Source organism: Rhea americana, unplaced genomic scaffold (genome assembly GCF_003343005.1).
Source record: "Rhea americana isolate MKP2758 unplaced genomic scaffold, rheAme1 scaffold_70, whole genome shotgun sequence".
NCBI classification, from domain to species: Eukaryota; Metazoa; Chordata; class Aves; order Rheiformes; family Rheidae; genus Rhea; species Rhea americana.
Window position 1 is genome coordinate 1,665,020 of NW_028186868.1, and position 72,089 is coordinate 1,737,108.

At 40.6% G+C, this 72,089-nt stretch overlaps 1 protein-coding gene across 1 annotated transcript; it reads right to left on the reverse strand.

The window, feature by feature from the left end:
• Window positions 1-13,527: 13,527 nt before the first annotated feature.
• DSP (desmoplakin) lies at window positions 13,528-54,791 on the reverse strand. Its single transcript, XM_085321629.1, has 24 exons — window positions 54,215-54,791; window positions 44,833-44,935; window positions 42,949-43,097; window positions 42,429-42,603; window positions 39,618-39,746; window positions 38,373-38,423; window positions 37,278-37,439; window positions 36,254-36,358; window positions 34,896-34,991; window positions 34,189-34,314; window positions 33,143-33,295; window positions 31,429-31,583; window positions 30,273-30,399; window positions 29,560-29,764; window positions 28,691-28,908; window positions 27,675-27,841; window positions 27,230-27,368; window positions 25,782-25,975; window positions 24,777-24,939; window positions 24,085-24,168; window positions 22,910-23,017; window positions 22,169-22,267; window positions 19,015-21,306; window positions 13,528-17,496 (listed from the first exon to the last, which is right to left on the reverse strand). The coding sequence occupies exons 1-24, from the start codon at window positions 54,409-54,411 to the stop codon at window positions 14,302-14,304; spliced, it is 8,592 nt and encodes a 2,863-aa protein (XP_085177755.1). The 5' UTR covers window positions 54,412-54,791; the 3' UTR covers window positions 13,528-14,301.
• Window positions 54,792-72,089: the final 17,298 nt, after the last annotated feature.

Sequence of the window (72,089 nt, forward strand, 5' to 3'; positions counted from 1 at the left end):
CTGGCAGCACCTCCTCAGGTGCCAGGCCCTTACGCCTCTGTAGGATGTGTTTATAGTGAGCATGCTGCCGTAGTTCTTGTAATGGTAGTTTGGAGGATGTAGACCAACAAGGGTTGCAGGCAGAAGTGGCATCTTATTAGGCCAAATTGACATAACTGGTAAGAAGAGACAAGGTTTTGAACCTTGTGCAACGTTTGAGGAAGGATTTGTATGCCAAAAGAAAACTTGTGTCATTTTCACCCCTCCTCTTAATGTCAAAAACTAGGTCATAGCACGAGGTCAGTGGCTGAGATAAAGAGGTATTTCTTTTGACTTAAACAGGAGATGCAGTGCCAAGGCCTCACAGGATATGCCAGTATGATAGCTTTTAAGGGAGCTCAATTCAAACATTTCTAACATTTTGCCAAACCCATGAAAAATATGTGCAATGTGTCATTTGAATAGGATGACCTGTAACAGTTAAGCTCCCAAACTAATTTCTTTTCTCCTTATATCTTTCCATTTGAATATACRGCAGGATATAATCAGGTAGCAAAAGACAATATTGAAGAAATATACTCACTACGGATACAAGCAGCATTAACCACAGATGACAAGACAATAATTAATGGATGTACAACATAGCTTGTCCTTCAGTTTAAATCCTGAAGCTCAACAATAATTCTGTCCATTTATGAAAAGTCTCTCCCTTTTCAAGTAAAGTTGATACAATATTCCACTTAGTTGCATTTTTCTGTGTGAAAAAAATCTCATAGCAGTGTTTTTCAAATGGTTTGTATGTATGAAAAGTAAGAGTTCTACAAGTCTTTCATTAATAGGCCATTGGAAACACATGCTTCTTCTCTAAATATTGCCTTAACACATCAGTCACTGCTCTGGTTGCCACAGCGTTGTTCTGGGACTGCAGGTGGGCAAGGTGTGATCCGTGRAACAAAACTGCTGCATCAAAATGCTCTCTGCTCTAAGAAATGATCCAAGCGTCACCAGCTCAGGATTCTGCTTCTCTGTTTAATTCTTCACTCTCTTGGCAAGTACGAAATAAACTAAAATTTATTTCAAACGCACTTTCCACCAAAGCCACTGCACTGGAGGTCCTTCTGCTCACCTGAGACTGGCTCCTTTAACTTTCATTTCAGGAGTTCCCACATCAATGTGAAGTTTTACAGCCTGATTTGAATAATCATCTACTAAATATCCCATTTAAAATTAGTTGGAAATTAGGTGGAAATATTTTCATGTCTCAAGGGAGAATGCCCAGACAGACTGATAATTTGCAAGGCAAAAACTGTACCTTAAAAGTTACTGCAGTAGAACACATCCAACAACTGCAGAGAGGAACTTGGGTATCCTGTTCAGTTAAGCAGTTACTCCTGATGTATTACAATAGCTAGATTATTTTATTAGCTAGATAGGTAGGTATTATTATAATACAGATTACAATGACATAGTATAATACCTTATAATTACCAATCTTAACAAGAGATTATACAAATCAAGTAAATTCTACCTAGAGCTGTAAACTCTTGTTTCCGTTTAAAGCTAGGAGTTTCAGGACTCCTGGCTTTGAGAGAGTAACCTGTTACTGAATAGCTCAAAACCATTTTCTTCCTGAAGCAAAAACTGGGAGATAAGGAGCTGCTGCTTCAAATTGCAGCAGAACCCCTGATTTCTAACACATCAAGGAAACGGGAAGGTTTGACAAGTAGTTGGCATTTCAAAATTTCAAGCAGCTGTCGATGGAGTAATTAATTCWTTACTCTAAGTTACGTTTTGCTATTGTTTAAAGAAAAAAAAACAGAAAATCAAATCATTAATGATGTTTTCATCACTCTTTCAATCTGTATTCATTCATGCTCAAAGTCAGCAAACACTTCACCAAGTACATAATTTTAAGCATGTCTTCAAGCTCCACAGAGTTTTAATTCAAAATTAAACCTGGAAGCATAACGCTGAATTGTGCCTTCAACAAGAGGCAAACCCTTTCTCCCACTCTAATATTTTGATCTTTTAAAATTAAAGCAAAGCCACCCTTCTCATATACCAGAAGGTATTTAAGTGACCATGCAGTAAGAGTAAACTATAGCTAAGAAATATGCAAAGCAAAGTGAAAGACACTTTTTGACTTCATAGAGCATACTAGAAAAGACTCCCAAAGACCTGTCTAGCAGGACTGATGTAGCAGAAAGTGGAGATTAACAGTGTAGAGGCAAAATGTCCAGATAGAACAACATTTATATCAATGAGAATTAGAGCACTGTAGAATTTGCATTACTAAAGACCAGGGAGAACCAGGGCTGCTAAAATTCAATGATATTGATTAAATRTCAGGAAATACTCATCAGGAAAAATAACCTACGTGCACTGCTATGTACCTATAACTAGCTACAGAAAGAGCTGATCRTTCATGAGAGCCTAGTTCCTACTGAAATCACATTAAGAAATGAGAAAAAAATGTTCTAGGAAATATTTTTTGTATTGAGTGTTCTCTCATTGCAATGTTTTATCTCTACCAATAAATGAATGATAACAATTTAGTTTAATTTACGCTCTTTTGTAAATAAGASCAGGACAGTGAGGTGGATTGAGAACCGGCTGAAAGGCAGAGCTCGGAGGGTCGTCATCAGTGACGTGGAGTCTAGTTGGAGGCCTGTGGCTAGTGGCGTCCCCCAGGGCTCAGTACTGGGTCCCATCCTGTCCAACTTCTTCATCAATGACCTGGATGAGGGGACAGAGTGCCTCCTCAGCAAGTTTGCTGATGATACCAAGCTGGGAGGAGTGGCCGATCCACCTGAGGGCTGTGCTGCCATTCAGAGAGACCTGGACAGGCTGGAGAGCTGGGCAAAGAGGAACCTCATGAGGTGCAACAAGAGCAGGTGCAGAGTCCTGCACCTAGGCAGAAATAACCCCAGGCACCAGTACAAGCTGGGAGCTGACCTTGTGGAGAGCAGCCCTGCAGAGAAGGACCTGGGAGTGCTGGTGGATGACAAGTTGACCATGAGCCAGCAATGTGCCCTTGTGGCCAGGAAGGCCAATGGTCTCTTGGGGTGCATTGGGAAGAGTGTTGCCAGCAGGTGGAGGGAGGTGATCCTGCCCCTCTCGTCAGCCCTGGGGAGGCCTCATCTCGAGTACTGCGCCCGTTTCTGGGCTTCCCAGGACAGGAGAGACCTGGAGCTACTGGAGAGAGTCCAGCGTAGGGCTGTGAAGATGATCAGAGGGCTGGAGCATCTGCCCTGTGAGGAACGGCTGTGAGAGCTGGGCCTCTTCAGCCTGGGGAAGAGAAGACTGAGGAGGGACCTTATCAATGTGTATAAGTACCTGAAGGGAGGGTGTCAAGGGGACGGGGCCAAACTCTTTTCAGTTGTCCCATGTGACAGGACAAGAGGCAATGGGCAGAAACTGAACCACAGGAAGTTCTGCCTGACCGTGAGGGGGAATTTCTTCACCGTGAGAGTGACGGAGCACTGGGGCAGGTTTCCCGGAGAGGTTGTGGAGTCTCCTTCTCTGGAGATCTTCAAGGCCTGCCTGGATGCAACCCTGTCTAACATGCTCTAGGTGACCCTGCTTGAGCCGGGGGTGGTTGGACTAGATGTTCTCCAGAGGGCCCTTCCAACTTTACTGATTCTATGATTCTATGATAATACCCTTAAGGGATGTTCATTAGGATTTCTAGGTGTACTAACCAAGTAACAGGCCACTAGACAGAAAAAGCTGGCACTGGTAATTATGACACGTCCCAAACTGAAACACCTCAAACTGTATTTTAACTGAAGCCCTTTTCTCTTATATTTTATATTTTTTAATTGTTTAAAATTAATTTTAATTTGTGAAATGCAATTTTTATCTGTATCTCCATTCATAGATAAAAGCACTCTCTTCAGTGAAGGTGTTGAGGCTAAGGCAAAACTAACAGTAACATTTTGCACTTGCCTGTTGATTTCTCAGACTGGAGCAGAGAAAAAAACAGGTCTGTGCAGTGTTTCAGAGTGAGGCACTGTTCATCTCTGCTCATGGAAACTCCTCTGTAATCTTCTCTTCTGGTTGGGAATGCCTAGTCTTGTTGACCTTTTATCATTTTTACTCACATTCCTGATCAGATTCAGGGATTAACAGTTCCGAAACACTGGGAAAAAATTGTAATTCCTTTCCTTCTTTCTACTCAAAATGTAAGAAGTATTTTCAACTTTGGTGTTTTGAATAAGTGACCAAAAATTAGATGGTCAAGCATAAACTTAAGTCATGGAGAAAATTATGTTATGGTTTTTTTCTTAATATCTTTGAAAGTATGCCTTAAAAAAAACAGCAAAAAACCTTCATTATTAGACAGTGTTAAAAAAAGGGAGGGAGGAAGCATGTAAATTAATGCTTCCCCCTCCCCCCAAGTTTATTCTCTTGTAGAAACCTTCTAGTCTGAGGTATACACCTTTCTCCTCTTCACAGTACTTTACTGAACAATTACACACATTTGTTTCTCTTTTGTAAGAGGCCTTCAGGGTTCACCATTGATTTTAAAAAGAATTCCAATTCAGGTGTTTTAGYGTTACCATGAAGCATATGCCCAAACTCCACAGATTCCAGGTATTAATACCAAGACAGGAAAAAGGTTTCTTCCTCTGAAGGAGAYATTCTCATATTGTGGGTGAGTGTTTTAAGCTTTCCCTAAGAGTCAGGACTCAAGGCATTTGATATTTTTGCAAAAGATATTTTTTCAAAAGAGCAAAAGAGTAAGTCCTCTTTCGAAAAAAAGCTATCTGAAAACATTGCTTTTCCAGCCCCATACTTCTAATTTTGAGAATGAGATGTCTACAAGAAACATGGGGCTCCTAAATGAATCCTAGCAAAGATTTGATGTTAGTTTCAGCTAAATAAACCTCTGAACCATAACTACCACAGTAGAGGTATGTCACATTTGCTTTACAAATTCATTTTGGAGCTGTTACAGGCAATCCAGCCTCTCTTCTCTAAAAATACGTTATATACCACCAAAAGCTGACATAGGATAAGTCACTGAAGATACAGGCAAGTTCTACTTAAATAACTTATTAGGGGTGCTGTTGTTCAACTCTAAATTACAATTGCTCAATATTTTCCTTTATAAAGGATTCTTGTTGCTGTTTCTCTGAGAAATAATGCACTTTTTATATTTACAGTAAGCAATAGACATTCACCAAGAAAAGAATACCTGGCTTATAAATTTCATTATCCCTTTTCTTTATCCCATAATGCAGCACTGAATTATAGCTTCATACCAAAAATATTGTGTTCCTTTACTGGTTTTTCTAGTTTTAAAAATCTCCTCTAGTTCATAATGCTTGTTAGATGCCACATTTTCAGAATGTACTAAGGTTTTGTCTTTGAATCCTATTTGTAAGTTTACACAAAAAAAAACCAACCATGCCATATTTTAAYGCATGCAATTGCTTATCTAACAAGAACATACATTAATGAAGATGGTACATTCGCCTGAAGAATAACTGCTCTTATCTTCTTTCTTTCACTCTGCAGATTCTGATGTTGTTGTCTTGCCTTAATGTATAGTCATAGGWTCATGGGAAAAATTGAGGTTGGAAGGGAGCTCAGGAGGTCCTCTACTCCAACCTCCTGTTCAGATGTGCACTACAGAGCTACCATACAAAGCATGAGTATCCACAAAGCCACTGTTGAGGTGGCCATCATTGAAATGCCAGTAGATTAGGAGGAGAGTGGATGGTAACTAACTACTGCAGGAAGCATATAGCAGAAATGAAGCCAGCGCAGAATCAGCACACTCATAGTTTGTAAGACTGGGATCTGACTAACTCTCCAAAGAGTAGATGCCTAGTCTAAGCAGATCTCCAGTGGGTWAAAAGACAGGCACTGCTGATAGGCACTGTATGATTCAGCACACTTATTTAAGATACTGCCTCTTTTTCTGTCCCCTGAATACAAGGGGATGATTAGCTGACTAGCTTAATCTAACTGCTTAACACTGAGATGATTAAAGCTCTGTGAGGTGGCCCCTGCTTTTGATGTGTCATAAATTCAGCCATATAGGCCTTAAAGTTCAACAGAATTTCTGAATATGTATATAGAGCTGGACGAAAGCCTCAGACCACTGTGCTGATAAAGAGCTTTACTTGTAGGCAGGAGACACTCATCTTCACTGATGCTGGTATTTCAGCATCAGCATTAGGTGATAAGGGGCTCTACAGGCAAACAGCATCAGACCCATTCCCAGCTGTACCTGAACCTGGAAATACACCTTTTAGTAGCCATGAATCAGAGGATGCTCTAAAGATGAGTATGCAYATGCCTTGCAACATAGACTGCCCGAGCACATATCACAGAGGAAACCACGCGTGCCTGTTACCAGTTCACATCATCTGGGCATGACCCACAGAAAGAAGTCTATACCTGTCCTGCTYCAACAGAGTCCTACAGCAGTGCCAGAGGTGTTGCAGCCTCCACAGCCAGCACTCTTCAGCCAGGAAGAAAGAAGTGTCAAAGGAGCTAGCATGTGGCATGCTTATTCTTAATTTTTTCATCGTTACCGTACAGAATGTTGTGACAGTTGAATGCAGGGTCACATCCAAATATGAGTTTTCTTGGATTGAGAGTATATATGGCCAAATGAGGCAAAGATGATTTTATTTGTTCAGATAGTATTTCTGGTTCATTCTTTATCTCTTTGAGATTAGATAATTAAGATCATTTGCACATTTAAACTAAAGAAAATAGTTAGCTTTGTTACATAGTTACATTTCACACTGAAAGATTACTGTATTTCTGCTCCATAATTCCATATTGTCAAGTCCATTTATTTTCACATAAAATTACAATATTTGTTTTGTTTTGTTTAATTTCTGATGCCTTATGTTGTCTCGCTTCTCACCCCCTGTCACTCTTCCACAGCAGAGACCAACTGACCTTCACCTTAAAAATCTGTATCCTATCTTGGAGGTAGCTTTCTATCCAAATTTTTCAARTAACTAATTTGTTTTCCTTTCTTTGTTAAATCTCTTTCAAATATATTTGAAAATTTGTTTTAAAGTCTTTTTCCACTTCAGTCACTGATCTATTGCAACCACTCACTATAGCTAATGTTTTTGGAGTCACATCAGGAGTGATCTGATGGCATATCRGCTTGGGCTGTGTGCAAATCCGGAGAGAAATCAGGTACACAGGGACACTGGTAAACATCTGGACTTTCRCACTAGAGTCCCATAAGCCCCTTCTGCTGTTACCACTTTTGTTTTCTAAGACAGTGAACCCAAGCACAAATGTCTCCCAAAATATGTATTAAAAACAGTGTAGYGAAATCATAGTAGCTATAAATCAATACATCTCCACTGAGATCAGCAGAACCTGGAAGGATTTCCAACTCTTTCTGGTTCCGAATTGTAACATATGATAATAATATGAGAATTGTAATATATTTTACTCATTTGTCTAGATATTTGTCCATTCTCAAAGTGTTAMAATACATTTAAAGTCCTATTTCATACATTTATTCCCCTTCTGCTAATCAGAATTTCCCATGCCAGGTATTGTTAATGGAAAAAAATATTTCTAGGGGACTTCATGTTACTGTAGTGACAACAAAAAATAAATATTCCTAAAGTTKTCATAAATTTTGTTTCTAGATTTCATTTTCCCATGGAATATGCTGTTGTCTCCACCTTCAGAATGAGAGAAGACACCTCTAAGATGATATGTGCCTTTGGGAGATAAAGGACAAAGAGGAGACTGATCAGTTCAGGCTACAACTCCATGGAGAAAGCAGGTSAATTGATATCTACAGTGCAGCTGGAGAAGTGTTCAGCAGTTAAGAGCACCATTTTTGAGAACGTGGGGAAGGTTTTTGATAGTGTCTCAGTGCTGCTGGCCCACAAGCACAGCCCCCATTAATCACGATGGAGCAGTGAGGGCCCTTGGAGACAGCGCCCTGGTGAGGCAACCCCAGGATGACGTTACTCTGGGGGTGAGTACCAGGGGCCTTATTCTGTACCTCGGTCCACACTTGACTTCAGCAGCTAAGTTATCATTTGCACAGCTCTGGCTGTGTATTGTGATAGCAGGAATTTATTACTTCACTAACTTCTACCTTTGGAAATACTGTCTGCTAGAAGCAGATCTGCAGTTACCAGTCTGGGCCCCAGGAACAGGGCAGCTTGTTTTATTTCAGCGCAGAAGCGTGCTCTTTACACGTTTGTTAGCCTTTACCAATAGCAATGTACACTGGGTTGGGGAAGGTGCATACAAATCAAAAGCAGTAAAATATTAGTAACCTGCAACTTAGTCACACAACACCCATAAACATTTCTCCTCTGAAGTCTTGACCCCACGCTCCCGTTTCTCTGACATATAGTGKGTTACCACGTTACAGTGAAACATCAGAAGCACTGATGTATGGTGTCCCAAGCCATTAAAATAAAGATTTGTGCTTTATATTCTTTGTACTGTGGGACCATTCCTCCATATGAGACTAACACAGCGTGTCTGAAGCACATTTGTGTCAGAGGAATCACTGGAAGTGAAGCCTGCTCAGCTTTACCTCACAACCATGTCTTATTCCCCGTGAAAGTCTTTATGCTCTTCATCCAAGGGATGACAGGGAAGGATGAGGGGGGCACCTAGCTATTGTAGGGGTGGCAACCATATGATCACATATAGTAATAGCAAATAATACTTATTTCATTTTTAAACGTCTGATGAATAAGTGTTTTTCTTCCTCGTGCTCTAACTTTAGTCCCACTGTAAAAGCCAGTAGAGCTTTAGAGTCTGTTTAGAATGTGAAATACGTGAAAGTTCAATAAGTGCCGAGTTAAGATATATATATATATATATATATATCTGTATAGATAGATTTCTTGCACACACATTCCCAGCCGCTCTAATACCTACGCTGATGTTTATTTGGACAGCTTTTCTTCTAGAATTCCTTCTGTGTTTAGGAAGCAAACATATTTTAATCAGTTATAATAKTTCTGGTTGTTAGTGCTAAGAAGGAAATTCTGGTACCTTGGCTGCGCACTGAACATCCACAACTGATAACTCAGACACTGCCTCTCAATGAAGCTCTAGAAGATCATTAAGGTTTAAAATAGATGCTTTCTTTTCTTATTTAATTTTCCCCACAASAACCGCTTTCAGACTAACCTAACATTCATATACATAAAATTCACTAATCATGTAAGCATGTAGCACATACATGTTATTGCAGACTTGTATCACCAATGGGCACCGAGTGTTGCACAATTACCTTTTACATAACCATTTTCATCCCTTATTCATACTTCATGACTAATTATGGTACCATAATGTCAGCTTGAAAATGATTTTATCTTACCTGTGATRCCACTACTAAACAGTTACTATTACATATTTATTCTTCATTTTTGACAGGTTGACTCAGACCCGGTAGGCTCTGAAGGACCCTCTGGCTACTAAAGAGCTATGGTAAATGATGAAAACTTTAATAGTACATGTAGTTACAAATAGCCTATTTCAAAACAATTTATATTAACTATCCTAGCTGTCCTCAAGTGCAAATGATACCTTAGGAGATTAATCCTYGGACATAGAATTTGCTGGTATCTAAAAGTCATCTGAGCACAAATACCAGTTGCTATGTTCTTTTATTCCCTGGCCTTTRTTAACTACTACTCCTTTTTTGTTACCAGGTGCCAAGTACTAGGCATTAAGCAAATCAGCAGAATTTTAATAGCTTTGGTTTTATCTGGTTCTAAAAAAAGAGGTTCTTTTCCCCACAAAGTGTATGTGTTTGAAAAAAATACCACTTCTGACTTGTATAAAAAAAATCATTGCATTACACCTTCAGCTTTTCTGAAGAAAGAGGTAAAGTTGGTTCTGAAGGTGAGGAAACCAATATTTTACGTTGCCTCATATCTCATCTTTAATAACTTTACTTATTTAATTATTGCATAACTATGTCATCCTTGTTATTTATAGAGTCCTGCTTTGTATTTAGCTTGTCATATTTCCCAGGCAAAGACTATCTTTTGTTATTTGTTTATATGAAGCCTACGAAGCCAAGCAGTTGAGGATGTCAATCCTTCATCAACCCTTTGAAAATTAGTTTTGACTAATTAACAGTCAATAATGAATAGTGATTTCTGTGTTTGTGTTATTATGCAGAAAAAAGGCACACTCGATTAAAKGGATCTACTTTTAATTGACTGAATTCTCTGTCGTACAGAGATCCTAGTTTRCCAATTTCACTGGGTAAATCTAAACTGAAAGAAGACATGGTACACAATAAATATCTTCATTTGACATTGTTTGCTAGAATCAGCTGAATAAGGATCATTGTTAGCATCTGCTAATTTTAAAGTCAAAAGTAATAGGTATTTTTGCATTTCAGTCTGATGTTGATAGGAGTGGGGAAGGTGGATGCTCATCTACAAARGTGGAGAAGGTAYGGAATGTCATCCTAATGGCAATTTRCATTTAGGAGATTTGATCTTGTTACATTGTTCATAAGAAACTTAGATCCAGCAAGGTAAGTACTGTCAAAAGTAACATTTTATGCAAGTGGGCATTTAATCATGATAACTGTCAATACCATTATTTCTGAGAAATTTTTCGGTTCAAACACTAGTGTGTCTTCTTTTTTATAGARGTAATTTATTCCTATACTTATATTGTTGTCTCCCCCCCCCCCTTTTTTTTTAAATACACTCTTGGTAGGACATTAAGAACAAAGCGAACATTTTACTAAGAGTTTACTCTTCAGATCCACTTCTCCATGATTGTACCTCAGAGTACTTGTAAATGGAGAACCATTACAATCCCTTTTTTCCTGATGTGCCTTGGGAAGAAGTAACAAGTCTGAGTAAAGGTTTAGCTTAGCTAGATAGTTTCCAGTTGTTATTCCTCTTAGTACAATGGCATGAGGACACATCTCTAGCTGTACACTTTYCTGTCACCTAGTTTTTATGTTCTAATCCTGCAAAGATTATAAGAGTCCCATGGATTTAATACATCTATCAATCTCCACTGTAGTTTTACCTGATGGATTTGCACTGGGACAGTGCAAGTGCCAGCCCCTTCTCTAGGGGTGGCCAATCTAAGGTAGTCCTTGCACTTAAGGGGACCCAGATCCTTAGAGGCACACACGTCACACAGTAGCACAACCTTTTGTCCTGTGTTGGGCAGTTCAATGAAATTTTGAAAACCTTACATACTGATTTTGCTAAACTTGGTGTCACTAACTGGCATGTGCCTTCAGATGAATGTGGAGTGACATGGGGTGGGGAAAGGGGCATTTGAAAGGGCCCAGTYTGAACTGAACTTGCCCTATTCCTTTACTATATTAAATCTGATTACAGTTTTGAGAAGTGATCATGGCATAGAACTTGCAATGTACTCACAGAGGACTGGGTGTCTAGGCTGAAGAAGTGCAGGTATAATTTAGTGAACAATAAACACCTGTGCTGGAGTAACAGCTCTYCAGTGTTTGTTTCAGGGCTTTGCTGGTGCACAGGGAGCCAAATATTTCCCTGGAATAAGGATAGACAATAAATCTACAGCAGAACAAGCCATGATGTGTATGCCGAGAACAAATGTCATGAACATGCAAGTCTTTGCTGTGTTTACGGTCARTTAAGTTCACAGGTATCTCACACAGCGAAGTCATCGTATAGTGAAGAAGATTTAAGTGCTATATCCATAACTGCAGAACTTACTATTTGCTTACTATATATACATCCTGSCTTTACTGCTATAAAAAGAATGCCTATGTGGGACAAGAAAAATGGTGAAAATATATACATATATAATAATAAATAAATAATCAGACTTTAGGAAGGATTCCATGACTTTTAGCAGGCCTAGCTGTAAGAACAGGACTACTGAGAGCTCTTTTAGGTTGCTGTTTCTGTACAAGCTCAAAGGTCCGTCTTACTTRGACAGGGTAGAAAGCAGTTGGGCAGTCTCCCCTTATCAGCCAAAGGGCAGGATTCAAGTGAAAAACTGTGTGGGTAGACAGACGTGCTGTAGTCTTGAGATTTTATTCATGACTGTAAATCAAATTATTACTATGCAGAGTGGTTATTCTGCAAAGACTGGAGTCAGGAATAACCATTCTGTAATCCAAGACTGATAAGATAATGATTTGTCAAAGGTGATGTTTTAATGCTTGTTATTCAAAGGATCACTGTCTTTTTGATGTTGTGCACTGCATACTACATAAGGTTTCAGGCAGCTCAATTCTAGCACTATTCCTTTAATTTTACTTTTATATAGGGATATCCAGGAGTTGTTGGAGAGCCTGGAAAAGATGGGTCTAAGGTATGAAACAATCCAACATCACTGAAGTCAATGGTGCCAGAAATTTCTGCAACAGCAAATAAAGCTTTTTAGAAATTATTTTTAAGATTATATAATGATTTTTTCCCTCTTTTTTGATTTTTTGGAAGTTGCCAGCATCCTTCCTATGAAACAGCACCTTATTCTTACTACTGGAAAGGTTTCACTGCAGTACTTTACTTGCATTCCTTGAAGTTGTGTAGAAAGTGCCATTTCCCTTGTTTGCTGAAAGGCTAGCAGTGTTTCCTCCCGAGTGGTGAGCTGGAAGACTGGAAGGAACAGTTCCATACCTTTTTAAGTTGGCAGTGGGCAGCCTGCTGGCTCCTTCTATCTGGGGCCTGTCCCAAGCTAAGAAATGGACCAGTGCTCAGTGGCCACAGGAAGAGAAGACACAAGCATGGTCTGAAGCCACTTCAGCCACTTTGAGTGTTCCTCAGCCAGAGCACAATGTGCTTTGTATTCAGAGACACTGCCCTCCTCTCCCTTTCACAGGGCAGTGCAGATACCTCTGGGTAGGCATTATGCTACTAGCAGCGTGATCACTTGCAAGAATTCATGTGGTTATAGGTAACTGCCAGGTCAGCACTTCAGTGAAAAGCTTCTCGGACAATTTCAATATCCAAAATAAATTCTACCTGTAAGTAGTTGGGAGTGTTGCCTGAGGCACATACATGCTTTTAGCCATGCCTGTCATCTTGAATTTTATCATTTCTATCTGTTTTAGCTACAGATAGAAAGAGGAAGTTAATAGGCAAAAGTGCTAAGCACTGTTCCAATGCTGCCTAATTCCTGCAGTGTGTTCCCCTCACTGGGGTGAGAGAGAAGATGGATTTTGGTAATTCTGTCTCCAGCAGCTGAAGTGCAGCTTCTAATCTAAAAATCAGCTGCAGAGTTTTCTGAATATCAGAACTGTATCTAAAGTCTGTGCCATACACAAACTATTCTCAATTTCTGGGCTAAGAAACATCTGCAACCAGCTCTGGAAAGTTGCTTTATGCTTCTAGATGCACAGTTTAAAGAATTGGTGCTATCCTCAGTTTTCTACAGAAAATGCAGAATTGGGTGTCTGTATTCATAAACATGATGGATTATGAAAAGMAGTGTACTTGTAGAGTGTTTTTTTAAGTCAAAACTAGTATTTAATACTTTAACATAAGAGTTCTTTCTCTAATCCTTAGGTCCAAGAGTGTTCATAGCCAAATTTAGTAAGCACACAACAAATACTTTAAAACTTTAAAAGTTTATTGCCCAGAATAGCTGACTTGCTGCAGTTAGTTTTTTGTTTTGGTTTGTTACATGGAAATTAAGCAAAATAGTAGAAAATATAGGTAGGTAGTAATAAAACAAAAGCCCAACCTAATAATAGCCCTTAATATCCATTAAACTATACTTAAGAAAATGGATAGCCAAACATAGAGAAGTAGAGTATCTCTGGAAGAAGACAGAGCTTTTTGTGTTACATTATAGATTCCAAAGCCATAGGAAAGATATTTTCTGTCCACATTGTTAACATTTTTTTCTTCTTAATAGCAAATTGAAAAAGGTCTATATAGAAAAAATTAACTACTACAAGTCTTACAAACCTCAGTTAACATCTTACAGGTTGACAGTTACAGAAAACAGAAGGAAAATGATAGAACATTTAAAATATACAGGAAATTGATTAAAAATTCAAACACCAGAAGAAAATGGCAGCTGAAACTCAAAATGCACAAATATGACCTTTTGTGTCCCATAATCTTTACTCTATAAATTTGCATTCAAGCATTTTACAGCTTTATCAGAAGAGAATTTAAACACATCCACAAGATATTTTAGCCATGCCTTTTCTTCTTTTTTCCCCAGCAAAGTGACTTTGCATGAGTAAATAAAAATAGGACCATAAACAAGATTGGTTTAGGTTTTGCTTTGGGTTTTTTGTTGTTTTTGTTTTAGGAAAAGGGAAATAGACTAATCTAAATCATATGAAATGCAGACACATTCCCTTGCTTGGTGCTAGCGCCCAATAGACCCACTGCTGAACGTTGAGTATGAGTAAGAATATGAAGATGTTGCTGATGCATCAAAACTTCCCCTCCTAGATCCACTGCGTGAGCCTGAACGTGAACCAGAGCGAGAGCCAGAACGTGAGCCGGGTGCTGAGGAGACATTATAGGGACTGGATATGCCTTTAGATGAAACAGAGGCTGCTTCCAGGAGTTTGAGCCCAGTGATGTCCTCCACCATTGACCGATTCATTGCATCTTTGTAGGATATTTTCAGCTTGGTCTTGGGGCAGGTCAGAATTTTGGGATAGCTGCTAGTATCTTGCAATTTCTGGGCAGCACGACCATCAATCAATCCATTCCTAATGGCTTCTTCAGTGCTTATTCTTCCACGCACTTCGGGGTCCACAAGGCCTCCAGTGAGGTACTGGAATTCAAGGAACCGCTGCCCAGCCTCGTAAGGCAACCACTTTTCTTTCACCGCTTCAGCTGCTGACATTCTTTTGCGTCCACCCTTTATGCCTTCAAACCCTAAGTAGGCCTTCTGGGCCGGTTTGAGCCGTGTGGCCATATCCTGATCAATGATGCCCTGACTGATGGCTTCCTGAAGCGAAAGCCTCTGGCCTGTAGTAGGGCATATTATACCCCCTGTGCAGGCCTGAGCTTCAAGCAACCGCTGCCCAGTGATGCTATCCACAATGCCCCGTTGTATAGCTTCTGAAATGGAGATTTTTTCCAAGTTTTCTGTGTCAAATATGGCTGCAATAGGACTGCACTCCTCTGGGGTCTCTGAGAAAGAACCACTCCTTAGCAGTGAGGAAGAACTCCTGACACTCAGCACTGTGGGAGACCGAGTTACCGACTCATGCCGAAACACCTCATCGGTGCCATTGCGGCAGGAAATCATGTCTGCAAACTGCGTAAGACTTAGACTGCCAGAACGGTACTGGTCAAAAAACTTCCTCTCAACCAGACCTTTATCAATAGCATCTTGTATGTCATAYTGGCTACCTGTTTTTCTGTCAACAAGGACTACTCTACTGCTACCATCTGATCCTGTAATAGTTATTTCTTCCCACTCGCACTCCTGTTCAGCTAGTTCGGTGTAGGTGTCATAATCTATGAGGCCTTTGCTGTATGCCTCCTGCACTGACATCTCCCTGTTTGTTTCTGGATCTACGATGACAACCCGGCGTTTCCTAAGGGTATTCTTCTGGGAAGTGTGCACCACTTTCTTCTTTTCTCTCAGTGGCAGAAGGCAGAGCCCTGTTGCTTCATCCTTTATGCATCTTTCTTTCAGCTGCAAGTAGGTCAAGTTCTCCTCTGTATTGGGATCAAAAAATCCTTTGGTGTCATCACTGGGATCACTGAGGATTTGGTTGAGCTCCTCATTGAAGTAGCCACGCTTGTAGGCCGTCTCTACTGGCAAGCGGTAACTTTCTTTGGGGTCAATGATTCCCCCGGTAGCAATCTGAGCCTCCAGCAAACGAATGCCATGGCCTCTCTCAATGAGCTCTTTGTTCATTGCTTGAAACAGAGAAATGATGTTTCCAGTTTCTGGGTCTTTGTACCCAGTGACAGCTCTTTCAGCAGAGAGAAGCTTCTCTTTAAATTCAATTCCAACAAGGCCTCTTTTGTAAGCTTCCTCAACAGGCAACCTCACATTACTGACAGGATCCACTATGAACCCTGTGGCTGCCTGGGCTTCTAGAAGTTCAAGGGCTGTCCCTGGTCTTACCAAACCTATTTTCATAGCCTGGTAAATGCCAAGCTTCTCTTTAGTAGCTTCATTGTAGATACCKGCGATACAGCTAGAGCCCTGAAGGAAATCAATAATTCTCTCACTTACTTCTTCCACTGTAATTGCCCCCCTTTCCAAGTCATTCCTTGTTGATTCCATAATAATTCCAGCTTCAAAGAGTGCATCAACTGAGACAGGCTGCCTGATCCCTTGGAATGACATACTTCTCTTCTGCACTGGGAGGAGAAGCAAACCAGTGTGCGGCTCAATCCTGCATTTTTCTTTCAGTTGCATRTAAGTGACTGCCTTTTTGGTGGTGGGATCAATGAAGTTCTTTGTAGAACCTTGGCAGTTGTTCAGGATCCTGTATAGGTCTTTGTCAATCAACCCACGAGATAAAGCTACGTCTTTGGGCAGGAAAACACTGTTGACAGGATCAACAATCCCTCCTACAGCCAGCTGAGCTTCAAGAAGGCGAATCCCAGTTTCTCTGTCAACCAGGTTTTTCTTGATAGCTTCAGACACCGGCACRGTTTTGCCTGAGAAGGGGTCTTTAAATCCTGTAATAGCCTTTTCTGCTGTATAAATTTGTTCTCTGTCATCAAAGTCAATGAGATCTCTGGCAATAGCACTATCCACTGTTAATATCTCATTTCGATGTGGGTCTATCACACCTCCTGTTGCTGCCTGGGCTTCTAAAAGGAGGACTGCATTTTCTGGTGTAAGAAGCTGATTCCGTTTGCCCTCAACRAACGAGTACTTCTGTTTGGGTGAAAGAGACACCCCTGCAATAGCGCCTGCTCCTTTGAGATAGGGTTCAATCTCAGCAGCAACTTCTTCCACTGACCTCTGCCCCTTCAGCAGTTTATCCAGCGTAAGTTTGTCTATTAGCTGACAGTCGTACAGCTGCATTGCTGTAATCTTCTTCCGAAGCCCAGTGAACAGCAACTTGGAGGCATCAATACCAAAGTCTTCTTCAGTCTGTGTAGACCTATGGGACCCATATGGGCGTTGCTTGAGCTTCTCAATCTCTCTCTGCAGCCTCAGACGCTCAGACTCCAACTCTGACTGGCTCTTGACGGCAGTTTCTTCCAGTCTGCACCGATACCTCTCTTCAATCCTTTTAATCTCCATCTGCAGCCTTTCAATCTCACTCCTCAGGGCACTCTTCTCCCTCTCGCTCTTCTCTTTCTCACATTGAATCTTTCTAATGGATTCTTCTGTCCGGGAATGCTGGCTCTTCCACTGATTGAGGTCATTCAGGATTTGTTGTTTCTCACTTTCCAGACGTTGCTTCAAACGACTCTCTGATTCCAGGGTAACTTTCAAACGGTTCAGCTCCTCTTCTAATCTCTGCAGCCTTGCTTTGTCTTGCTCCAAAGCGCTCATCTTTATCAGCAAGGTCTCTCTTTCTTGCATAATGTGACTATACTGATTTTTGGATTCTTGAATCCTATTGGATGCCTAAAATTTAAAAGAAGAAATAAATCAAGAGAGGACAGTTAAGAGTTATACTCTCCACAATGATTTCAATGCTATTTAGCCTGTCACTTAACCTACAGCAAACTCGACACTGGAAGGCATCCTAGGCATTACTGTGTCTTACCCAAGACAATGGATATTTGAAACAGGATTTGAAACAGCAAAGAGACAGATGTCCCTTCACTAAAGTATCTCTRGTATCACAGAGATTGTATTCTACTACCTATAGCCTTGATTTGATTTGTTGGTGATTTACTTAATTMATGATAACTTTTCAATACATCTCATAGTACATCCACACAGAGCATTCAAGATTCATTAAAAGTCTGATGCCTARCAGATGCACACTGCCATAGTCCTACTGAGCTGGATCAATTTATACCAGCTAAGGACAGGCCATAAATGTGTAAAAAGGAAATACATGACTCATTTTTCTCCTTTTCTATCAGTTTCCCATGTTACTCCAAAAGATATCACCTGTGTTCCTTTACGTTTTAATTCACTTAATGTCTCCATAATGTATACATTTATACAAACACACATACACACGTGCAGTCCGGATTAAACTGAATATGCGTTTATGTATTTGTAATACATGCATATGTATACATCTATGTACTGATGTCAAATAATGCTAAACATTCGTGTTATTTTTTAATTAGCATGAAGATTTTTAAAATCAAGGAAATAAAAACTGAAAAAAAGGAAAGAATATCTGAGAACTGGAATGAAAAAATGATTATAAAGGGTACAGAAAAAAGGAAATGTTTTCACAAGTGCTCAGTTATAAATACAGGAATAGCTCTTTGGACAAGAAAATAGGCAGAAGAAAGACAAAAAATACTTTTTCTTTTACTTTTCTGGGCTACCGCCTAAGATTCAAGTTGAGGAAAAAGAGGGCTGATGGTAAGATTTGCAAGTGTGTCTTAGGAACATATATCTCATCAAAAGTCAATGAAATTTAGGTTTATATACAGCTGAAAATATCACCTTTCATTCTTAGATGTAGCCAAGACTCGTTTTACCCAGCTAAACAGCACCTTGACAGCTTGTTGATTATGSAGCTTTTAGCTGGTTTAGTTGATGATACAACTCAGATCAGCCTCAAAGGACTACTGTAAGCTATCCTRGTTAAAACAGCACTGAGAAGCACACAGCTAGCAGGGTACAGCTAAAGCACAGGGGTATACCACATACTCTCATTTCACCCTAGGAYGGTGTGGTGAAGACTGGTGCAGACCGTGAGGGCAAGGCTCAGCTGAGTGATTAAGATAAGTTATGGCTCCCTAGTACTGATCCCAGGGCATAAAGGGACTGAGGAAGTGGCCAAAACTTGCCCTATTCTTTAAAAAWTAACAAGGGGAGAGGTCATAAAAAGGATATTAGTCACAAGTACAGTGAACTTAAAATAACAAGGTGTGAATTAGGTTGATTCAAACGGACATTGCAATTAATTAATCGGAGAGACAGTAAAGTCGGGATCAAAATATGTGTGAATACCTCCAGAGCCTGCTTTTGGAATTTTTCAATTTCCTGTCTCAATTTTTCCCTTTCTTTCTGTAAATCATTAATCAACCCTTGAAGTTCCAGGGTTTGCTTGCTGCTCGTCTGGAGCTGATTCTTTAGTTCAGCAATGGCAGTATTTTTCTCATCAACTTCACTTCTGACCATTCTGAGGTTATCGTATTCCAATCTAACATTTCGCAGCTCTTCCTCTAGTAACAAGTGTTCCTTAGTTAGGTTCTCGGTAAGAGACTGAAGCCTTTCAATTTCTATTTTGCACTCATTCAAGTTTTTGCTTTTCTCCTCAGAGGTTTTCTGTAAGTGCTCATATCGTAGGTGAGCCTGTTTTAATTGCTCTTGTTCTTGGACCAACTGACGGCGTAAAGTCTCAATATCGGATGTATATTTTCTTATCTCCTCCATGTATCTCTGCTTCTCTCTCACATGACCATCTAATGCTTCTCTTTGGTGTCTAAGATCATCTTCATTCCTTTTCTTTACAATAGACACTTCCTCTATCTGCTGTGTGAGATTAGTGATTTTAACTGATTGCTCTCTCAGAGATCTCCTCATGCTTTCTATTTCCTCTTCCAGTTTTTTTCTCCTGGATGTCTCCTCCATTACGTTTTTATTCTGCCTGCAAAGTTCCTCCTCTAGCTTATGTTTCTGGATCTGCAAGTCCTTTATAGTGCTTTGGGACTTTGCACTTTCTTGATCCCTTCCTTTTTTCTCTTGCAAAACTCTTTCATAGTCAATTTTCAGTCTAGCCAGTTCCTGCTCTTGGATCCTCAGCTTGTTGATTGTCTCAGTTGCACTGGTGTTTGCTTTCTGTAAGTCAAACTGAACTCTTTTTAACTGACTGTTCTCATCCTCTAGTTCTTTCCTTTGACTTGTTTCCACATCCAACAACTTTCTCAGCCTGTCAATCTCTTTATTCCTTTCCTTAATGGTCTTAGAAGCATCATCAAGTGACTGTTTGTATCGCATGGTTTCTTCAGAGTGTCTCTGAATAACTTGTTTCAGTTCAATCTCCAGCTGCTGTTTCTTCTGAGAAAGCTCAGAGCCAGCTGCCTTCTGCTGCTGAGCATTCTCCTCTACTTTCCGTAGATTATCTGTTGTTTGACTTATTGTATTCTTCAGTCTCCTAATTTCCTCACACAAATTCCTATTTTCTCTCATGGTATTATCAAGCTGAGTTCTATAATTATTTGTGTCCTCTTCCTTTTGCATGGTGACCTGGTGAATTGTGGTCTTTGTGATATTWATCTCAGTTTCATATTTGTTCTTTAAACTAATAATTTCCTCATCATAACTGTTCCTTACCTTAGCCAATTCATTTTCAAGTTCCCATCGGCTTTTAGCCTCTTCTTGAAGCTGAATCTTTAGCCTTTCTAGCTCCTTAGTTTTATCCTGTATAGTTGCAGCAGCCTCTTCAAGAGCCTGCTTGTATCTTGAGCTGTCTTCACCACGAAGCTGAATGATCTGTTTCAGCTCCAGCTCCAACTGGTGCTTTTGCTGTGATACCTCAGAACTGCAAGCCTTTTGTTGAAGGGCATCCTCCTCCGCCCTCCTCCGCTGGTCTGTGGTTTGCAGAATGGCATCATTGAGCCTCACAATCTCATCCTTAAGGTCTCTGTTTTCTCTTGTCAGTCTGTCAACCTGGGCTCTGAGACCTTTTGCATCATCGTCTTTCTGTGCAGCTATCTGCTGGATTGTGGTCTTCTTAATATTAATTTCAGTTTCATACTTGTTCTTTAAATTACTCATCTCCTCGCTAAACTGGTTTCTTACCTTAGCCAGCTCATTTTCATATTCCCTCTTCCGTGTGCCTTCATCCTGAAGAAGAACCCTTAATCTTTCTATCTCGTACTCCTTCTCCTTGATGACCTTCTCAGACTCTAACTTTTGCCAGCCAAGGCTGTCTTTCTCGTTTTGTCTTGTTTTCTGCAGCTGGTCATAATCATTCTTCTGCTGTTCATATCTATCCTCCAGCAGCTTCCTTTTTCTTTTCTCATCTTCAATCTCATAAGTCAGCCTGGTTATTCTGTCATTTAGATCCTTTATTTGGGCGTAGCATTTGTCCAGGTTTTGCTTAGCAGAATTTCCATCCATCTCAGCTTGTCTTTTCATCTCCTCCAGACTCATCAGCTTTGCTTTGAGTTGAGAAATGTCCAGCTGGTACTTCTGCAAATTTTGTTCCAGGAATTTATGTTTGTTGCTTGTCTCTGAATTTGAATCTCTGGCAAGCCTGAGTTCTTCTTCTAGGAGTTCAATTTTGGTGGCTTTCATCTGCAAAATGAAAACAGGAAAAAAATGCACATATGACAACTTTTTCAAAATGATTACATGCAATACAATATACATTCACAACACTGAAAACTTGTAATGTCAAGATTTTTTTTCTCTGCCTCAATGGAAGCTGAAAACCATCCTTTGTTTAATGTCAAAGTAAATTTTAGAATCCTTACGTATTCAGTCAGATATTATTCAGAAATCAATAGGATGACTTTCAGAGGGAGAAGGTATATGATGGGGAGAGGGGAAATGGACTTCAGATGGTAAAATCTGTTGTACCAAGAATTCAACAACGAACTATTAAATAGCCTCATAGAGAATCACCACCATTCTTCTAACAGGTGATTCACATGCCCTATATCTGAGTTCTGAAAGGGACCTCGTTCTGTTCCCACTGAGATGAATCAAATTAAGTGTCATCACATTTGAAACAGTGGATACCAACATTGCAGACATGGTCTGAAATGAGACATGGCTTCTTTACTATGAGAAAGACATTTTCAGCACTCAAGATAACTGTACGTTCTCCAAGGTCAAGGCTTTTATGGGAGGAGACGGACCAGGGCTTCATACTTTTGGTGAATACCTCCTGTTTACCAAGAAGGCTGAAGTTCTCCACCCCACACATCACCTCAGAGTTGACTGCAATATACCATACTCTTTGACAGAACATGCATGAAACTGCTTATATGCTTCCTTGATGGGACACCACTGAGTCTTCTGTTGGCTGAGTATGCTCAGGATTTAGTTTTGTGGACCATTTTGCACTGCACTAAAGCAGAAAGTTTTGGACCAATGATAGCTTGCTAGCCTGTGATAAAAATGGAAGGTAAAAGAATTAAGAAAGGTAGATTACCTTCAAATCTTCCATGCTCTTTAACATTTCACTTAAGAATTTGTAATAATCTCCTGATCTTGTAAGAAGTTCTATGTAGCGAGACTGAGCCTCAGCAGCCTTGAAAAGAAAAAGAGAATTGTTATCAGCCTCTACTAAAGAGCTAGAGATGAACACACTAATACACTTAGGTCTCAGATCACTTAAAGGATTCCAAACCACTTGAGAAAACATGTCACTTGAAAAGAAAAAAGTAAATTCTCCTCTTGATAACTTCACAYGACTTTCTCGGGATCCCACAGAATATAAATTCTCCCTTCTGATAAACCTACACCTTCTTTTTCAAGATTATTTTCCTCCACAGCAGGTGTGATAAATCCAAGGCTTCATTCCCTAGTTCATCATATTCTTCCTGTCTGACAGTCACAAGTACCCTAGGTTAAACTTTAAACTAGGTTGAAAGTGACTAATCCACTCAGGGCATGAATCCTACTTTCTCACAATGTGTATGTAATAGATATTGAATAGGAATGAGGTAAATTCCTGGGGGTTATTCTACACAGGGAGTTATTGTCTAAATGAGCCCAAGCATAATTTCACAGCACAGTGACTATTCTGCACCAATTCCCTGTGTGTACCTGCTTAGTACACATTTACAAATAGCAGCGCTAATTTTTAGAATATAGCTGGCTRTAACTTGCCATGTCTCATATGGATTAATAAATCTATTCAAAAGAATGATGGGTGAGAAAAGAAAGATACCTCTTGCAGAATCAGCACTGAAGGAGACTGAACAACAGACTTCTTGATAGGTATGTTGAGCAAGGTTTCTAATCCTGAACTGTAGGAAGCAACCTGTAGTTCATAATCCTGCAAAACAGAGAAAAATAAGACCCATTTAGCAACTGCCAAGGAACTCCCTGGTATTTGGACATCTAAAATGCAAATAAGGATGTTTTTCTTGYTATAAAAAGCTACATAACTTTCTTTTTCCTGCCATGTACTAGTGACCTTGTTATAAATAGAGGCTCATCAGTCCAGCTACTACTGCAGGGACTCATAGGAGAAGAATGACAAAGGGAAGGAGAGAGAATAAATATTTTGCTAAAACAGAGAGATACGTATTTCTGTTAGCTGAGGGCTACAGAGAGGTAGAAGAATTCATGGAAGCAATTGATCTAGATACTACTACCAACCAAACGTTATCAGAAATAGCTTTCTCAGTATCTCTTTTAYGCTATATATGCCATGCCAGACATACCAAAATCTCTGTCTCAGAGAGTAAGGTGGAGCTGGAAAAAGCATGGAAATAAAGGCTACATAGAAAACCAAAGACCACAAAACCACGCTCTGTTTATCTTCTTAGTTTTCATGGCTGCTGCACACCACTTCTGCTAATCTGCACTGGTCTTGCTTCCTAGACCTAATCAGTTCTACCTCCTCAGCTACCAATCTGTTCTCTACTCTCTTATTTTTAACATGTGAAATGGAAAGGGTTGGTCTTTCTAAAAGGAGGCTTTGATTCTCCTGAAGAGAAGTTCTCACTGGTATCTCCTGTATCCTCGCGGTCCTCAAATGGTAAGTTTACAAATTGCTTTCATTACACACCAGTGCTTCAGCTRTGCCGCCCCTTCCTCCCTTCTGGAACAGGTTACCCAGAGAGGTTGTGGAGTCTCCTTCTCTGGAGATACTCAAAACCCCCTTGCATGCAAACCTGTCTAACATGCTCTAGGTGACCCTGCTTGAGCAGGGAGGTCAGACTAGATGACTTCTAGAGGTCCCTTCCAACCTTCTGTGATTTTCTGTGATTTTCACTTCAGCAATTTCTGCATACACAAAACAGAGAGCTGACATTTCACCCACCAGTAAAGCAGAGGCAATGGGATACATCCCACCATGAAAAACCATGTCTTACAAGAACACTGAAATCCAAGTACCTTAATTGCAGCCGAGCACTGATCTGCATGCTTGAGAAGCTCCTCAACTTTGTCTCGCTTCCCACAGATTTCACTGTGCAAGTTCTGTCAAGAAAAAAGTGAGCTGTGAATCAGTGCATCTGATTTGCCAGTATTTCCTCCTGTACATCCTGCTTCCATCAGAAGGTGTCTGCAGTATGAGACCACTGCAACCCCAGAGGCCTAAACCTGAAAGGGCCTGTAGCTGCGCAGTCTTTAAAAAAGGCAAACTTTCTGTGTATGAGAAGATTTTTCTGAGTAAGAAATACCTAGCAGCTGAACAAACACCAGAGCTGGGGCAGGACAGTTGCTTGACTTTATCTTAGGTGTATTTACCCTCTCTTTATTTTTATTCCTGTGCTACAATTTGACCCATAAGCTGCAACATCATACAGTTCCTTTGATTAATTCAAAGCTGATGTGTAAGAGTGTTTGTCACTGGGTAGGAGCCAAGCAGGGCCTTACTCATCATCTGTAACAGTACCATCAGAAAGTAATGAGAATAATACTTCCTTTCTCCTGCCTTCTATATGTGCACTGKTTTTTTGGTAGCTTGCGTATTTTGTAATTCAAAACAGGATACAGTATTGCAGACTACATTGTTACAGATATTTTCTGAATAGTAAAGCAGTTTAAAATCCAATTAATTGAGGACAATGTTAGGTGCTGTATACCTTCTGTTCATGTAGGTATCTCATGATGGTGTTGCAATCGCACAGTTTCATGGACTCRATGGAATCCTGCCTGCGTCTGGCATCACAGACCCATTTACTCAGAGCCTGGTATAGATCTCGGTAAGTTTTCAGCTGTTTGATCTGCCTTTCTAAATCCCAGGATCTTAAAAAAAAATATCAGGGAAAACTGTCAAAATGGAAAGGGCATTCCTTCTCCCTTTTGAAACATTTGTTTAGAAACAAGACACCTTGATAAGAACAGTAATAAACTAGGTAAAACAATGYTGGCTCTGAAATGAGATTCTGAACAAAACTTTTCAGTAAATGAGAATCATACCAGTTACCAGTCACACAATATGGGTTTTTAGTGCCTCACWTTTGAACAAGTGTACCAGATAGGGAGATTGGCAAACCTCCTATTGCCTGAAAGATGAGTAAAACTTCGCATGTGACAAAAAACAATACCACTGACTTTAGTACACTTTATGCATAATTTTCACCAAATCAAGGATAAACTGGACAATTTTTATCATTAGAACTAGATTTTGGGCTGAARTAAAAAAGTATTAGAATATGCTTTAGTTCATTAAAGCATTAAAAACATCTTAATTTATTTTTTCTTTTTTTGTGTGTTAGTTTAAATTTCTTACCCATCAGATAARGAGTACTGAGGAATAAACATGGTTGCTTTTTTTGAGGAGCAAAATGCTGGCTCGAAGTACTTAATCCAAGAGCRTCAGCAAGAATAAAAAAAGAAAATCTTAAAACAATTCCTTAATTATATGAAACATTACATTTTCTTGATCAGTCTTACACAATCCCTTTGAAGTATGTTCAATCTATCCACAGTTAACTGTAGTCTTATTGCCATGAGATCATTATTTGTGAACTCTTACTTCCAGAGAACTTGTTACACTRCAACAATGCTATTCTTTTAGATTAACTATTAGATGATCTCCACAGCAATAGCAATAAGGAAAAAGCCATTAGGAAATTCTTACTAACCTGTTATCTATCTGTTTCTCAGCTCTCTGCCAGCGATCTATTAGTTGGGTAACCTTGTCAGAAAACTTTCCAATGTCCATATCATACAGGGTATATGACTGGCAAGACTGTGCATGGATCTGATGTGTTTTCTGTAGTTCATTTTCCAGGGCATTCAACAGTGACTTTTTCATGTTTAGATCTGCTTTCATTTTCTGGAGGAAAACAAAAATGATATCATACCTTTTATTCTTCAGAGAGTACTGAAATTTCACCATCAACAGCATGCATAATGTGTTAGGATTTAAACATTTTGTTTCTAGTTCAGCGAAGTATGTATGCTGATGTCAGCTGGATTTAAATACACATGAAGTGAAGAATATACTCTGGTAATAGAGATAGCCTTAAGAATATATTTAAAGTCAGACTTATTCCTAAGTAATTAAGTAATTTGTTGAACCAAAGCCTTCTGCTCTCATATTCTCTAGTTAACATTTCAGTTTTTCAGTTTCTCAGACTTACGCACAGTAGTTCCAAAAAAAAAAAAAAACCCGTAGGATCACAGCTCCAGATTGTAATATAGGATCAAGCCTCTGGATTGTCGTATAAGTTTTACATTTTATAGGTTTTTATTTTTTTAAAGAATTACTTGTGGATGGGGGGGTTGTTTACATTTGTAAAAGCATCTTCCACAGAGATGTTACTCTCCATGCACATAYACACACACTTGTGTGTGTTCACATGCGCATATCATGAAATGGCACACAGTGCAAGTAGAGCTCTCCCTCGCATTCCCTGTCACAGGGATGACTGCATCCTTTGATAACATGCTCAATTTTTTTGTCTTGCTCATACTTACATCAGCTAAAACAACTCCCAACAACTGAAACAGCAGCTCTGACTCAACATGATAAAAAGGTAACCTTGTGCTCCACCCACACACCTTTTCCCTATTACATCTGAGAGCAGGAAGAATAAAGAAGGTCTATGTCAAAGGCACTCGGTACACAAAAGGACCCGCTCAATGTCAGACAAAGGATATCCCGGAATAGGACAAGCTATCCAGGAATAGGACACAGAATAACACTATAATTTAATTTGTTACAACTAGATGACATGACAAGTAATTAATAACCCTTTTTTGCAAGAAAGGAGATAACGCCTTCAAATCTTTCGTAAGTTTCGTAAGTGATACGAATAAACACAAACAACTTTGCATTAGCATGGATTATGGAGAACTCCCACCTTCCATTCCACTGGCTTTGCTATGGAGGAAGCAACAACCAGGGGATGGAAGAACAGGTAACCTGTACTTTCCTCCTAATAATTTGCAGAAGCAATTGAACATCTATGTTATAAAATACAACAGGATCAGCTCTTCAACTCTTGTGTTTTTGCGAGGGCTCCAGTCAGCTCAATAGACCAGGGACAGCAGCTAAGAATTTTGTCTTTGAGACTCAGCCTCTCACCTTCAGACAGGCCCGGTAAGCCTCCACTTTGTCAAGATCCAAAGGAACAGTCTCCTCCTCAGAGAGTCTGACTTCAAAAACTCTGACCACATCTTCTGTTTGTAGAATGACCTGGAGTAGACATCTTAGTGCATTCAAGCTACAATAAATAAYGCAATAAAAAACAGATCCATTAAGAACTGAAGCAGGAAAGTGCTGTTTATAATCCATTGTGAATCATCAAAGAGAACTGGCAATACAAAAGAAAATTCAGCTATTCTCATGATTCTATTTTTTTTAAAAAAACAGTATTTCAGAAAAGAGAAGAAATTCACATAGGTGTTTGTTTCTACCCACACGGCAGCATTTGTAGAAAAGAAGATGTCTGGTATCAAAAGGCATATTTTTGGACTAAGAATTATGGGAGAAAGAGAATGACTTATTGCTATAACCTTGATTTTCTTACCTGTCTAAGTAGCCAGCAGACACACCATTAATATTTTCCAGTTTTTGAAATAGCGCATTTATCTCTGACTGCAAGTACACATACTTTTCAGAGCCTCTGAAGTTAGGCAGCAAATCCTTATGCTTATTGAGGGTTTCAGCCATTATTTGAGAGTCATTCTGCACACCCTAAGGAAAGAGAATGCCTGATTTACATATTCTTGGTGGCTGAATGATCATTCTACTGCACGTATGCTATTGGTCTCTCTATCCAAATAATCTGCTATTATCTAACTAGCTCAATTGAGGAGAGAAGCAGTGCTTCAGCTTGCTTTCTTCAAGATAACATTAGTAACATTCAGTGGTTTCCTTAGTGCACAGTCCACAATGGTAATACCTCTCATCTGAGCAGCTCTCTCACTCTAGGTACTGGCAAATTCAGCTCTGTAGAAAGCAGGCCACGGAGCACTTTACTGCCAGCAGCCTACTCCACACAGTGGAAGCGCCAAGGTGCTTCTGCTCTGAAGGCCTTTGCAGCCTCATTGCTCTGTGGGAATTTAATTCTCATATACTGAATCTGTTCTCTTTCCTTATCAATTTTCACTCTCCAGTCCCCTTCAGACTTCTAGTGCTGGGAGGGAAGAGAGTGCACAGGCCTCACGCATCCACGTCACAGACTAAAAACAGCACTTCAGTGGTGGGTGCTGAAGTGGGGTCTGTGCAGAAGGATGTTAACAGCGTTTTAACTTGGATGAGGCTTAACATGAGCTCACATCCACTAGACATCAGGCCTTCTGTATTCTTAGCCTGACAGAATTCTTGTAACAGCCAAGAGTCAACTTTTTTTATTTAGGCCCCCAAAGGAGAAGTTCAATCTAAATCATCATAGTTAGCTTCTGATTGAAAAACACATGCTAATTAACCACATAAAAGAAAGAACAAGGCTTTCACAGCTGATCAGTAATACAACTGCAGTGTGCTCTGCAGGACAGAATCATGCTGAGTTTGAGAAGCTCAATGAAAAACATCCACAGTTACCTCTAAATCCTTTAATCTGACTGAAAAGTCATGCAGGGCCCCTTGATCCACTCCAAGAGGAGCTCTTTGAACCATCCGAATTTCAGAAGCTTCAATCTGACGTCGAAGTTTCTGAAGCTCCATCAGTAGCCAGGCCTCCTGCTTCTCATGCTCTCGGTTTCTGTCATTAACTATAACGGTGTTTGAGGAACCCACAGTACAGGTCTCAGTTGGGACCACTGTAAAATGTAATTTTTTTTTAATATATATTTTTACACTGTAAAAATTAGGAGGTAAACATCAGTTGTCAAGAAATCTCCTTCATATGGAAAGCAAAGGCAATGCCAAAAACACCTAGGCATTGATTTGACTTRTAGAACTGAGAAAAAGTGGAAGAAATGGGTTCTTATGCAGCTGTTTCAGGTCACGAAATCTCCCCTTTACAAAAAGAGAAACTTGCTTTCCCAAATGTAGCAGTGAGATTTTTGTTTCCTAATAACTGAAAACATATCAGATGGACTAAATTCCTCTTACTTCCTCAGCAAGTTTCAAGAATTTCAGAAAAGTATCCCCAAGATTCACACAAGTGGAAAGAAGAACAAAATCCTTGTGTATAGTCTGTTTTATCTGCTATCTTGGGAGACAGCAATTACAATTCTTGGACATGTTTCTGAGGAATACTTTCAGTACTTTCTGGTCTCTAGAACGTTCAGTCCAATGTCGATGCATTCCAGCGAAATTCTTCTTTTTCCATGTCTCCTCCTTTTCAGAGGTGATTTAGCAGAACGAAAGCTTAAACTCACTAAGCATTTTCACATAAAAACCCCCACACCCCCGAACAGAGAAACTCAAGCAGGACAATCAGAACAAAATGCAGGAGTACAACAAACCTATTTGTGGTGGTCGTGCTTGATTGGGCAATTGTATAATCAAGGTTTGGTAGTGTTTCTGGGCATCAGTGAACTGACTCTGGATATTTCGTTTGTCTTCATCACCAAACATCTCTGAGCCCTGGCTGTTCCTGAGGAACTCTTGGTAATGGATCTCCAGGTCAGTTATTATTTTTTGGTAATCCTCCTTACGCATCGTCTTCAGCTGAAATAAGAAAGAGAATGTTGAAAAAGCGAGTAACTGGAGAAGGTTAAYGATAAGTGAACCACTACAGAACAAACTAATACAGCTGTGGAAAAACAGAGGAAGTGCTTCTTAGAACAAAACTTACCCACGCTGCTTTAAAAAGAATGGTGTGAAAAGTGCCATGAAAACTAATATACTTCTGTTGTAAAAATTTCATAGCTTAAGAATAGTTTGTGACTCTACACCCTTATGCTGTCTATCCATGCCTTTGTGTAGTGGGAACTATTACAGCAAGTATGTAATAAGTCTCCTTAGCTAATCTTCCAATTAATCCATATTGTATTCAAAAGGGATAGTATTTTGCTTGTCCTTCAATAAAATATAACTACTTGTGCAACCCAGCAAAGTAAAGGCCCATGGTTTTGGAGAACAACAGCTGAACAGGAGACAGCAAGCACTGCTCAGGACAGCAGAAGCCAGGTCATGGATATCCTTGGTCTACAGTTAGGACTAGTTAGAGTCTTACCTTGGCAATAGTCATTGCTCTGATTTTCTCAATGTCAATCATGCAATAATGCCAGGATACCAGGCTCTTCATGTTGATATAAAGCTGGTTCCACAAAGCTAGAATAGCTTCATAGTACTGCTCAATCCTGAGATGGGAAAACAAAATTTCATAGTCAAAACTTGTGCATCTCTTACATAGCACAGCTGCAAAACACCTCAAGAAACAGCCATTAGACATGGAGTGCATTAAGACTTGTTTCCACTAGAAAATGTCCTGCAAATGAATTTATCCATGACTCTCAAATGAATAAACAGTATATCAAAGAATCTAGAGCTGAAATCCCAAACTCTCTCCAGTATTTTGATTTTGGCCATAGGTGATATTGCTAACAAGAGGAAAGCTTTTTTCTAAAAAAGCTGGTAAAGTGATAAAGCAAAAGAGCAAACTCGAACTTTTCTTCTCATATGACAACCTAAAGTAATTTTAAGCATGTAATTCAAGCTAGCAAAAGGCAACATGAAGTGTTAGTTAAAAGACAAACCAGTCTCTTTCAGACCAAACTCACATTTTATGGCATGAATACAATGATTCCTGAGCTGGCTCCACGCAAACCAGCTCACATCTACAAGCAAATTCAGTGCATTCGCAAAGCATAGTGTGCCCTAYGCAGCAAGTCCAGCAGTTGGATCACATGAACACAGACCCACTGCTTCCCCACCCAGGCTCTTAAGTTTGTTGCATTGTGTGGACTTCCTGGCTCAGGTCCCTGTTAGTTCAGGGATCTTCTGCACTGTGTTCCCTTCCACACAGTGGGAAGCGCATTTCTAGAGCAATTAGTGACAAGCAGATCCCTTGCACATTTACAACAGCATAGTGCCTATCCTAATCTACATCAGTTATGCATAGTTTCAAGGCAGGGAACATTATTAGAGATGAGAAAAACCTTATAAAACCTGAGTTTTAAATGTTCTGAGATTCCAGCCTAGGTCCTAGAAAGTTTCACTGCATTGTATTTCTTCAAGTCAAGAGTCTAATCTGTAAGCCTCCACCCTATAAGAGTGAGAGGCACTCCACTCAAGGCACTGACTGAGTTTTGTGGTCAACTGCTATTTTGAGTAAACTCTTTCATTTACTCACAGTGCTAGCTGTAATTTCACAAATCCAGGCAACTCACTTGGTAGCAAGATCCACTGCTAATGGATTGAGGGGAGGGATGATAAGACTAACAGAGGGCACCAGCATATCAACTCCTCCAGGGCCAGTCACCAGCCACTTGCTGCGCTCGTTATTGTCCTTCAGGATGCATTCATCTCCTTTGCGCACTGTTTTCTGTAAGAAACACAGAACAAGAATGTTTTCTTCAGTTAAACAAGTTGGGCGTCTAAGAGCGATGGACAAAGAAAATGCATCTAGATTACAGAACTGAGAGTGCTTCCTAGCTGCCAGATCTGGATGTGCAGCCTGGTTTCATGTTGGGCCAAGAGATCAGTACAGGCCTCTTCCCCCTGAAACTGGTTTCTTTGCAAAGAAAACTCAGGAAGACCAACTGGGAGCCACAGTGTGCTCTGAGTAGTTGCCAGTTGAGCATGAAACCTTGGGGCCTGCTGTGACAAATATCAAATACTGAGTGTGGATATACAGCCAGAATAAATGATACAGTGCATTATGGCTGTAAGACATCATGTAGTGACCTGGAGGCGTAACGATGCTCAGTGCTGCATCCATATTTGCAGAAGGACCAAGAGAGAGTGCCATAGAGCAAGATTCACCAACCACATCAGCCAGAAATCTTGACACCTGGAGGCCGCAAGTGTGGCTGTGGTGCAGGTGTACAACCTACTTGCATCCAAGGGGGGAAAGCTTTTCCTATCATTTATCCTGACAGGAATTCCTCCTTGTATCATTCCACTGCAGCCAGCAAATACCATTTTTGACATTACTAGTAAAATGCCACAGGCTTTGCATTAACTCCAGATTTSTCTGGGCATACATTGGCCTGAGTAGACTTTAGCTTGTTTAATTGTGATAGCGATTGTCAAACAATCAGGTAACCATTGCCTAAATTTGTTTACCTTTAGTTACAGTAATAACAAGTAGTTATTTTGTGTAGGCTGAATTTCTGTGACTGTAGAATAAAATGTGATATGGAAGAGCATAGACATAGAGTGCAGACAGCAGAAGTCCCAGACTGTAAACACAAATCACAATGGTCAGTTACTGGTCACTATAGGAGTGCAACCTTGTGAATCCAGTAAAACCAGTTTTAGAGATAACAAAGAGAACAGAAAAACTGGATAATTGGAAACCAGTGAGGGGAAAGAGCACATAAGCAGAAGAAGCACCTAAGCAGACTGTTAAGAACAAATACACAAATAAATTCAAGAAGACTCAGCACCGAGAAGGAAGAAGCCACTGCCATCATCACACTCCTTTCAGCAAAGGATTCAGGGTGCCAATGACTCATTATACATTTCCCCACCTTTTGCTAGATGAAGCCTAAAGTGCTGACCTTAGGACACAGATGGGACACTGGAAGGGTAAGCAGAGCACCAAAGAGAAGGGTAGATGCTAGGAAGTGTCTGTATAAATTTTAACTGTATTATCAGTAAGACTTTTTTTGTATTAATTTGAACTATGATTATTAATACTATTTAAACCAAACTAATAATAGCCATTTGCTGTACTTTGATTAGATTTACTTAGCCAGTCAGCACCTCTCTTATTTATTCAAATTCAGTAAAAGTCAGAGCTCTTTTGTTGAAGAAATGCAAACACTGACGAAAATCAGACAAAAAGGTTAAACCTGTTAGTTCAACATTTTGTTTTCAAATCATTTGCCATGTTCTAATTTACATGATGTTCACTCTCAGTCAGAAAGGGGTACCTACCAGATCCTGTTTGTAATCACACAGAGCCTTGAGGATAATGGGCTTGTTACTCCGGTAGTCTGGGTTACGTGGTTTCAGCTGCACAATCTTCTTGGACTTATTCACCAAACTCTGCACTTGCCTCTTGTATTCAAGAATTCGCTCTCGTTCATTCTGCAAAGATTAACTGTACATTAAAACTTCATTCTAAAAAGAAAACACATCTAGTTCCCAAAGTTTAATTAAGAGAGGAATATATCTGGAGGTCTCTGCAGATAAAATTTCTTCTGGCTCCAGCAGAATGAGTCTCTGGACTATAATGTAAAATAGTTGTTTAAGGAAAAAAAAAGAGAGAGAGAGAGAGGAGAAACATCAGACTAAGTATCTTTGCAACTGTAACAAGATGATGTTTTCCTTCCAGATCTATGATGTGCTTCAAGTGAGCTAAGAGACACAAGAATAAATGGAAAGAACTCTATTACAACATGAATGCTACAAAAACAATTAATAGTTATTACACCAAGTGTTACTACACTTGCAGCCTTGACTTCATCAACTGCCTTTTTACATCACTGATCATTTTTCCTCAAGTAGATGCAATTCAGAATTGCAGCAGCTGACTCATGATGAGCAAATAGTTAACTCAGCTAAAAAAGTCCTTTCAAAGAGATAACTGTGATACAAAATGACATAATGAATCATTTATTAAACACACTTATCCTTTCAGGAAAAATCTCTCCTGGCACCTATGAACTAAAGTATTTTACTTTTTTAAACTTGCTAGCATGTCAAAAACTTGTGAATTTGACAGGCTCATTTCAGACTGAAAAAGATACCAGCACAAGTCCCAAGCGGTATTACACAAAGTAAAACAACAGCACTGACCCATTTATAGGCTATCCTCAGAAATGACCATTAATACAGCATTAATGTTTCATGTTCTTTACAGAACTCTATACAATCATTACAGTGAAACTGGTTTTGCATTTGGTATGTGAAGAGCATAAGAGCTTGGCAAATGATTTCCATGGAAGTTAACATCTAATCTGAGTTGAGTCTAACAGTACCTCCAGCTCTTTGATCTGTTCCAGCAAGGTTTGTAGTGACATGCTCTTATCACAGATGAACTTCTTCCTGATAGAATCTTGTAAGTTCTTCAAATAGCTTTCCGTGGCTTGAGCCTCTTCAAAAAACTACAGGAAAAAAGTTGTGATTTCAATTGCACGCTTCTCTCACAAACAAGTCCACTAAAATCAATGGATTTCTTTCAGGAGAAATCCCGGATGAGAAATCCCAGTTCACATACGGAAGAATGGCAGCATTAACAAGTATAAGATAACGCTGTGCTATGTRTAATTGTGCACAAATTTAGGAAGATTCTGGTATAGAAAAAGTATCTTTCAGTTATTCAGTGATGAGATTCACCCTTTCAACAAAAGCAATGAGGGATATGACAACTACCACGAACCGTTGATCATATTCACAATCTATAAACTAAATTCTAAAGCTCTTTCTTGAGAAAAACAGATGTCAACAGCTGGAAATTCTTGCACATGGAAAACAGCAAATACAGTTTTTTGTTACTCAACATTGCTAGCAAATGAAAGGAGCTTTTTGAAATGCAGGAATTTTTAAGAAAATGTTCAAATGTTTTAAATGTGTAAATGCTAGCAGAATATGAAGTTTTTGACTGAAGTAATAATTTATGAACAATTACTTGTCTAATACTTGTATAATTCAAAAGTGAGTGTGAATTCTCCACACTGCGACTCACCTGAAAGTATGCTGCATTCTCTTTCAGATGAACATCAATGCATTTGGTGATCTGAAGGATCCAGCTCCACTGAGTTTGTAGTGTATCCATATAAGCCTAACAAAAATAACAAAATAAAGAACTGTAACCATCACACTGATCTCTCTCCCGTGACTAGATTCAAGCACAATTATTTATGCTCCACATAAACACAAATGAAAGATCTGCTACAACAAATTCATGCATACCAGAAAAATACAACTCAAGCATATAATTCCATGACTTCTAAACATCTACCTGACTGAAGAGAGTTAAATACCTGTTTGTTGGATGCAGTGAGAAATTTGTTCATGATTTGAATTTTGTTTCATCAGCATAAAGCCTGAAGTGTATGAACAAAAGGGGATGATTGGGAAGTAAAAAGCACAAACAATAGTGCAAATAAAATATTTCAATTGCAAATTGTGTGTTCTCCTTCTTCCAGAGACACTGTCAAGCATGATAGTTTATTATGACTTTTAGATTTAAACTTTTAATGTATAGTCATGTACAGTCTCATGTATAGTCTTAAAAAAAAATACACATGACTTTTTACTTCACTGCTGGAGTTTACAAGGATCTTTCCTTTAAGGCAGACACTGACTGCAGAAAAAAATATGAATAGTGATTTTACACAACATACCAGATGACTCAGTAATAAACTGAAAATCAGAGGCAAGTGGGGTTTTTTTTCATATTAACTTCTTCCAGTTTCAGAATTCTTATATATGCTTGAAACTATAATTACAGCATTTTCTAGTAAAATGAGAATTTTCAAATTGATGAAGCCTTTGTATTTGAAAGGTGAATGTTTACCAAGCTGTGAAAGCAAAACCATCCTGGCTAAGCCACAGAAAAGCATTATAAATTTCAGTTACAGAAAGTATTTGCACTTGGATTAAATATAAACCCTCAGCAAAGGGTGCGGCTATCTTCAAAACATGCCTGCTAAGAGAGCAGAAGAAGAAGGAGATGCATTCCTATCATTACCTCTGCTACCCTGAAGTCAGCTTACAGGAGATAAAGCAATCTGAATACATTTAGATAGCTCCATAAGCCAATACATTAATTTTTACAYGTATCTATGATCAATTTTGAGAGCAATGAGAGTTTTTCCCTGAGCTGTTAAGAAATTTGCAGTATTAGTGGCCAGGTTTGTGGGAGAAGGTAGTATAATTTATTAGATCAGTCTATATAACTGGAAAAGAAATGGACATGCTCTCTGGCAGACAAGCCTTTCTCCAGGTCCCAAAGAGGCATTTCATTTACAGACACTCACTGAGAACTTTTCTCACATAACAATGAAAGGGTGAAGTTAAATCRTATGAAATCTAACTCACCTCAATTTTGTCTGAAGCAGGGTGCTGGTTGAGCACTAGCTGGTCACTTTCTTGCTTTAACTTGTTGAGCTCTTTTTCTTTAAGCTCCAATTCACTCATACGTTTCTAAAGAACCAAAGCACAGAAGTAAACAACCCCCAACAGTAAATCACATATGATGGTTTAACTGAAACTTCCCAGATAGATAGGATTGTGTAAAATTATCTTTGCTAACATTAAATATTAATTCTATTCAGTTTAGTAAAGTTAAATACAAAGACAGTAGCATCAAAAAGGCATAAACATTCCAGTTCTGGTCTCTAGGCTTACCAGTTATAGAGTAGAGCATCCAAAATACAGCCCTTTCTGTCAAAGAGGATTGATGGACTGTATCTCGCAACATCCAGAACAAGAGAACTAATAAAAGGTATCTCCTCAATGATGTGAACTGTTATTGTTTTTTTAGCTTGGTGACTGGTACTGACACGGGCTATAGGAATATAGAGGCTCAATTTGCCTATATACTCACAGAAAATAGGAAGTAGCAGCATAAAACACCTCTGACAGTATTCTCAGTGTGTTGCTGGCAAGATGGCAGAGGAAGAGAGGGCAGCTCCCTCTAGTATACCTTTACTTCCTGTGGTGGAGATCAGGGCGAGATATGGTGACCCTCATCCCCTACATAGTCCTGACATGGAGAATTAAATTGCTCAATTCAAGTCCCTCAGCATAACATGCCAATACAAGGGCTATGTTAGCAAGCCATGCATCATTATTAGTGAACTGTAATGAAAAGGTCAGTTCCTAACCTCAAAATGAACCACGACAACCAGTTGAGCAAGAGCACAGTCTTTTAGTAGGTATCCAATTTTGATTTAAAAAGGTTGTCACRCAGTATTTACTCCAAAAGAGTTGATAAAAATCCCCTGAAATTTAGGAAGAGTAAAATACTCATCCCATGATCAGCCTCCTGAGCTAGGCTGGTCCTCTCTCACTATGCTAAAAGGGAGCCTATGGAAAGGAGGGGAAGGTTGGGCTCTCTTACAGAGAAGGCCTCCTGCTTCCGGGCAATGTCCGTGTTCCTGTCACTCCAATCGTAGAGAAGCTCCTCCTCTTCACAGTCATTGATCCACATGATCTCTCTGCTAGTGGCTTGGATAAGGTTCTGGAACTGACGGAGCTGATCCATTCTCTCAAAGGAGTGTTTCTGCAAGGAATTCCAGAAATGAGAAGTAATAAACACAGAAAAACCCACGTGAGGGAGAGAGGGGGAAGTCAAAAGCATCCCACACAAATTCTACTTAAACTAAGAATAACAGTAAAAAACATACCACAATAAAATCTGGCAAAGGACAGTGGATAACATGGCTGGATTTATGAAACAATGGGAACCTAAGGTCAGAAGCTTCTGAAAGTTCATTTCAAACACAAATGTATCAGATATGTAAGCCAGTGAGCAAAACGACATGGGGGAAAAATACAAGAAATGCCTGACCATTCATCATCTAACCTGATTTTTACTGGCATTTGCTGCTGACAGTATATCCTTGACGTTGTGGTASCATCTTTTGCACAAAAGACACTCTTCATGACAAGATTCTTTCTGTCCTCACATCTAACACACCTCCTGTTACTTGAAATGTGCACAGGGATTAGCTTCCAATCCCAAGGGTTAGGTCTGTTTACCATTTGCATAAGACTCTTGCTGCATTTCACACAAAGACCCAATGTGGATACATAGCCCTACAAATAATCTGGTCATCATCCTAGGTTTGAGTGTAATTTTTTAAGCTTCTTATATAGCCTAACTTCACTGCTAAATTTACTCCCATTGAGGAGACTGAGTCCTACTCTTCATCTGCTTAGTGACCAACCTCCTTCCTCAGGTGCAAACTAGAACCTTACTTTTGAGGATGAGTCAATTTTACAACAGGTAATGACTTAATCCCAAGTTCATAACTCAAATTGGGCCTTATATTAACTACAAAACACTACCAGTTTACTGCTGGATGGAATTACTTAAATATGCAATTATCACTGTAGTGAAACCTGAAATGTTCCTTGATTATGAGATCAGTGTTAGCAAAGCAAAAAAAGCATTCATCAGAGGGTATTAGAAATGAACATATCTTGTGCTCACCAGCAGCCCTTCATATTCTTCCTCCAGCTGATGAACTGCAGCCTTCTCACGCTGAAACAAAGACAGTAAATATTTAGTATACCTTTTTAAAGTTTCTGATTGCTTATATTTGCTCTACAGTGTCAGTACCATGATGTTATTACTTCAGGTGGTAATTTGAAAATGCCTACAAGGGATACAGAGAAATAGTTGGTCTGTACTGCTGGCAGATCACCAGAAGTATAAAAACAAGGCTTGGAYGAACTTATTTCCCCCAGTGATGTTCAGTACATAAGCAAGGCTGTACAAAACCCCTGTATCACAAAAACAGCCCCTGAAACTGGATCTCTTTCTATCCTGAACTCCTAGACAATTGCAGTCAACCAACTAGTCCCATATCTAGTTTGGACAGATTTGAAGTAGCATAATCTACAATCTTAGCTGGAGACTGACTTTTATTCCTGCTTCTGTGACTGTGAACCTGTACAATCTTGGAACGGGTATTCCATAGAGATAGACTGTTATTTTTGCTACTTGATCAAGCAAAAGGATAAAAGGAAGTAATATCCCTTTCATTCGTCAGCTTGGCTGAGAGATCAGAGCTCCAGAGCTGAGTCCCATTTCTTCAGATTCAACTCTTTCTTTTGTCCATGTAAGCAATTAACGGAAAAGAAKAATAGAAACAAGGAGAGCTTTCTCTCCTCTATCCCTAACTGTAGACCTAACAGCAGGGGGAGTTAACCACYGCATTTTCAGTGGCTTCTTTATTCCAATCATAAAACCCAGATGGGACCAGAAGCCTCAGTGAAAAACAAATAAAACCAAGAACAAAATAGCTCTGACCTCAGCTCTTAGCTTTGACCTCATTTCTTACAGAAATACCCCATTGCTCGAAGCTGTATCTAAGCACCCACCTCATCCTTTCACTTTGTTGTTTTAACATACCTAGACAGTAAACAAGAATAATCRTTCTTAGTCATCTTTCCCACCAAATATTTCATCAGATTTATTTGCCAGCCTTTGTACACTGCAATGAAATGTTACATATCCACTAAGTTTTCATTTCAAGATTTTTGGAAAAGAAGGGAAACATAAAACAATCATGAAACAGTAGAGTACCAACATTGAAAGYAGTTGCCATCACGACATCAGTGCTTTCTGAAGAGAAGCTGAGCTATTCAGCATTTCTTGTGGCAGTGGAACACAAACAAGCCAAATGTATGGATCTAAACTAAGTAACGTGTAAGGGAAGAGAGTAAATATTACCAGATCTGTTTTGACTTTGTCTAGGTGCCAGCGATAGTCTCCAATGGCATTATGAGTTCTCCTGTGGTCACTGATTTGTTGCTCGATGGATGCTGCATCAAAACCCCATTTCACTAGCTCCATTTCAGCCTAAGAAAACAGAGAGTATTTGTCTTTTCATCAAGGAAACCAGAGCATCAAGGAATCGCACTGAAGAAAGCATGACTATACAACAAAGGGTAAAACTGAACAAGGTAAAGTTCAGAACAGGAATAAAAATTTCTTAAAATTGTCATCACTTAAACAGTGTGAGAGGCTCCCAAAGTAGAACAAAGAAAGCAGGGAAAATATTTGAATAGCTTAAAGAACACTTAGTAGTGTACTTCCATCTCTGTTTTCTTTGGGCCAAACTGTTCTTTTACGTTCTCCAGTATAGTTACATTCACATCAGTGGTGATTCCAGAAACTTATTATGACTTGGTCATACTATGTTATTCATGCAATTCATGTGAAAGTAAGTAMAGTGAAGCTCTGTAGCCCAGTACACTACACTTCCGTTTTAATTACACTAGCATAATTCCAATGACCTCAGTTTAGGGGAGTCAAGCTAAATGAAAAAACAGAAGTAAAGCTACGTAATCCATAAACTGAAATGATAATAGAACATGTTTGTCTGGCATTTTTGCAACATTTAACGTGGAGGTGCCAAGGGAAAATCTCTACAAACAGTCTTTGAAAAACAGTAATGCATCTAGATAACGACTAACTTGAAATCTACATGATTACAGTTGTTTCATTGTCCTCAAATATTAAAATTCACTGAATTCATTATTCAACTGCTCAAATTCCAAATCTTCTTTTATACCGTAAAGAAATGATCAAAATCAGTCTCTGTGTGTTTGCCTCTGTGTGTACATGCACAGCAGAGAGACAAATATCTTAACCTTGGGTTGGGACTGAATTATCAGCCTGAAGCCAAATCTTTATGACTCAACAGATATCAATAAAGCCTGAATGACACTCAAGTGAAGGGGTTTTAAGGAAGAGCTGAAAAGGTTCCAACAAGTAAAACCATTTTACATTCAGCCACCTAACAGCTACAGGACTTCGACCTTTCTTATTGTATTTATAYATACTAAAGAGTCTGTAGCAACAGCAGCAATCTTGGATGACTGCCAACATGTGAACAAAGGCTCTCTGGATTTTAGTGCACCTTCTCTAGTCCTATAAAGGAAATTTGACCAGCACTCCTACCACCTGACTCTCTTGTCAGCAAATCATCGTGGTAGAAAATAAAAACAGCAACAGAAAACCACAGCTGCTCAAAACTTTCTCCCACATCTCATCACATTACACCAGGAAATATTATCTTGCTCCCATATGAGCAGACAGTGAGACACAATTTGCACTGTGGAGAGAAAAGGCCATAGTGGAGAGTTCAAAATAAATTTTCCCTAAAAAATTCAAAAACCTAACAGGGAGCTAAGTGCTTTCTGGCCTCAACTCAGCTTTGCCTTTAGATTGAAGACAGAAGAGAGAGTGAGCTTTTTCTTTCCTRGAAACTTTTGTGTGGGGACACTGCTGTAAAGTGCTCGCTTATGCTTCCCACAATTAGTGAGAGGTGTCTGAGCAGGGTGTCATGTGGCATCTTTGGGAGATGCCACATGTTCATGATCTTTCATCACTGGAAACATGCCCAGTGCACTGTCAAACATCACTCCTCAAAGCATGCCTAGTCTGACAGTTAGCCTGCTCTCCCACAGTGTGAGGAGAGCAATCATACCTGCTGCTGCTCGCTTGGCACAATGCCTATAAACGCTCCCACTCAAGGAGTGCATCTCCACTTTCCTTTCTTCCTTTGCAACATGTCACAGTAAGGGAGGGCCCTGAAGGACTAGACTACGACTAACTCCCATATAAAAGTATGGGAGCTGCTGTATAGAGTGTCCTCTCCTCATCTGTTTTGCATAGCAGCCACCTGGTAAACACCATACACAGATAATGACACAATCACTAAGCAACAATCTAATAAGGAGAGATTAAAAATAATGCAATTTCAAACTACAGAAGTCTGCAAATTTTAACTTTGACCACCTTGCTCCACAAGCCCTACCTGTCTCTCAGACAGAACTGCGTACTCATTTTGCAAAGGAACCACAAACATCAGGTTTTCACTTCAGCAGCACAAAACCAGACTACAGGCTTTGAACATGTGTTTTTTACCCTAGGGTACACAATCAACAGCTGTGCAAAGGCAAATTAGTTCTGCACATGCAACAGATAGATATGAAAATGCTGAAGTTCCTATTTGGCAGTGACTTCTGAAAGTCTAGTCCTGTGACTATAACTCTACCTTCTGGCATCCACTGCAATAAAGATAGATTAGAGGGAGAACAACTGCAAAATACTGAACGAAGATTAAATCTGTGAGGCTGGTCCTAACTATGTAAGGGGTTAAAATAAACCCAAAGCATGAAGAGTATCTGTAGAAGGAAGGAAGGAAATACTGAGCATTATAATCTCTAATACAAACATGCTGATGCCTTTTGTTATGTTAACAGCTGTGTCACATTTATGTTTTCAAATCTGGCTTCCACACTTTTTCCTCTGCAAAAGAAGACTCCAAATCCTGTTTTGTATTTCTGTGGAAATTCACTACATGTGTATGTACAATGCTACAAGTAAAAGAGAAAAGAGAAACTCAGAACAAGATATTAGCATCTATGTGTATCTTTAATGTTCTACTGGAACCCAAAACACTACTGTATGGGAAGTAACATTCACAAGCAACATCAGTTCGTACCATTTTCTCTGAGCTTTGGACAGATTTACCTTTTGCTGTCTCATCCAGTTTAAACATTCACTTGTGACACGTTTTGTGTACTCATCCCAGCCTGAGCCACTCTGAGAGGAGTAGCAACCACCACCTTTGGAGCTGGCTCTCCGAGCACGGGGAACACTGATGGCTTTATAAAGGGCACGCATTTGCTCTTGAAGTTGAAGGAGCCTGAAAGTGAAGGAACTAGTTAGCTTCTATGAGGAAAACACCCAGAAAACACAGAAACTATGCAATTCTTATCTCCTACCGGACCACCAAATATTTAAAAAGAAACGCTGAAAGCTGAGGTCATGGTAAATGATATTGGCTAAAATTTAGGACACTGTGTATGAAATTCTGTGAGAAATATGTTACCATGAGGCCTTTCTCCATGTTAGCATACCCAAACCAAACAGGTTTAGTTTCACTTTGCTGATCTCTGTCACATCTTGCAACACGAGAAAATGTGAGCACTACAGACACTGCAAATTTACATTTGGGACACTCCTTTCTCCAGTCCTTCCCTGGTCATACCTTTTCTGATACATGTCACAAGGCTGGCCCATCTGCCTCATCTCTCTGATGAGCCCATCCAGGATATCCATTTGATCATTTGCCTGAGCAAAACACTCTTCCAGATCTCTGTTCCCTCTAATCTGGACACCATCCCCATATTTCAATTCCTAAAAGAAAGAGAAGGATATTAAATTAAATATTCTTTGCATAAGCTTCAGCTTGGTTATATTAAGGGAGATGTTATGAAGAGTAATTATTTTTAAGAAGTGTGATAGGTTCCAAATATTAGGCAGCTGCTGTGGTCTTTCATTGTCAGTTTTAAGTGGCAGAAGGCCAATTAACAAAGGATCCACTCATTCTAAAGTCCTTATTACGAAAAAAATATAGGAGGGAATTATTAAAATATAATACAAATCAAATATTTCCATAAAGAATTAATATACCAACACCCATTTTATTTCTAAGAAAAGGGTACATATTTGCTCACAGCTGTTTTATTTCCCACTTAGTTGTAATCAGGTCTTTAACTGTAGTCTAACTATAGTTATACCCAAGTGTGTGGAACAACTTCAGCGCAAAGGCTTGGAAAAGAAACCCTATCCTACTGCGGGATTCTGGATATTGCACCTGATTTTTACATAAGTTTTTCTGAGGTTCTAGGAGTTACAGATGCTGCTGCTACCATTTCAAAATACAGAATGCACCCTTTCTGGTTGCAACCAGCTCTATGCCTAGCCACATTTGCATCTCATCCAGTCACCCCAAATCTAGTCAAATGCTCTATGCTCCTTCTCCATGGCCTCAAATGTTCACAATGCTTTGAGCAAGAAAACAAGACTTTTTGACCTCAGCCCCCACTCACATAGTGACACTGAACCAAACACAATCTAAGCATGATCTGCTTTTGCAAAGGCCTCATTACTTTGTCCCTCAAAAAGAAAATGTAAGCAATGCATGTTGTGGAACCAAGCTGGAACTAAACATTGCTTTCTTTTAACTTCATTGCAGYAATATTAATCCTTAACAAGAGGCAGTATTTACTCTGGCATTGATTTTTATATAAACATGCTCATATGTACTGCATTTCCAAAAAGGAAATAAACTGCTAACCACAGAGTTCACTCCTGAAGGACTTCTGTGTCCACAGAGGGTCCAAAAATGTACATTAAAATCATATCTACTGCAAAAACTGTTAATGGATTTTGGATCTCAACAGCCTCAATAGCAGGATGCACTCACCACCCTGCTTTTCCTTCAACTTCAGCAGGAACCAAGGACATTCCATATTTGCCAGGATTTAATCTAGCACCATTGTGTAACATAGCCACCAAACACAATTGGTTTATATTAGTGCATCATTTAGCAAAGATGATCCTTACATATTTGAGATGAAACAGTCAAGAAGATTCGAATCTGGTTTCATACACTTCCTTAGGAATCATTTGGTAAAATAAAACAAATGTATTCAAGGGTTTTGCTACAGTGAATCAGGTTCATTATAATGATGCTGATATTCTACAGAATACACTAAGATGGTGTAAGTGGTCTTAACATTATTAAAAACTGTTCACACTGACAGTGGCTTTGATCTAAAACCGAAAAAAAAAATCCAGTCAGACATATTAGAAATTTGGGGGAGAAGGTGTTCTAACTAAAAGTCCCCTTTTTCTTAATCATATGCATTTTAACCAGTTCTATTGAACACTGAGTACTGACAGGAAAGGGAGCTTACGAAGGACACACTATTCCACTGCAAGAATAAACGGCACAGTTCCCTTATACGAACAGCCAAAAGGGAAGAAAGCAAAAGAACCAGACAGCACTGAGTACAGATAACAATGTAGCATTCATTTCCTCTAATATTCATAATCACTTTTGATAAGCAGAACAAAAAGCACTCACAGGTTGTACTATGAGTTCAGCTCGCATCAGGCAATCCGAACAGTTTTGCAAAAGCTCTTGAATGGTGTTCTGACGTCTGGAAATTGTACAGGTACCATTTTGACTGTACGGGGAGAAGAAYATGATGAAGTAAGTACAGAGCAATCACACATTTTCAAGAGAAATAAGAAGTACAAATTTCCAACAGCTAAGGGAAGTTATACAAAATAACAAAGAATATTTGTCTCTCTGAAGTTTAACTAGATTTATCTGGCACATTTCTGCATAATCTTCCTGTGAAGTTTTAATGCTGATTCCCCAACAGCATAACCATTTTATAATTCTGTAACAGCAGACTTAGAATGACTTCAACACAGGATCAAGCAGAAGGCAGAAATGCATACGGTAAAGTAAAAAGGGGTTCTTCCAAAACAGATGTTTGTAACTTGGACTGAGAATACATTGGCAGTATATAGTGGGAATAAATTATTAAAGATCTTTCTTAAAGTCAATTTATTAGTATGTAGCCTTCACTTTATGTTATGTTATCCTACACATTACCACAAGAGCCATTGAAGTTTGAGTATAAAAAGAAAGCAGAGATGGATTCCCTATGCAAGAGTATGAGCACACAAGTCTATACAACTGTATGAAGAGCCTCATTATCAGCAGAAATATGTGAAGCTAGCGCAATGTCTTAAAAAGGCATTACAAGATGCCTAAACCATTACAAAAATAGATGTAGTGGTTGGAGTGGGAAGACATGTCTTCCAGCAAACAAAACGAGGAGTGTGGGAGTTCCAAGCAAAACCCTGGAAATGAAAACACTGGTAGGGAAAAAAGCCAAGGTAGGTACATGATCATTATTGTTGATTTGCACAGAATCTACTGTATCCTTACCACCAGTCATTGCTTTTTCAGCACATGCCCATTCAGGAATTCAGTCACTAAAATGTGTCACTGCTAGCCAGTGAACGTGGGTGAGCTGTTTCGAGCTAGCAACCATTCCTAGCTGATGGGATCAGAGCTCCTAAGCAAGCTCAGACAGTTCTCAAACCAATACACTTCCCAGCGAAACTAGAATAAACCACTACTAAGAGATGGTAAGAAACTAAGAGGCTTCCAAGCCTTGCCTGGTTTTCTAACTCCTATGCTCACAGAAGGTAATCTTTTCCAATAYAGATCACTAAAAAAACAAATCTCCAATATAACACTAACATCAAAAAGACTATCCATGCAAACTTGTCCAACTCAACAGAACCAGCAAATCATCTGAATCCAATGGATGTCTTTCCACTGAGTTTAACAGACTGTGATGAGATTTAGCAATAAGAATTTTGGCAATACAAAGAAGACTGGAAGATCTGTCTCCCTGATAATCACTGCAGGGAAGAGAGACACTCACTAATAAACTTCAAGAGCTCTTATGTAGCTCCTGTAAGTTTGCACTTCAGCAGTGTGCAGTTTTCCTAACAGCTTCTTGAACATGCATAAAATGTTTTAGCAACTTTTTCAACCTGCTCCTGTTAAGGCCAGAGAATTAACCCTCAAGGACACAGAGACAGGACTGGATATCATTGGGTGACTTAAAACAAGTTGTCCACAAGTAACTCCTGACCTGCACTGTGACGCTCTAGCTGCAAAAATGTTGTGCCCCACTGTGCTATGCACTCCTGTGTATCTTGGAAACAGCTGAAAGAAAACAATTGTGAAAACTAAAATATGGGTTTGGATTTTAAGCCAAGCTTCCTATCAGCTTCCTTTTCTATATCATTCCTTCTCATTAGGCATAGCTGTTGTTTTTGAACCTAGAACCATCTGACTGCATCTAAAATCTACATTAATTACACCTACAATTATTACTATTAGCAAAACATGATAAAGAAGGGAAAGGAGTCTTCCAAGTAACTTTCTCTTACTAGAAAGTGAGAAGAGTATTTTTTCTTCTGTCACTTTTTTAATCATCTCCTGATAGCTTTAAATGTCTGATATCCATTAAAGCCAAAAGAACTATAGATGAGAATGAGATCTCTATGATAATAAATCAGCATATCTCCACTGGCTTCAGCGGAACTTCACTGATGTCAGAAAATCCACTTCACTTTACTCTGAGAGGAGGTCTAAACAGTGGCTGTCATAGATAACATACTAAGAAATTGAGAAGAAATATTTTTTTTCAAATAAATCAAGCTACTAAACCAATTTATAAGCTAGAAAAAACAGAATTACAAGTATTGAGTTCAGCCCAACAATATTAGGACACTGCATCCAGCATTACTGTGCAAACAGTAAAAAAGTCAGACAACTGAAGATTGTTTAATACTGATGCACAAAATTGACTCACTGACAAGAGCAAATCGGAGCAGCAGGAGACCAAAGAGCACTCTGTATTAGATTTTCAAATAAAGATCTAGAAGCTACTTGTTTACAGTTAATGAGAACTTTCATAAAAAAGCAGTGTTAAAGGCTTTTATCTAGTAGATAAAGGCGTAACCAAAAACACAGGCAAAAGCTGAAGCAATAAAAAACTTAAATCAGAAAAGTGGCACAATTCTTCAGCAATGAGGCTATTAGCACTTCAGGTATCTTTTTTTGTTGTTACATGTTTGTCAATACAAAAAGATCAATAGGGTGATAATGAGTGAAAAGGTAATGGCCTGTTAAATGCAGCAGATGACACTTGGAGACCTAATGACTTTCATCCTATCAGCCAACTAAAAATGGTGCTACACTCCATTACTGGGCATACCTAGAGAAAGCAGAGGGCAAYACAGGAGCTGATGTACAATGGTACAGCTCCTCTAAGTCAAGGCGACTCAAAGACTTAACATCTGAAGATGATTTAGGTGCACAAATATACTCAAAAAGAACATAAACCAAACTGCATATTTAAAAGGTAAATAGCTGCAGTAAGACAATATCTGAACATATCTTGGTCGGCATATAAGATGGCACTAGCACAAGCTGACATAAATACAATCTAGTATTTTTCATCCACGTGACAGGAATGCATTTCATAAGCAGTTTCAAAAGCCTTCAGCTTTGGCATAATCTTCCTCTTACTGAAGCTGACAGGCCTATAATGGGAATGTATAGATCAAAGCAGAAAGCCCAATGCACAGTAAGCAGACATTCTGCCTTTAGGCAGAAGGAAACAGCCAGACGAAAGAAAACCATATACATTAGGTTGTCATAGAGAAAAACACTGGACCAAAGAAACCTAATGCATGATCATGGTAGGTGGCATTATAATGTGCAGGCAAGAAAGAACCTGGATTTTCAAAGTGCAACCATGTGACCTGGATGCTATTAACAGAAATACACTTATGTCCCTCAGAAAGACGCAGAACTCTGACAATCCTCACCCGACACAGACTAACTGGATTATCATGGAAGGCATTTTGTCAGCGTGTCTCTCGCTCACTCTGATTTTGTTTACATGAAACAGACTAAAGTGTAAGTAATGTTTGGTCATTGTAATAACTACTGCTCTTATGATGACATTTTTATTTCATTTTCATTTTTAACTGTGGCAGTATCTAAAGCTCAATTGATCGATACGATCCTGCTGCACGGACAACTGCAGGTATGCACAATGAAAATGTGTATAAATTTTTCACTTGTTTTACAGTATCCCTGTAAACATAGTACAGATACTCAAGCATTCTAGCTATCTGGGCAGAAAGTGAAAGAACTGAAGCTTGGGCCTTTTGACAGGTCTTATAAAACAAGAGTACTATACATATTTGCAAGGATCTGTTTCATTGCTATACTGCTTTGGTTTTGTAAAGTCAAAGAAACAGTACAGATGCCTGAAGAAGCCTGGACTGCTTCAGAACTTAACTACCTATTTGTACCTACAACTCAAAATTTCAGACTGCAACCTTTATTTTGAGGTAAATCATGAATTTCAAATAGACACTATTAAAAGGACTTTATTTGATCGTCACTAGCTATTAAAAAAGCAAAGAAAAAGAAATGGGGATAGCGTCTCTGTTTTAAAATTATCAGAATATATCAAAACACAGAAAGATCACTTATGATTTGTAGAGAGCTGCAGATTTTAAAATGTAAACCCTGTATCCCTATTGCTAGAGGAGCACTAGGAAAAGTTACAGTATCTTCAAGTTCTGGTCTTTTTGTACAGAAACCACCCTGCTTGCTCCATGTAAGACAGAACACATTGCTGCCTTGCTAGACTGAGCTCTTGCTTTCCCAGAGAAACAAGGTGAGGGCCCAGCATTGCTGCTGCAACCAGGCTTTGCGCAGAATGGTATTTTAGACATCTCGCTGCTACAATACGCCAACTGAGCTAAACTCAGGACTTCACTGGTGAAGCCTCAATTTCTGAGCTAGGTTTGCACCTAACTCATAAGCAGTATCAGTGATCCTCACAAGATCCACAGCTCTACAGAGAAACAAGAACTAACTATTCCTGCTTTCTATAAACGGGGCTGAGAAATGCTCTCAAGGCCAGGCAATGAGTCATGAGAGCTGAGATAAGTATTCCAAACACAATTGGTGCCTATTTTCTCAGAACACACCATAGGTGATTACTGCTGTTACTGACATATTCAAGCAGTTGAAAAAGCATAAATGACATTTTTGAATAAATCATATATCCTCTGTAAACACTTATCTTCCACCCTTACAAAGTCCTGCTGAGTTGTTATTAATGCAGAACTTGAGTGATGAGAGAGAAAGCTACATTCTACTTTTTCATTTGCCCAGTGCTGCTAAAGACAAGCATGCTCCCAGTGCAAAGCAATGTGGCACGGAGGCTGCTCTAGTCCTTCCTCTGTTAGTGTACATGAGGAGGCTGTTGTATTACCTGGGCAACTATTAGTGCCTGGAGAAGCAAGGTGAAGGGGCCATGCAGAAGTAGTCCTGGCAGCTATATGGAGCCTTCCAACAGCTCCACACTTCCTTAAAACTTGAAAAGCACCAAAGGGATCCTCTTGGCCCAAACACCACATTTGAGAGAGTATATGCAAAAGACAAATAACCCCTGTTAAATATTTTGATTGCTCCACAAAACATTTAGCCTTTTGAAAATTAAAAGCAATTTTTTTTCATTTAAAAATTAAAGCAAGCTTTTAAAAAAGGTCTTTTTGCAAGCTCAAAGTATCCAGCAACTCCCACAGCTGACAGCAAGGTTGAAGCCCAGTAAAACAATACCATCTTTTTTTTTTTTTTTTTTTCCTCACCCACACAAACTTGTTTGAACAAGACAGGGATTCATCAAGGGATTACCTAGTATGCCGAGGGTAAAGAAGTTAAAAGAAAAACCTGAACTGGATTCTAAATTCACAGCACAAAAACTGCATCCATTACTGGCTTAATCTCCCCTCTGCTGCCTGCTAGTTGTTTGTGTGCACCTGCAAATACACACATACACTCAAATCAAGTATCAGAAAAATGGTTTTAACAGGTATTTATATAGGCTGATTATGACAAATACAAAATATTTGGAGAGAAATGGATACAAGATGGCTAATCACAATATTCATAAGAGTATAACCTATCCTATATAACAACTTTTTTCTTTCTCAAAGAATGTGAATGCAACTGTCAGTAAATCAAGAATGTCATAATCAGGTTTTCTTTATATACATCACTGTATATTAATTAGTATTAATTTTGGTGCAGTGCAGCCTCAGCAAGCTAGTCCTCTCTTCTGAGGACCCACATGGGTTAGGACATGGTGACAGTACCCCTCTACAGGTATCTTGCACAATGAGGCTCTTCATACCCTTAGAAATATGTTTGGNAAAAAAAAAAAAAAAAAAAAAAAAAAGTTGGTGAAATCTTAAAACTACGGAGGCCAAGTACTTTCAGTGGAACCACAATTTCACAAGGAGTCCTGCCACACCTTTTCCAAGAAAATTCCCACACTCTTGAGTGGGACACATTCATCAGTGAGGTTTGTGATATTAATCACCAGAAATAATGACACCATTTTTAAAGGCAGTACTTGGTAATTATAATAGGCTGAACAAATGTTTACATAGGCAGCACCCTCTCTCCAATTTCTAAGTCTGAAAGAGGAAGGAACTGAATCCAGAGTCCAGCCTGGAAGGAAATACATCTCCTCTCGAGAAGACTCACTTGAAATGCAGTAAAACCCTTCACTTAAGAGGCTTTCATTCTTTCAAAGATGGACAGCTTGAAATGGAAGGGACATCACAGATACACCTATTAAAAAGTTGAGTTAGGAAAGGTGCAATTTGGTTTTCTTCCTATCTTGTTGCAGTGTTACCAGTTGTTAAGACTTTGTTGACTCAAGTACAATACATGCTCTGCTAGCATGATAAGTATTTGGCAATTCAAGTGTATTCTTTACTCTCTGTCTTCTGGTATTTTTATTAGTTACTAGGGCACTTTTTATGTCCAGTGAGCCACCTGACAGATAAGTTTAAAGGGAACAAGGTTATTGCACCAGCCCCATTACTACTCATTTTGGTCAGGATCCTGCAACCACTGATGGGAAGGGCAAAAAAGCTAACTTTAAAATGTTTGAAAATTGCAGACCAGACCTCTGGTCATTTTTTCTTCTTCCACAGTGTATCTATGTTTTATCTCTCCATAGCAAAGACACCAATAAATATTTGACTGATGAACTGGCAGATTTGAAGTGTGTGACTCACTGTCAAGCTGTGTATCTGTACTCAGGGCCAAGCTCATTTGAGTTCCCAAGCCAGAAGAAACTGGGAATGTTGTAAAAGCACCTTGCAGAGCCCTAAGGGTAGGGAGCGTCTTACATTGCTCTGTGAGTAATGCAATACTCAGCACAGACTTGTTCAGTAGAATACGCCCCAAAAGTTACACGACTAGACCCTAAGTCAAATCCTACAGCATTTAAAATTAAGGTACGGTAATTTTCCCCATTTAAAAAAGAAGCATCAGTTTTTGAGTTCAGTAACTTGCCACCCACTAAAATCTGGCACAAAAGATACCAGGCTGAATGCGATTATTAAAACCAGTTCACAGGTTATGGCCCTGATCCTGCAAACACAGCATGCATAGGATTTAGGGGATATTCTACATACAGTACATGTGTAAAAACATGCACAATTGATTTTTTATTTATATAGTAACAAAACTCTCATTTTGTTTTTTGAAGCATATTCGAATTAAAATCAGCACCGATTAAAAATAAATTTATGCAACTCAATAAGGTGCAAACATATATAATTATGCAAATAATTATGTAAAGTGTTTTGAATAGTCTCATATATAAATATATATTAAACAAATATATATATATGTATATATTTCAAGCTCATTAACAGGGGTCTTTAGTTCCATGTAGAGACCTCCCAGCAAAGTGAAGAGGCATCTGTACTGCAAATCCTGTGCCAGATAAACTTTTTCAAAAAGGAGATACAAATATTCAAAGTTGCAGAGAGCAAATGAAAGGATGTTGATACAAGGTTGACAGCCTCTTGATCAGGCCTGTCATTTCTTCTATTCTTGCTACACAATCACTGAAAGCTAAACAAACAAAGAAGAAAAAAAAAACAAACAAACTGAGGACTGTTTAAAACATGTAACAAAGGCCAAAGAATGCTAAATTAAAGGAAGGTATTTCTCCTCTAGCGTAAGTAAGGAGTAATAGTGAAGTTACTCCAGCGAAGCTGATGTAGTTGAATCACAGTAAAGTGATTCACAGTGAAACGGTCAGTAATTTTTTATGCCTGTCTCCTACAATCATGAAAAGTAGTTGCACTTGAAGACCACTAGCAAAATAGGTGTTCAAAAATGCTATACAGTTACTGCATTTTGGAATCTTGGCATATATAATCTTCCCTGGTAGAGCACTGAATTGCTCTAACTGTATAGCAATAAATAGGTATTCTCACGTTATTGTAATGGTACATATACATGGCATAGCAGAAATTAATTGTAACTAACATACCTATGCACACATCAAATCAGAAGGCAAATGAAGAACTAAAACTAACGACTGGACATAAAAAATAGGAAGAATGAGAACCTGTCTTCCACTGCATGGATCTCTTACATAAGGTCTGAGGCATGGAAATGAAGCTCTACATGTTGGCTAGGATAATCGCACTTCTCAACGGCCATTTGTGGACATGCTTCATAAAGCTTCTCCGTTGTCATTCGCTTCTTTTTGCGTATGTTTAATCCCTCTAACACCTTCCTGCAACCTAACCAAGATATCCTAACAGCAAAGCTGGGGGGTAAATTCTAACCCAGGCCCCACCACAGCCCTCCTGAATGAATTCCTAAATCTGTGGCATCGACAGTCAGACCAGCAGCGTTAACAGAGCTGCTCCTCAGGTACCAAAGAGCAATCAACAGCGGGGCGTAGCACGCGCGGCTCATCACGCACCACGGCTGCTTTCTTCAGCCACCGCAACTGGCGCCCACTTTTCAGTCCTGTGAACCCCACGCCAAGGGCATTAAYGGGAAAGTCTTCCTCACTGCTGTACTTATTTTTCATACATTCAGAGCAAAGTCTCTGCCAGAACAGAGCCCGCAGTTTTAGTTTTTAGAGGCCTAGTTATGCTTCTGCTGGTGACGGCAGCGAGACCGGAGACTGGATATATCCCCTACAGAGACATTTACACCAGCACGGTTTATTTTGCATCACCGAGCAAAACCAGACTCTGTCAACATTGGGCTGTGTCAGTAGAGCCGATACAAACCTGTCAGTATAACCGATACAAACGCCTATACAGCAGGGAGCGAAAAGGGGAGCCCAAAGTATGCTTCTGCCATTAATCCCAATATTCTCTTCATAGTCTCCATGAAAACAAAACGACAAAAAAATAGAAATAATTAAAACTACTCTTTGATTGCACGTAAAAGGTTTTCAAAATTAGTCTTCTTAGGAGGAGGGGAAAAAAAAAGAAAACCAAACTTGAAGGCAGGTAAAACCAAACTGCAGGCCGTACTGCGAGGAAGTTCACAGCAGTTCACCTGAGCCACAGCACCGCTGCCCTGCCGGACAGCTGCTCCCCGCGGCTGCCACAAACCACGAACCGAGTGGGGGGCCGCAAACGCCGTCGCTTCGCAGGGATTTATTTGACGGCAGGAGCGGTGCCAGGGGGGTTACCTCGCCGAGGCGGCCACGCCGCCCCGCCGCCCCGCCGCTTCCCCTTACAGTGGCGCCCGCCGGCCGGGGCGCCATTTCGTGCCGCCTCGCGGGGGCGCCATTTCGTGCCGCCCCGCCCCGCCTCGCGGGGGCGCCATTTCGTGCTGCCCCGCCCCGCCTCGCGGGGGCGCCATTTCGTGCTGCCCCGCCCCGCCTCGCGGGGGCGCCATTTCGTGCCGCCGTGCTGCGGGTGGTTCCTCCCCGCCGCCCCGGCTGCGGGCTCCCTCCCGCTGTGCACGGGCCCCGGCGCCGGCGCCGTCGGGGCTCGGCGGCACCTACCCGTATCCGTCCGAGGCGTAGTCCCCGCCGTAGGTCTTCTGCTGGTAGTAGTAGGTCTTGTGGGTGTGAGTGGTGCCGCCGCCGCCGCCGCCGGCCACATGGGAGCTCATCTCGTAGCGCAAGTCCGTGCCAGAGTCGGCCCGCGCCATCCTGCCCAAGGTRTTGAGCCGCGGGTGCGACCCGCCGTTCATGCTCATGTCGGCGGCGCGCCGGGGGCCGCCGCAGCCCGCGCGGAGACCGGGTGGTGCTGGGGCAGCTTACAGGGGAGGGGAGGGTAGCAAAAACAACCCCGAACCCGGCGGGGGGGGGGAAGGGGACGGCGCTGTCGCCAGCGGAGAAGCGCGGCCCCGAGGTGGGAGCAAAGGTGCGCGGCGAAAGGCAAGGCAGGCGCGTCCTCGGGGGCGGGAAGCGGCGGGGCTGCGGCGCGGAGGGTCCCGACGGCGGTGCCCGGGCGGGAGGCGCGGCGGCGGAGGGCGGCGGGGGCTGCTGGCAGCGGCGGTGGGAGCGGAGGTGCCGTCCCGTGCCGTCCCGTCCCCGCCGGCACAGGAAAGGCGAAGCCACACCTTTCGTCGTCGGCTTTAAGCGGCGAGCCTGGGCGGGGAGCGCCGCCGCCTCCCTCCGCGCCTCCTCGGCGGCTGCCGCCGCCGCCCGCTGCCTGCACGGGCGGCGCGGCCTCCTCGGAACACCTTCCTGGCCCGTGCGCCCCAYGCACCCCCGTGGGCACACACAGCACCCCTCCAGGAGGCCCGGGCACGAAGCCGGGCTTCCCCTGCCACGAGGGGAGAGCACAAGCCTGACACTGGTTTTCCAGCTTCTTCAGTTTGTGGGCTTCCCTAGCAATTCACCAGTGGGGGTTGACGCCCACCAAAAAGCTCCCTGCATGTGGAGTGTCCTTCATAGCAGACACGAACTGGCAGTGCTGGTACAGCTCTCATGGAGACCTCGGTAGTGCCACCTTGACTCGTTGAGGTCTGGGAAGTCCAGGCAGCTGCACCTCCACTGTAAGCAGCCTGCACAAGGGGGCCTCCCACGCAGAAGGGCCTCTCATGGCTCCACCGGGCCATTCAGACTCAGAAAAGACAGTGGCGATTCAGTAAGCGAGGTTACATCAAGGACGAGGCTGGTCCACCATCAGCACCCCTCTCTCTGCACTCYAAATTCCAGCGTGTTGCACAGCTGCAAGGCTTGTCAGGAAAGCAGTGCCTCTATTTCATCCATTCATAAATGCATTAAGTCCTGCGTTTGGGGATGCTTTTGATTTTCCAAGACACTTTTATTTCTAAGGCAGCACTGCAGTTTCTGTGGCAATCAATGAAATGTTTGAATTGTGTAATGCGCTGACTGCACTTATGCATGTGAAAGATCATATCCAGAGACAGGCATTCAGACTGATTTTGTCACTTATTTTTTCTTGGTGCCTGTGTTCTGGTTCTCTGAATATTAAACTTTATTCTTAAAAAATAAAAAATAAGCCAGATTCTAGAGACAAAGTCATTTTAACACATTTGTGTGTGTGCAGGGTGTCAACAAAGGCAGTTTGCCATGGTTCCCAGTGGTTTCTTCATTCTCAGCCATAGAATATTGTCTCAGTCGCATGGATCACTTTGGAACAGTTTCACAGCTATACTTAACTATGCTTCTCAGCTCTTTGGCCACTTGTCCATGATGTCAGAAGAGACATCATGGCCAGAAACATGGCCAAAAACATGGCCAGATTCAAAGAAGTTGCAGTCGCTCATGAATAGCCTGCCAGGCTTTTCTGAAATAATCACAAGGCATTCGTCCCCAAGTGCAGAACAACCCATCAGTCATGCTCTGTGACAACATATGTGCAGTAGGCTGTTTAAATATGTTGGAGTTCACTGGCAGCTCACACTGTCCGTAAATTCTTCAGCCCATTTTTGCCTTTCTTATGCTGATCATTTTCCTAGTATTTTAGATCTGAGAGATATGCCAAAAGGCAATAAATAAAAATAACCCTGACACACCAAAGGACAAGGCTTCCAGAACTATTCAAGAGAAAAATAAATGAGAGCAATTTTTCTTGATGCTGCTGAAACTGGTGGAGTACCATGGTATAAACTGTGTGAGAACTTGGCATGCTGCTGGAGCTGGTGGTGGGCACAGCAGAGCAGAAGTGTGAGAGCTGTCCCAGTCAAACATGGAGTTTCTTGATCCCAAAAGGCAACCTAAAGGCACAGCCTGGAGCTGTGTAGAACACTACAAAGAGCCAGAATCCAAGTTGGCTATTATCTGTGAAGTCATACAGTGACTTCTATATTGTAATATATATTCTGTACTATATATAGCATGCATCATTATATATCTGTGCATATATAATATATATTTGTGTGGATTTGGAGTGCTTTTTGAATAAAGATTGTATCTACACAAATTGACGTTGTATTCCAAGTCATTAGGGAGCAGAGTAGAAAAGCAGTAAGGATGAGGAAGAAAAGCAAATACATACTTCTAACGCCACAGATAAGAAAGTAAAAAGGTAGAAAGCAAGCACAGATGTGGAGTGGGAAGGAGATGCAGAATGAAGGGAACTTGAACTTTATGCCTAGATTTGCCAGTCCAAAATTTTTGAAATATAAACATAGAACATTATACTATTGCTACCAGTGTACCCGAAAGTCAGATTTTTCAAATGATGCATCAAGGCTGGGACATGTATTTAGACATACAAACTTGAAGCATTTTTTCAGCAAGTCACTTTGAGAGCTGTCTTTTTGTGTGTATGTATTTTGAAATCTGGAATTATCACACTGATTTGGGGTTCTTGCTGAGTTTTAGAACCACTGCCTGTTAGCCCCACCTTTCAGCTCAGAGTGGTGTGCCGGCTCAGTGAGAAACTCCATTACTTGTGATGGAGACTGCATGCTTGTGATATACCCAGAGGCTTAAAAGTGAGTCACTGTTACCTGGACACCTAGAAAATGTGCTTAAACAGCAAATAGACTAGATTCTGCYAGTTACATTTGCACTATTTGTCCTGCTGAAATTAGCAGGTGAAGATAAGACTGAATTGCTACTGAAAATAACTCAGTGCACCTATCTACGCTATTTTCATACATAAGCAAATGATACTAGCAAACACATTTTTTTTTTATTTGTTGAAGTAAAAAAAATGGATACTACCCTGAGTGGAATCAGTTACCTTGTAGCAAAATCAAGTCACATGGGAAAATATCAATGTCAGAACTGCAAAATATTGCTTGAGCCTTACTCTTCTACTTTTGGAAAGGCCCAGTCCTGAAGTACTTAAGGTCCTAAGTTTCTTAACTCTCTATACTTTCCAAGAGAACAAGCCTCTCTGCATGAACCTCAGCATCTCATTTTTCTCCCTAAGAATACTCCATGCAGAAGAGAATAAAATGCAGTCAGTTTGGGATTTCTTGTTCATCTCCCTTAGCATGAAAGTGGGGTTCTCTGTCTTAAGACATGGAGACCCTCTTCAAGCAAGATGCAGTCTGAAGAAGGTGTAATAGGTCCGTTCTGGTTCCTTAAAGCAACTCAGAACCAAGGTCCCTTCTATTGCCCTATCTCCAAATGCACTTCCTTTGAAATTACACATATCAAGAGGATATTAGCAGAAAGTAAATTCCAAGGATCCAAAGGGGATATGATCGTGCCTAAATTCTCATTTAGAGAAAAAACAGAAGTTCCTTTATATTTCAGCTAAACATAATTTCTCTCATTAGATTTTGTAAACAATTCCTTCCCAACCCCAAATGTCATATCCAAAAGCTCTCTTTTGGGCTTGGACTACTGGCTAGAGGGTCCTTAATTATTCATGGAACTGCCCGATATGAATACAGSAAGCTGAGCTTGTCCCTGTCTATATCAGGTAGACATCTATATTTTATCTTACAAAATGAATTTCTAAAGCACACTGAAATTCTCCTCAGCAGCTTGTTAATTAACAACTTTCAGCAGTAGCTGCATTCCTCTCCTACTTACCAGTTTCTGATTTTAATTCATGACACCCTCTATTTAATACCCTTCTTGTATGGAGAAGAAGAAAATAAATTTGAAATACTTGAAACAAGTTGATAACCCAAGATTATCTCACATTGAAAGCACAAATTTGAACGTGATTTGTGGCTGATTTTCATTATTGTTGCTTAGGAAAAATCAGGTTCAGAATTCCAAACAAAGATTGAGCCATCAAGGTAAAACAGAATGTGACTTCTGTGTATTGAACTCCCACAGTTTTGGGTAGTAAGGACAGGTTTGAACGTGCAAGCCAGGAATCTGGCTGTGTATCTTTTTAGCATGACTGCTGTGTGCAATGGCAGCCTGACAGCTTAGATTGAATGGCAGCATCCAGAAAGTCCATGTTTCTTAGGAAATGAAGGTCGGTCCATGGAATTTCCACGTCCTCATTTTATTCAGGCTGAAGAAAAAAAATATGCACAATTAACACTTGCTTATTCTTGAAAATTTGTATGTCTGGAGTCTTAGCTTTGCTCTTAATGGGAGGGAAATTTGCCAGCTGGTACCAATAGCAACACTAAGAGTGGCTGCAAAGATGGGCTGAAATGTCATTAACAAGTCAGACAATTTACTCATGGAATATCTCTGTCATGGTGAAGCTGTATCTTAAATACACTCAACTGGTGTCTAATTATGGGCAAATTTACAATGCCCTGCAGCACAAACAAATTTAATATGTAGATATGGCCCAACAAGTGTTTGGAGGGATTGCAGGGGCAGGGAATGATGGACATAGTGTTTTCAGTGCAAGCCTGTGACTTAGCAAGCCCTGGACTGCYCACCAACAGCTGAAAGTCCTGGATCCCTGAACACCAGCTGTACTAATTTTAGATACTGGAATATTATGATACCAGTTTCTGGTTGAGTAAAAAACTTTTTACATTCAAGTGGAAAAGGCATCCTAACACTGCACAATTCCTTCTACACTTCAAAAGTAAAGGGTGTGGTGAAGGATGTGTTAGCCTTGTCAAACCTGACTGACTACTCAGAAAAAAATGTCAGAAAGCCTCCCTGTTTTGCTTCAGGTAACCAGCACATGACATCCCTTTTCCCATCATGTTCCCATCATGATGAGCAGAATGTGCACACAATATTTGTACACAGCTTTTGATTTCACATTATTGCAAGCAGAGCAACTGACAGTGATAGTACAAGGCCAAGTATTTAATATTACATTATCTTCTGTTTCTTCAAAAATCACTTCATAACTCTGTTTCATTAACACTGGTGAAATATGCTGAAGCTTGAGAAGTTAACGTTAAAAAATATTTAAAAGCACTGAGAGCAATACAAGGCTATTTCTGACTTGGTATTTCATAGTAGTGGGGCACAAATCTTTTAAACCACATGACATGCAGGCAATACACATTCATTTGTGGGTAGGAATTAATCTAATAAATGCATGAACTCTTGGCAGAACACATCCCTGTTCATTATTCAGACAGTTTCGTTTCTGGTGTTAGATTCTACAGTACAGCCAAGCCATGTGTAGCACAAGAGGAGAAGTGGGACAGTGCAAGCTCTCAAGTGATCTCTACACTTGCTTGACACTGGGGCTGCTGTGTTTTACATCTAGCTGTCTGTGGCTCCATGCAGATAGGGGGCATGATGATTTTATTGACACCCACTCCTTTCACCTTCTGATTATGGCCTCTTTCTTGGAAATGGGAATGAAGGGTCAAATGAGAGTTGCCACAGTGGTCTCTGTAGACACTCAGTGCTTCCCCCTCATTAATGTGAATCTTCCTTTAGCACGGTTGCACATTATGGCAGATGCTTGTCATCACAGTGTGTCAAATAACTGGGTCACAGCATTGGCTTGGAGCACTGATAGTCTTATTAAAATGTTATCACCATAATTAAAAATATCTTTTAGTTTGTAAGAGGGAATAACAGATCAGAGCAGTTATAAAGGTCTTGAGTATTTTTATAAATTTAATGGCAAAAAAGTGGAACTTTTAAACAGATATGTATGCATGTCCACCCCACACTGAGCTTCTATGGCATAAAATGGCTGCAGGCTGTGCAGGACAATGGAGAATTGGATCTAACATATACAAAAGAATAGCAATTAACTCACTTTGCAATAGTTCTTGCAAACAGACCTGTCCTTTCATGTTCAATTTGTGGGTCATACCACAGCTATTTTGATAGCAAACAGGGAAGATAAAGATGCAGTTCTTTGCTGTGCCAGAAGCTCTCCTTCTCACAGCTGAGGAGTGGAGGTTTCATCCTCACAGAAATATTTTGTTCTCCAAAACCTTAAGGCTATGGAGAGCAATTTATCTACCAGAAGAACTGGAAACCTCCTTACCAAAATTCCCACTCTACAACCTGCAGATGTTATCAGTGTGTCGTGTGCTCCAGCCATGCTTGCTTGTATACCCAGCGAGCAAGGGCTCCCCACTCCAAAGAAACCTCTGGCTACTTGCTGAGGGCAGCATTAAGAATTGTTTTGTGCAGAAAAACCCTTTTCAAATGGCTAATACTTGACTCAGAAGTTTTCCCTGAGTCATTTTTATTGTGATCATTAAACAGGGACTTTTGTTGTTGTAAAGTTTGCACTATGTGTGAGGAAAAAAAGAGGCAGGCTTCCCCATGTCCCCACCTCTCCCTCCCCCATAACTCCATACCAGTAAGTCCGGAGGTGAGAGGTTGATGCCAGCTTTTCAGTTCCATACATCTGAGTCATGTTGAACAGAAATGTGAGAGTGAGAAGCTCTTATCTATTTCAAGTTTATTCTCCTCCATACAAAAGCACAATCATTGCTGTAACCCATTTAAAATGTGAATGGTTGTCATTAAGTGGGACCAGAACACTACAAGGCAGACAGTCGGTGTCATGAAATATCTGAGGGGCCTACTGCTCTCAAGATGTCAAAATGTAAATGTGGAAGTGTTACTCTGTCTGGACCAAATTGCAGTGCTGCCTGAACTGCTGAACTACAAACTTTGTAGTTCAAATAGAAAAACTGATTTCATCTGGTTTTCCGCCTTCTCACTCCCTGCTCCATATAATTATAAAAATCTGATAAAGAGACCAAGGATTAGAGCCCTAATATGACATGAGATGATAAAGAAGTTACTTGGCATTAATGTTTACTCCCCTGATTGCCATGTGATTTAGATGTATCTGTGGGTATTTGCAGAATCTTCTCTATGCGAGTAGGACTGAGTCAGACATTTAGGAAATAAAATTGCTATTTTATTTCTTCTTCTCTTTTTTTTCAAACCCACTTTTTTTTGTTAGGATGAATTCAATACCTTTAGGACACAATAAGCTGTTTCCACATCTTTTGCGTGGTTAGCAGCATAAGAACTGGTGAGGCTAAGCCTGATGAGAAACAAGGCAAAAAAAAAAAAAAAAAAAAAAAAGATTGTTCCATGTTAACCTTGTTGTCACAGCTCTGAGGCCTTTTTTGGCATTGAGGGGCTAACAACTCTCTCTAGTTTTGTTTTCTCTTATATGAGTGTTCCTATAAAATCTCCTCCAAATGACTTACTTTGTAGGGAACAAGATTATCTTACTTTAACAGTGCTTCATGGTGCACGTCTCAGTGAAATAAATGTTCTAAAGTATTCCTTGAAACAAACCTGTAAACAGATACTGGAAGACCACACTACATAGAATAGTGTGATCTTAACATAGTATATACATAATGTTCTTGTTTAAACATAGGTCATTATAATTTCTTTCAATGTAATCAGAAATTTCACTTGTCCATGCCACTTCATTGAAAGTTGTCTAGTATGCCAGATGCATGAAAAAATACTTTTTTTTTTCCAGAGTAGTCTCTAGCCAAGCTTCTGAAAGATGCAAGTTTGGTCTGCAAGCAAGCAATAAAATAACAATAATGAACTGGGCTGCCGGTCGTAACTCTCTGCTTTCTTATACTTTTTGTAGCTAACACACTCCATTGATTCAGATAAGAACAAGAGAAACTGTCCGCTGGCTCTTCTGGGAGAGGCAGGAGCACTCAGAGCTCACTTCATCTGCATTTCAGCTGGTTTTTGGGTGGCAGCAGCAAAACCCTGCAACTGAGAGGCACTCCTGTGCAGCATAGCTAATACCTGGGTCAGATATGTTTTGCTATAATGTTATGTCTGCTTCATCTAACTACACCGTAAGATTTCAGGATTTTCATTTTATGTGTGAGCACTTACTGATACTGTGAAGATGCTACTTTAACTGAGACTACGGTAGGCCTTCTAGGTGTTGAATAATTTAAATAATAAAATCTCCCAATTTTTAGAAGAATTCACAGAATCGTTCAGGTTGGACGGGACCTCAGGAGGTCTTTAGTCTGAAGTCCTGCTCAGAGCAGGGTTAGTTATGAAATTATACTGAGTTGCCCAGGGCTTTGTCCAGTTAGATCTTGAAAATCTCCAAGGATGGAGACTATACAACATCCCTGGGCAACCTGCTCCACTACTCTGGGAAGTGTCTGTCCCCATGGGGGAAAGTTTCTCCTTATATCCAGTTGAACCCTCTCTTGTTTCACTTTATGCCCATTGTCTCTTCTCCTCTCACTATACGTCACTGTGAAGAACTTGGCTCTGATAACCTCCTTACCGGCATTGGCATGCTGCTGTTAGGTCTACTCCAAAGCCATCTCTTCTCCAGACTGAACAAGTCCCAGTCTCTTAGCCTCTCCTTACCTTGCAAGTGCTCCAGCCCCCAACTATCTTGGGGTCCCTACACTGGATTCGTTCAGGTTTATCGACATTTCTTGCACTTGGGCCCAAAATTGGATGCAGTATTCTAGGCGAGATCTAACAAATGCTGTGGAAAGGGGGATAATCACTTACCTCAATCCACTGGCTCTGCTCTTGTTGTTACAACTGAGGACACTGTTAGCCTTCCTTGCTGCCAGGACACACCACTGGCTCATGTTTAGTCTACTGTTCACCAGGAACCCCAGGTTCTCTCTCTCTCTCTTTTTTTTTTTTTTTTTTTTTTTTTTTTTGCAGAGCCAATCTCCAGACTGCACTGATGTAAGCTATTCTATCCTAGCTGCAGGACTTCGTCCTTGCTGAATTGCATGAGGTTCCTGTTGGCATGTTCCTCCAACCTGCCTATGTCTCTTTGAGTGGTAGCCCTGCCCTTGAGCTTGTTGACTGCTTCCCCCAGCTGGGTGTCAGCTGCAAACTTGATGAGCGTTCATTCTGTCTCCACTTTCACATCACTAACAGAGATATTAAATAGATAGATCACAGAAGAGATCCCTGAAGAACTCTGTTTGTAATGGCCTCCAGGTAGTGTACGAACCATTATCTACCTTTAAGCTCAACAAACAAGTCACTTTTTCACTCACCTGCTAATATATCTGTTCAGACTCTAACTCATTGCAGTTCACGCCCTGATTCACTCCTGGGCCACTGACTGTCCATACTGCACACATGCTGGTTTGCCCCCAGGCTCCTGCCCAGAGAAAATCAACCAGCTGCCTCCTAGAGGGCACAAAATTCCCAGACCCCAGCTACATGGACACAGACATTACCATTTGGTAGAGCAGATTTTTCTTCCCTGGTTGGTCAGGGTTGTCTTCCCAAACAGACCATGGATTGCATAGGTTGACTCTTACTCTCTTGTCATACTAAGATACTCATTTTGCTATACCATTGCAACTAGAGTGCCCAAGCAGTTTTGTGTAAAAGGAGCTGGAAGACTCTTCTGAGGGAAACCATTAGAACAACTGCAGAATACAGAGCACAGAATGACAGAAATATTTGACTGCTGAGGAAAGAGGGAAAACATTGCTGTGAGGAAGCAACTGAAGAAACCTACAGATGTGCCATGACCTTTTGGTATTTTTAAGGGAGARTATATGTTTGTTTTCTGGCTAGGTGACCACCCATTGCAAGCAGACCTACATGTAGCTGCAGTGTACCAGAAGCAGCCTGCGAAGCAGACTATAACATCCCCTGGGCAGGGATTAACTGCCCAGCTGTGGGATTGTGCAGGACTGCAGCACAGTTAGAAGTCTAAGAGTTAGCTCTAATCAGGCACAAATAGCAGCAAAACTCCTGCAGCACAATCTTAGTGTAGGCTGATGACCAGAATACACAGCAAAGCCTCAGGCAGGCTTGGGCAGCTACATGCTGATATTGCATTGCCATAGTCGTATTGCCATTACTACCTGAGCCGGCTACGTTCAAAGAAGTGCCGTGAAGTCCGCCCATGTTGCAGTTACTCCTTCAGCTGCAGTGTGGACATACTTAGTGTGGCATACTTAGTGGCAGATGAAAATCAGTGTAATGACTCATATCATCCACGGTCCTTCCTGCCTCCTCTTCCTCCTCAGTCTATGTAAGGATCTTGCTTCCCCTCTGTGGATACAGCCACTGGAGTGAGGTTGTGGAGAGAATTACAACTCTGTATTGCTTTGTGTAGGTGCAGAGCTAGCCTTCAGGGTATTAAGTGAAGTAGTCGTCTGTTGTTCTAGCAACAGAACATCTTCAAGAATGCTAACAACAGCACACTTTTGTAGGCTGGCTGGCTGTGCTTTAATCACTACACCAGCTAACTTTGCTCTGAGCCAATTTTGTGGTAAAAATACTGTTTCCTCAGTAATTAAGGATAGGGATCATTCCTATAATAGTGGTAGGAGATTTCCCTAAAATCTTCTGTCACAAAACCTAATTTCCATACATTCCTGGGAGACTAGGTCCTTCACACCAAGAAACACTGTACTGCGGCATCACTTCTGGGGGATGTCCTGGCTTAAGCAGACACCTGTCATATGTATGGAGGCTTCAGTCCTACAGGCAGAATTACTTATAAATAAATACACAAAAAGTCAGACCTAAGGGATCCCCATCATTTTTATGTCCTCCATTGTTACAATCTCCTTTCCAGTTTCAGAAGTCTTCAAAAAGATTAGGTTTTGCCTGCCAATTGGGCTGAGGGATTTGTTCCATATATAGTACTATATATTTTATGCATAATAAAAGACTTGTGCTCTACAATGACGACAGAATTAATTCTTTCTTTCTTTGGTCTGCATTATCTTCCCCCTTTTTCCTTCTTTCTGCAGACTTTGATGAATTTCCTTAGCTAAAAAGCTACATCCACTATGCACCAAGGGACTGAAAAATCCATTTCTGTGTAACATTGTTTTTAATGGGAATAGCCTATCAAGGTGCTTGTTGTAACATGCATTGTACGATTTTTGCACCAGCAGTTTTTTATCTAGCATGGAGAATTATTCAAAAGGGTATTACTTCTGCTGAGACGAGAGGCATGAATGAGTCACATCTGTTTAATACTCATGAAGTGCCCTGCCCCAAGGAGTGCCTCTGTTTTTCTCCCCTCCCTGTCTCGCACTCACTCTCTCAAGCCTTAATTGTCTTTAGTTATAACGCTTTTGAGAAATCACTCTTAAAATTATGGCTCCTGTTAAAGTTAATTAGACATGAACTCTGGCCAGAAGAATAGGGATAGTTCCATAATTGTTAYTCTAGTTTAAAAGACGAGGATTCCCTGACCACAGGAAGTTCAAAGCACTAGCAGTAAAAGAAGAAGATAAAGAAGAAGATAACCTTCATCCTCAGGAAACACCAGCTTGACTTGGGATGCCAACCAATTTATGACCTGAGCTTTGCTTTAATCATATTTGAGGTGGGGCCTCTCACATTGATAAACACTAGGGTTTCTAAAGTTTGCCACAACATAACATATGTAGGCATACGCATTATGGCAGCATGCATTCAGCCCGTTTCAGAATCTGTTTTCCCTGAAGCTGAGTATCTCCCCTAAACGAGTAGATGTTGCCCCATGTGACACTTTTGGAAAAAAATTTAAGCTTAAGTGAGGTTACATCATTTAGGCAAAAGGGAGAGCTAAATATTCACAAATCTACAAACTAAGAAGTCATTCAAATCTGCAATATTTAAGAAAGTAAGGGAACTTTTATACAGATCAAATAGTCTATATAAAAGAAAGACATGGCATACTAAAAATGTAAGCCTACAAGGGAACAATAATTGTAGGACAGTGCTCTAAAATCCCTTTTGGCAGGATTCGCATTGAATTTAGGGGGACCAAATTCTCACCCACAGATTTTTCTTAAGTTGCTTCCTCATATAAAAGTAATTTCAAACAAGAATGCTTTCTTCTGATTCATAAGGTTCTTGTATATTGAGCACCAACAGTGTATTTAGTGCTGTTATAAACAAGCACAATGTAGTCTTTGCCTGAAGGTCACCCTAGTGTAGTCAAAACACAGCTAGAACAGATTCAGAAGGGCATAAAACACCTAACACAGCCATTGATCATATTGCAAACAGATACAAATACGGAGAATGATGGAGAAATATTTCCAATGTTACTGTTTAAAGGGTTCACATGTATACAGAAGATTTTTTTTTTTTTTTAAGGGAGGAAGGTCATAAAACTCATTATCAGGATGAAAGCCAGTTTTGTTAGAAGGCACAAAGTCGGGATCAGTAAATGTATATGATATATAGTCAGGAGGGAGTCTGGAGCAGTGTGAAAGGCAGATAAGGAAGGAATGTGTCAGGAGATATAGGGGGAGGGGGTCATGCAGGGCACAGCGGATGAAGACAAGATACCCAAACTCAGTGCGGAGACTGAGGAAAATCTGGAGAAAAGGGAGTGTGAAATAGTCAGCAGAGCAGGAAGGGAGGCTGATTTGAGCAGATAGATGCATTTAAGATAAACCATGATGTAGAGCAAGACTTACAAAGATATCAGAAAGGAGCAGAATGATTCTTCCTGGAAGTTTTTAATCTAGATTTTTTTGTTGTTGTTAAAAAATTAAGGTATTATGTCTTTTGTTAAATGATTCAAAAATAAAAAAGAATTGCCGTGAATGGAGCACAGAACTATCTCTCCCCTGACCTTATGACATTGCCTTTCTCTTTAGCAGCTATAAGCAGAGGGCTGAACTCTGCTCCCAGAAAGGTCATGCAGTATTCAATTGCCTATGAATGTAATATTCATTTAGCAGAGGGCAGTTTGACCTTAAACTAAGAATTTAAACTTCAGTGGAGCTGAGGTACGGTGTGAGACATGGCAGCAAAAACCCCACTGCTTTGCAGGGCAATTCGGAATTTTGGGAGCAATGCAGGCACAGATAAGCACATGGCTGAAAGCAGACCTATTGCCAAGTGAAATATAGTTGTAGAGCTATATTGGCATTGCTAAGACCCCAGGAGAAGCTCCCAAACCTTGCAAATACACAATTTGTGCCATCAACACAAGGTAGCAGGCCATCAAGCCAGATAGTGACTGCCAGCCCAGCAACTGCGGGGATCCCAGTTTGCACCAGGTAAGGAGCTTTCTTCTGCTCCTTCCTCTCATCAGCAAAAGCTGCCAGACACTGTTAAGAGGTCAGAAAACCACTGCCTCTCAGCAAAACTGCAGGCACAACTGAACAATGGTATATGCCTGCATGAGAAGGCTCTAAGGGATGTAACAGAGATGTAATTTTCTAAGTCACATTCTATCCTGCATGCGCTCACAGTTCAAAAACAGCTGGCTATTTTTCACAGGGATGAACATTTTAAAGCCAGAAGAAAWTGTTTTGATAATCTAATTGGTTCCTGGCATAGGACAGACTATGTAATCTCACTTTGTAAATTTAACCTTGAATCAAACCTGTATTTTGTGGCTGAGTTAGGGCATAATTTTTCTAAGACAGGCAATCTTGATTTTATTCCAGATGACCGTATGGCAGCAGTAGTTAAGATCTTCAAGAGGAGAAGTCAATTTCAAAGTATCAATTTGTATCATGGGTCCATAAAGCCGATAGTTTAACCTCATCCTACCCCCACATTAGTAAATAGTKTAAGAGCACCTCAGCATGGTCCAAAAACTGGAAGAACACAAGACTTGTTGGAAGAAATAGTATCTTGTGTTGGGCCAGCTTTTAAAGCTTAGCTGCAGAGAAGAGAGATTTGATAAAGGGATACTGAGGTGGAAAAATGGTCTATTTTTTCTAGGCATGCTAGATCCAATAGAAGATTTTAGACTTCCCTTTTATCCTTAAATCATCACAGCTACCACACTTCTACAGGAATGATAAATAATTGACACAGAGAATTTGCATCTCACCTTGCATCTCACTAAACACGAAAAATGTTTTTCAACAAAAGGGAAAACCACAGCAAAATACCAAAGCATATTATACCTCCACTATTGGTGCTCAGCCAGACACTATAATCTCAAGATCTGTTATTACGCGTTGCATAAGGAACAAACATTTGGTCCTATACATGTAAAATAATGCATAAAACAAATAGACAATGCATTCATAAGCATCTATTTCTCTGCTGACTTGCATATATGATACTGGAATGTATTACTTTCATAAAATACGCCTTTATCTTGCTACAGCTAATAACAGATCTGTGGTTAAGAGTTTTTCAAGCACTCTCCATTGAAGTGGAGCTGCATCAACTGAGAGTTACTGTGCTTTTCCCCTCCCCTTGCAATCCCAGCCAGCCATCATGTCCCRAGGGAGCCCTGGCACATCAGAAAACTAGCATCTGCCAAACTTCCCTTCTGAAAGGAGGAGAGGTAGGATGGGGCATGGTCACAAGCCAGAAATCCTCAAGGTGTTTCTCCTGCAACATGGGCCCTCTACCTCCACATTAAAAGCACTCTAACCTAGAGAAGCAGCACTCTCCCTTGTGTTTGGCACCTGTGCAATGGGAACTACACTCCCCCCTCTTCTGAGCTCCTAAATGAGCAGGAAATAGCTCATTTTTGGTGCACAGTCCTTCTCTTGTGGGTCAAGGGTGGTGTGGAGACTAAATTGTTTGACATACTCTCTTCTGATTAATACAAGAAAACAAAATTAATTTAATCTTTCATAGCCTGTGAAGTACTGCTCCATGCTCATGGTACCTTGCAAGGCTTATCAGAAGATTAGGTAACATCTGGTGTCAGCTAGGTATTCGGTAACATCTGGTGTCAGCTAGGTATTCTTATGTTTACATCTGGACTTAGACTAACAGACTTAAATGTATTGAGATATTGCAGGCCTATTTTTTAGGGCTTTTGCACAGCTGCACCAAGGGAGCCTGAGATAAAAGGTCTGGAAACTAGTATCAGTGACTTATAACCTCAGTTTGTACAAACATGCAGCCTGGAGAAATGTTTAATTTATTGGGAAATAGGTTTGTTGTTCCTGTGGAAGATTTTAACACAGTAATCCCTTTTTGGATTGTAAGGTTGCTACATCTCTATGTTGCAGTCTGCTCAAGACAACTTACCTCTTTCTTATAGGATGATCCATTTATGGTCTCTTGGGTTGTGTCTGCCATCTTCACACATGCCCTTGATGTCTGGGAAATACAAGAAGGTCCCCCATGCAACAGGTGGAATGTAAACAACCTCAGTTAATAAGCTCAGTGGAGTTCTAGCTAACAGAAAGGGATGAGAAGGGAGAAAGGATCTGGCCCTCTGCCTCCTCCTGCATCACCCAGAAAAGCTGAGGCTTCTGTCCTACTCTCCAGACTTCTGCAGCCTGCCAGGGAGGTCCAAGGAAGATTGTGTCTCTGTGCAACCTGTGATCCTGGATGCGAAACACCACGGCTAAAAGCCACCACACAGCAGATCAGATGAATGTTCAACTCTGCCTCCTGAGCCGAACACATTTTGCATTTACATTTGTTGACATCAGTGGCTGCGCACAACTGATGGATCTGTTGCACTGCACCTAACCATTGCATATCAGAGATAGCTGCTTGCAAATATTGTGCATTTTTACCTGTTCTGTATATGTATGTTGTGTGACTCCTGGAGCAACATTAACATTAATCCAACATGTGAAACAGCAAGGCTACAGAGGTACATGAATGTGGGAAGCAAAGGAAGCTGAGGGTCTGGTGAGCACATTCAACATAAAAAGACACAGTGGGACTCCAGATTTCGCACATATTTGCTGTTCATCTAGCCTCAGTTCCCTCCATGCAGCAGCAGTCTTCAGAAAGAGATAAGCTTCATAAAGAAATTCAAGTTTGGATAATTTCCTGCTGAATATGGTTGTAACAGTGCATGAAAGAATTAAGAATTGGTTGTGTTTCAAAAAGAGAGAAGGAGTAATTTTCCTTTTTCTCCCTATACCAATTTGAAGTATCAGAAACAAACAGTTGATGGCACAGAAATCCATCTTTTGGTGAAGCTCTTCCAGAGCCTCTGGTAGGTGACACTTGAGGGGACAGAGCACAAACTTCAAGAAAGAAATTAAAAGCAGCATCTGCAAGTCTCTATGTACTTCCAAACTTTAGCTTGAAACAGAAGCTGTCCTTAAGTATTTCACTTGCACATTTAGGTGTGAAGGACTATCAGGTTGAGCAGGAGCACCAAGTGCACAGTCAGCAATGTTTAGTTTCAGAGCGTAGCCACCCTGACAGCTTGGATCCTTCACATGAAGCCACATCAACGCGCAAGTCAACCGCCCCTAGGACGAGCTATTTCCCATTTAGTCTTTTCAAAGTCACACTGAATCTGAGCTCTTTTCAGGGCACACCCTTGTTTTGGGGAGGAAGAGAAGAGGAGAGCTTGCTTCTGGTCTCTGACACAGCTTCCAGCTCCTCCAAGGCTGCCTTAGTGCTTGGCAATGGGTGTGGAAGGCAGGCGGCTTCCACCCTCCCATCCCCTTGCAATCAATAAAACTTAAATCATTCACTCCCCGTCACAGGTAGCAACATGCAGCCTGGATGGCTGCCTGTTTTTGTTCTGTAAGTGGTGATTGCAGGTAATTAGTAGTTAGCCATACAGAGAACATGAAGTATAATTTTTATGAGTCTAGCAAACTACGATTATACAAAGACCACAATAAAGGCTGAAAATAACCCACAGCGCAAGCTGGGCGAGGAAACGGAGTGCTCTGCAGCTTGGATCAAGCCAGTTTTCCACATTCCAAACACAAGGAAATTCCCTCTTCCCTCAACAACTACGCACCCAGCCCATTGCTGCGTTGCACCAGAGAGTCAGAAACTCTTGCTGTTCTCTATTTGCACCCCTGAGCTCCTCGGCGTTCACCTGCCTTCTAAACTGAAAATGACTCCCTGGCTTAGCAATTTGGTCGACAACGCAAAGCAAAAAAGGAGCCTGTGGTAGTGTAAACCAGCAGTGAGGCTGGGTAGGAGCCATGTCCGTGTGGCCAGGCAACACGGTGCTGGGAGCGGGTGGAGTTGCTTGCAATCACCCAGCACACTTGCAGCGATTGAGGAAAGGCAGCCTTTACGGTGGGGCAGGACATAAAAAGAAGCCTGCACACAAGGCAATCTGATTAAAAAAGGAAGTTCCGCTGATCGTGAGGGGGAATTTCTTCACTGTGAGAGTGACGGAGCACTGGAACAGGTTGCCCAGAGAGGCTGTGGAGTCTCCTTCTCTGGAGATMTTCAAGGCCTGCCTGGATGCAACCCTGTCTAACATGACCTCAGTGATCCTGCTGAGCGGGGAGGTTGGACTAGATGATCTCCAGAGGTCCCTTCCGACCTTACTGAGTCTATGATTCTGTGAATTAAAAACCCTGCACTTGGAACAGCATGCAAGTTGAAGGCATTACGTCAAAACAGCATAGCTTAAGCGACGATAGTGCTTGCCTACCTCCAGCAGGCACATGGCAGGCAAAGAGGAAAGCTAAGGACCCACAGGAACAGTGCATTGCCACCGAGGGGAGGGGAAACTCGGGCCAAAAAGGCAACAGAGGGTCGGACTCTACTGACACTCACTGTTGCTACCTACAGTCTTGCGGAGCGGGCAGGTATGGGCACTTCACCCAGCAGCGAGCAAGGTAAAGTGGCTCTGGTTTTATAGGTGGCTGAATATGCCACTACGTACAGCAGAGGCTGAGCACACCCAGAGAGGAATCAGCTGCACTGATGTCACCAGGCT